Source organism: Vitis vinifera, chromosome 12 (genome assembly GCF_030704535.1).
Source record: "Vitis vinifera cultivar Pinot Noir 40024 chromosome 12, ASM3070453v1".
In the NCBI taxonomy this organism is placed as follows: Eukaryota; Viridiplantae; Streptophyta; class Magnoliopsida; order Vitales; family Vitaceae; genus Vitis; species Vitis vinifera.
Window position 1 is genome coordinate 23557896 of NC_081816.1, and position 57889 is coordinate 23615784.

At 35.6% G+C, this 57889-nt stretch overlaps 5 protein-coding genes and 1 long non-coding RNA gene across 6 annotated transcripts; 3 read left to right on the forward strand and 3 right to left on the reverse strand.

The window, feature by feature from the left end:
* The first annotated feature begins 2476 nt into the window (after window positions 1–2476).
* Window positions 2477–6245, forward strand: LOC104881062 (disease resistance protein At4g27190-like). The gene is made up of 3 exons (XM_010659795.1): window positions 2477–2694; window positions 3159–3189; window positions 3321–6245. Exons 1-3 carry the CDS (start codon window positions 2477–2479, stop codon window positions 6243–6245), a joined length of 3174 nt encoding a protein of 1057 aa, XP_010658097.1.
* Window positions 6246–22890: 16645 nt separating this feature from the next.
* On the forward strand, window positions 22891–23382 carry LOC109123504 (disease resistance protein At4g27190-like). Its single transcript, XM_019223431.1, has one exon. The coding sequence runs from the start codon at window positions 22891–22893 to the stop codon at window positions 23380–23382; it is 492 nt and encodes a 163-aa protein (XP_019078976.1).
* Window positions 23383–23637: 255 nt separating this feature from the next.
* LOC104881061 (disease resistance protein RPS2-like) lies at window positions 23638–24966 on the forward strand. The gene is made up of 2 exons (XM_010659794.1): window positions 23638–24184; window positions 24287–24966. The coding sequence occupies exons 1-2, from the start codon at window positions 23638–23640 to the stop codon at window positions 24964–24966; spliced, it is 1227 nt and encodes a 408-aa protein (XP_010658096.1).
* Window positions 24967–31433: 6467 nt separating this feature from the next.
* On the reverse strand, window positions 31434–32232 carry LOC132254786 (uncharacterized). Its single transcript, XR_009467154.1, has 3 exons — window positions 32013–32232; window positions 31778–31929; window positions 31434–31594 (listed from the first exon to the last, which is right to left on the reverse strand). It is a non-coding gene; the product is annotated as an uncharacterized LOC132254786 (long non-coding RNA).
* A 2903-nt stretch (window positions 32233–35135) lies between these two features.
* LOC132254741 (uncharacterized) lies at window positions 35136–37335 on the reverse strand. Its single transcript, XM_059740955.1, has 4 exons — window positions 37193–37335; window positions 36629–36745; window positions 35444–35600; window positions 35136–35348 (listed from the first exon to the last, which is right to left on the reverse strand). The coding sequence occupies exons 1-4, from the start codon at window positions 37333–37335 to the stop codon at window positions 35136–35138; spliced, it is 630 nt and encodes a 209-aa protein (XP_059596938.1).
* A 7790-nt stretch (window positions 37336–45125) lies between these two features.
* LOC104881060 (uncharacterized) lies at window positions 45126–49533 on the reverse strand. Its single transcript, XM_010659793.3, has 4 exons — window positions 49085–49533; window positions 48737–48814; window positions 48526–48624; window positions 45126–45370 (listed from the first exon to the last, which is right to left on the reverse strand). The coding sequence occupies exons 1-4, from the start codon at window positions 49342–49344 to the stop codon at window positions 45271–45273; spliced, it is 537 nt and encodes a 178-aa protein (XP_010658095.1). The 5' UTR covers window positions 49345–49533; the 3' UTR covers window positions 45126–45270.
* Between the last annotated feature and the right edge of the window lie 8356 nt (window positions 49534–57889).

The window sequence follows — 57889 nt, forward strand, 5'->3', positions numbered from 1 at the left end:
TTAATAGAAACATCTAGATGAAGTTTAAGTTGATAAACCCATATATAACCAATTATCTTAACATTTGGAGGTAAGGAGATCAACATCCATGCATCATTCTTCAAAAGAGCTTGAAACTCACTATTCATAGCCTCTTGCCACTGCGTAGTTTAGGACAAAGGTTCAAATATAATAGAAGAATTAGCCAAAAATACTATTGGTTTAGAGTGACCAATCTTAGAATGTGTAAGCATAGGATGAGTATTGGTTGTGGGAGGTTGTAGTGAAGCTGTAATAGTTGGTACCTTAAGAGATATATTGATAGAAGATGATATTTTTGAAGCGCTTGGAGTATTTTTAGATGAAGATGGCTTAGCAGATACATGACAAGAAGGAAAATTGGATGAAAAGGTTAATGGTAAAGTAGAATATATAAAAGATTGAATTGGATAATGACGAAAATGAGGCAAAAGGACAATTAGATTCATGAAATGTTACATGACGAGAGATATATATTTGACTAGGTTGAAGTTGAGACAAATCAAACCTTTGTGTTTAGGAATTAAGCCAATAAAGACACAATGACTAGAACATATTTATAGTTTATGGGAATTAAAACGTTTGATAAAAGGAAAACATGGGAACCAAAAACATGAATAGTAGAATAATTTGGTAATCTATGATATAGACATTCAAAAGGAGATTTGTGAAACAAAAGAGGTGTAGGTAAGTGATTTATGAGATACATAGAGAATCGGAAGGCATGAGACCAATACTTTAGAGGCATAGAAGCATGAGTAAGGAGGGTAAGACCAACCTCAATTACATGTCTATTTTTATGCTCTGTGATTTTATTAAAGAGTAGAAGGGCAAGAGAGATGATGAAGAATTCCTAATTAAGACAAAAGAGCAAAGATAGGATGGTATTCCCCTCACTAGTTAGATTGGATAGTGAGAATTTTAGTGCTAAATTGAATTTCAACCATTGATTTGAATTGAAGGTATTTGATAGTCTCATCATTGGAATTTAAAAGATACATCCAAGAAAAATGAGTACAATCATCAATGAATAAGAAAAAATATTTAACAACATTCACAGAGATAACAAGGGAAGGTCCCCAAAGATCAAAGTGCACCAATTCAAATGGTTTTGTTGTATGAGTAATGGATTGAACAAAAAGAAGTTGATATTCATACAACGATTTATGGTGAAAATTAAAGAAAACGAAAAGAAAAACATACATATTTAACATGGTTTAGTAGATTGCCTACGTCCACAGGAACAAGGAAGAAGACTTTTACTATATCTAAAATTAGGGTTATATAAAAAGGTATTTATATTAACCCTCAGTACAAAATTCCAAAAATACTCCTGAACAGTATCGGGGGGGGGGGGGAGGGGGCAACCCCCAACCTATCATTCACCCTCAAAAATAAAAATACAAGCTTGAAAAGCAAATGTCATAACTCCCACATTTGCCCTTTTTTCTCCATATGTCTTTCACTCAATATGAACCGTATACTACAACAAAAGTCAGTCTCTTAGTTAATTGACATGAAACACAAAAATTATATGACCAGGGAGAATGTTAGATTCTTACCTAGTTACATGAAAAGTTGTATTTTTGAGATCCAATTCACCATAGTGATCAATTACTAGGGAAAGTCAAATTTAAGAGTTTTTCATTTGTAGTTATTTCATTTGAACTCGTGTTCTTAATTTGATTTTGAAAAAAATTCATGCTTAAAATTTTTCATCAATTGAATTGGTAAATTTCCTTGATTTGATCATCACCGCATCAACTTGTACCATTTTCTTCTTAATCCACCTCAACTTTACCCATCCTTGTGGATGATATTTAGTTTAGTATACTATGGTAGCAATATCATTACCCTTGATCAAGATGAGAGCTACATTTATGTAGTGCGACCTTATTTTTGAAAGAAAAGGCAAGCAAAGAAAATGCCTTTGATCAAGATAATCTTGACCTGAACAAACAATGAAAACAAGTCTTAAGCTAGTATCCTATAGAAATTTGAAATGATACTAGTCATATAATCAAGATATGTCTAAAACACACTCACCTTTTGTGATTAACAAATCTGGAAGTATCAATGACTTCAAAATATATATGTATTTGTATGAAATTTAATAATCTACATGACATGTACTTGTTAATAACACCATGACATATTATTCAATGACACATCAGTCTAATATTTCCTAAGATATTCAAAGCTTATCACCTCAAGAGGCTTTGTTAAAATACCAGCTGCTTATTCAATTGAATAAGCTTCTAGAGTTTCTCTAGGTCTCTCCCTCTTCTATTTTTTCCTATTACTCAAAATAAACTGATGATAAGAATAGAGGAAAAGAACATGAAGAAATCTAAACCCTAGAAAAGAACAAAGAGGCCTCCCAAAGGAGGAGAGAAAATCTCCAACTATAGAATGGGGTGTTTATAACCCTTCCAAGGTTACCTTAGCATGGGGATACATGACGGCATCCTATGGAAACACCAAAGACCCAATTGCTAGGAGGAAAGTGCCAAAAAAAGTGGGCTTGGGCATCTGGCGAAGAGGGCACCACGCTTGGGTGGCATGGGCCATGGGGCCCAACTTGGTGCCCAAAGTTGCAGTAAACAATGGGGAGGCTGCCAGATTGGGCACCATCCTTTTGGGCAAAGTGGGCCATAGGCCAGAGTCAAAACGATAGTGTGCATTCTTCACCTGTTTCATGCACTTGCGCTCCTCTTGCTGTATTCTTGTGCTTTGGTTGCCTCAGGTGGGTCCATTATGTGCACTTATTCACTCAAATAGATGCAAGACATAGAAAACTAGAGGAAAATACAATTGATGTCAATATCACACTAAGAATGCAATTTCTATTCTAATTTCTAACCAATATTTGCATCAATCACCTCTTTTTTTTTCTTTTCTCTTTTTTCTTTTTGTTTTGCTTTGGGCATACTTTGTTCAAATCTTTATTTTGGATACTCATTGGTGTACTTTTAGAAAACAGTAGTGATAATTGGATTTGGTTCCAGACTTCATCAGACCGATATGTTCATGTAACCTGTAAGTGGCCTAATTGAATACATGACCAAATCTTATGTCTTAAGTGCTTTTTTTTCTTTGGTTCCATATCTTGAACATATGAATGTTTATGCTTTAACCAGTGTGATTCAGCTATTTGTTGAGTTCTCCATGGTGTGATTAATTACTACTTCGGCACACCATTCTTGTACTAGTACTGTTAACTTAATCGACAATATTTTGTAACTAATGAATCCTCATTGTTCATCTGAGTTTCTATTTTGAATTTTTGTTGATGTTCTGAGTTGTATACTGCTGATAATACAGGAATGGTTGATCCAGTTATTGGTGGGGCAGGAGGGGAGATATATAAAGATGGGAAACGCGTAGCGACTTTTGCCATTAGCAATATTCTTTATCTGAAGGATCTGAACAGAAACTATAAAAAGTTAATGCAGGAAGCCATGAAGCTCAAGGCAATGAGGATAGACCTAGAAATAAGAAGATTTAAGACAAAGTCATGCATAAGAGATTGGATTGCTAGGGCTTCGATTATTGAAAGACAAGTGGAACACCTAGAAACTAAATACAACAATGAAAAGAAGCATCGATGGAAATTGTTTTCCCTTGCAAATCTTAGCAAAGAGATGGAAGTGAAGTGCCAAGAAGTTTGTAGTCATAGGGAAGAGGGAGACTTTATGAAAGAAACAGCAGTCATGGAATTGCCAGAGCCTGTCCAAAGAATACCTACACTCAAACTGGAAGAAAACTCATCATTGCACAAAGTTTTACAACATGTACTGAGGTTTCTAGAGAATAAAGAAGTAAGAAGAATTGGTATCTGGGGCGAGATGGGAACTGGGAAAACCACAGTATTGAAGAACTTGAATAATCATGAAAAAGTTGCTGAAATGTTTAATATGGTCATCTATGTAACTGTCTCAAAAAAGTGGAGTGAAAAAAGGGTACAAGATGCAATCCTAAGGCGGCTAAAATTGGATGGAGAAGGTAATGCTGATGTTAACGAAGCTGCTTCGATAATATCTGAAGATTTGAAGCAAAAGAAGTGTTTGATTCTTTTGGATGAAGTAACGAACATGATTGATCTAAATAGAATAATGGGAATCGACGAGAACCCAGATAGCAAGGTAGTGTTGGTGAGTAGATATGAAGAGTTTTGTAAATGTGACATGAAGGCTGATGAGCTAGTTAATGTGAAGCGATTGCTACCTACTGAAGCTTGGAACATGTTCCAGAAAATAGTAGGCCCTTCCATTTCTAACCCCTTAATTGAACCACCGGCGAGGCGTGTGGTTGAAGAGTGTTATGGGTTGCCACTGCTGATAGACAGAGTAGCAATAACCTTCAAAAAGAAGGGGGAAAATGAAGTGCTTTGGAGGGATGGATTGGAACGGTTGAAAAGATGGGAAAGTGTCAAACTCGTTGGCATGGATGAAGTGCTGGAACGCTTACAGATTTGTTATGATGATTTGGAAGATGATGAACAGAAGTTTTGCTTTTTGTATGGTGCATTGTATCCCGAAGAAAGTGAGATATATGTAGATTACTTGTTAGAATGTTGGAAAGCTGAAGGTTTTATTAAACGTGCAAATGATTTCAGAACTGCACGCAGCAGAGGGCATTCGGTGCTGAATGAGCTTATCAAGGTATCTTTGCTGGAGAGAAGTGATAAAAGGAAATGTGTTAAGATGAATAAAGTGCTTCGGAAAATGGCGCTTAAGATCTCATCGAAAAGAACAGATTCCAAATTTTTAGTGAAGCCACCTGGGGGGCTAGAAGATTTCTCAAAGAAGGAAGAATGGGAACAAGCCCATCGGATTTCTTTGATGAATAACCAACTACGCACTTTACCAGAAACACTAGATTGTCGGAATCTGTTAACGTTGTTGCTTCAAAGAAATAGGTACTTGACTTCTATTCCTGAGTTGTTCTTCACATCTATGTGTCGTCTGAAAGTTCTAGATCTCCATGGCAGTAAGATTGTAGTACTGCCTTCATCCTTATCCAACTTGATTTACCTCAAAGGGCTCTATTTAAATTCTTGCTCTGAGTTGAAAGAAATCCCATCTAGTGTAGAAGCACTTGAGCATCTTGAGGTGTTGGATATTCGAAAGACCAAACTTAAGTTACTTCGAATTGGAAGTTTAGTATGGTTGAAGTGTTTGCGATTATCATTGTGTAATTTTGATGTGGCAAACTATACTGAAGCACAAGTGTCAAGGTTTGATTTGTTGGAGGAATTGACTATTGATGTTGGTTCATTGGAAGAAGGGTGGGACAAGATTGTAGATCCAGTAATAGAGGAGATAGTTAAGTTGAAAAAATTGACCTCTCTTAGATTTTGTTTCCCTCAGGTAGACTGCCTTGGCTTATTTGTTGAAAAAAGCCCTGTGTGGGAGGAGGATCGCCGCTTGACATTTCATTTTGCTGTTGGTTACCATGACTCCGCCGTTGCTCATGTTCTTGAGTCTATCGATAATCCAAGCTACAACATCTTGAAGTTGGCCAATGGTGATGGTGTAAATCCTATAATCATGAAGGTGCTAACGAAAACCAATGCATTGGGACTAATAGACTACAAAGGAGTTTTGAGTCTATCGGATTTTGGCATCGAGAATATGAATATGATATTTGATTGTTTGATTGAAGGATGCAGTGGAATTAAGACCATCATCTATGGTAATGGAACATCAAAGGCTGTGCTAGAATGTTTGAAAAATTTGCACATAACCAATGTCCCAGAATTGGAAAACATTTGGCAGGGGCCTGTTCATGCTGGAAGTTTGGCTCGATTAACAACTGTGACATTAAGTAATTGCCCCAAGTTGATGAAGATATTCTCTAATGGTATGATTCAACAACTTATTCAACTGATGCACTTGAGAGTTGAAGAATGCCATCGAATTGAAGAGATTATCATGGAATCTGAGAATACACAACTAGAAAACCAAGCACTTCCAAAGTTGGAGACCCTAGAACTCATTCATCTGCAACAACTAACAAGCATTTGGGTTAAAGATTCATTAGAGTGGCCATCTTTACAAGAAGTTAAAATATCTAACTGTTGCATGTTGAAGAGTTTACCTTTCAATGAGGTCAATGCAACCAAATTGAGATCCATTGAAGGGCAACAATCATGGTGGGAAGCACTAGAATGGAAAGGTGATGCCATTAAACAAAGATTACAGCCTCTTTGCATCCTCAACTAGCTCCTTTGATTTCATCTCTTCTGCATTTTATTGTAAAGCTAATCAGGATAGTTGCTGCTGCTGAGACAAAGTAAGTTTGTGTGCAGGATTCAAAAACTCTGGCTTGCACTTGCTTGAGATTTACTATCTTTTTCTTGTATTTGTTTGAGATTTGATACTTTGGGTTGTGTTTGTTTAAGATTTGCTACTTCATATTGTATTTGTGTATGATTGCTTGTTGTTTGGTTGTTATATTTCCATATATCTTACGTAAGGATAATAGATTGAAAATCTTAAGCTCTATTTGGTTCTAGAAAAGTATTAAAGAAAGAGGAAAATAATTTTCTCATGTTTGGTTTTAAATTATTTTCTTTATATAGAGGAGAGAAAAAAAAAAGTAAAATGAGATCAAAATAGCAAATGAAAATAATTTATCGACTTTAAATCTTTTTTTTTTTTTCACTTTTCGTCTCCATTTTCTTTCTCTTCCATCTTTTTTCAAAATTTTCAAGAACCAAATATAACCTTAGTCATGACCGCTAATAATGATTTTTCTTCTCATAAGGTAGGACTGAACAATTGTAGTATCTGATATTTGTGGTGAATTATTCATTTGATACACATTCTTTCTCTTGATATCATATATGGTTTCTGATTTTAGTTGTTATCTTATTTTTTGGTATTTGAATTTGATTTATTCATCTCATTTATTTTTATTTCTTTGGGGAAATGGTTTAGGAATATGAATATGAAGATGTTCAATTGCTTTACGGATTTCTGCTAACTGAGTCATCATGTGGCCTAAGCCCAGCCCTTTTCATGCCCAAGCCTGGCCCAATCATTGAAATTTGGGCTTAGACAGAACTCAGACCCGCAATGATGGGCTTTTAAAATATAAATGTTATGCAACACCTTATCTTTTAATCACCTTTATGTTTTATAAAAATAATTAATTCTAAATTTCAACTCAAAGTTAAGTTGTCCAAAAATCATTAAAAATAGGAAACTTTTTTTTAGACTTGAAAATACGTTTGGTATTTTTTTATTTTTTATTTTATTTTTAGAAAACAGTTCTTTGAAAACTCGTTATGGAAATAAGATATTTTCTGAGAACATATTTTAATTATTTTTAAATATTTTTCCTTATTTTTTGGGATTTATTTTAAAAACTAATTGTACATATATGTAGAATGGTCAGAATAAAATCATTGGAAACAAAAGTTGTTTTGAAGAAATTCAAAAACATAAAAAGTAGTTTGGGAATAGGTGGGAAGAGTGTTAAAAAATAGTTCTAAAAAACAATTTTAAAAAAAAATTGTTTTTATGATATTTTTAAAGTAAGTTTATTTGAGAACCAAAAATGTTGTTTTTAATGTTTTTAAATATGTTTTAAAAATATTTTTTTATATGTAGTACTTTATTTTAATTATTTTTTATATTTATATAATTTTTTTTAAAAATAATCCTTAGAAAATAAGTGAAAACAATTAAAGATGTTCTCTAAAAAACACTGTTTTCTATTTTTAAAAATAAAAAATAAAGTGCTTTCAGAAAATATATTTTAATTGTTTTCACTTGTTTAAAAAATAATTATAAAGAATAATTAAAAATAAAGTGTTATGAATAAAAATTATTTCTAAAATATATTTAAAAACATAGAAAAAAGGTTCAAAGTATTTCAAGTTCCAAACAAATTTTGTTTTGTAAAACATTAGAAAATGGTTTTTAAAAACTATTCTCAAAGCTGCTTTTTAAAACTATTTTTGAGAATACTTCCAAAACAGACCTTATTCTCTCTTCTTTCTTGCCCTAAAACAAGTATAAAAAACTGTTCTTTTAAAGTTGTTTTTGAAAATACTTCCCAAACAGACCTTATCATTCTCTCTTCTTTCTTGCCCAAAAATGAGCGGCAGTTCCATAATAGCTCAAGCTTACCTTCAAGGAGTCACCAGGCTGACCTGGGCCTGGCACTCATGGATAAACAACTAACAAAACAAAAACCAAATATGAGACAACATACTAAGAATGCACTTGTGTTAGAAATTTAGACAAGCATTCATTGAATCTATTTGGCATCGCTGAATCTTTATCAAAAGGGACTTAAAAAGAAATATTCTATCTGACGAGAATGAGATCCACGAATCTAGGAATAGGGACAGAGATTACATTGAAGAGATGCAACTTGGCCTTTATCTTCACCTTGGAACAGGCCCCTGCCAAATGCTTCTCAATTTGGGACGTTGTTGATGTACAGAATTCCCAAGTTCTCTAGCATACTATTTGTCATTCCATCACCACATATAATGCTTCTAGTGTTGAAACACGCTTGTGGTCAATTAATCAGAATGCATATGTCAGCATAAGTACCTCTGCGATTACAGGATGCCTCCCTTCACCATTGACCAATTCAAGCAATTGAAGCTTGGATAATCAGTAGACTCTAGAAAGTAAGAGGTGGTTGGGCAGAAAAATCATTGGGCATATTCAACTGGATTTTCAACATATGTAAGCTTTCTTTGGGACTTCAATATGAACCCTAATCTTGGTTACCTTTCAGGAGAAATTAGATATGCCGAAAAGCCTATCCTAATGACTCAAAAGATATCTAAATGCAACTTATATTAACTCACACCATTCTTGTGAAAGATTGACATAAAGTGAATGTCAAATAGGCCATTGTCTTCATTGTATGAATATGAACTTGATTTTCACCCAAGAGCCTCACTAGCTTCACTAAACTCGATTCCTTTAGCTTGATATCGTTGAGATTAATTGATCTTAGGCACTGAAGATGGTGAAACCTAAGCTAATACCTTATAATTGGAATCATCATTCAATTTCTAACATACAGTCTATAAATTAATGGTCTCTTTTTGGGCATTCCATGACTAAACATTACATCATACAAAATGTAAATCTTTTCATGCATATGCTTGAATTTCCATGTTATTACTCAACAAACACATTAGTTGTTCAAATAATATGTATGGATATACTTTCCCCCCTTTCTAGCTCAACAAAGCATTCTCTCCCCCTTTGTACCATTCTCTTCTTTTATGATAGGAATTGACAAAGAAAGAACCTAATATATCAAATCCCTGACCAAAAGAGGTAAAACACATCAACATTACAATGCTAGGTCATGTCAACAATAATAGGAGATATTTTCAAGATGATACTCATCTTATTGACTAATATGAAACATAGAGATATTGATCTTCCAAAACCAATAATGGATTTTGTCAAAGTCAATCATAAGCTTGATCATGTATGAAAAACATCTCTTTGAACATATAAAGAGAATCAACTCAACAATTTAAGGATTCCTGTTCAATAGAAGTTCTGAACATGTTTATTCAAATGTTAATACAAGACAATCAATGCAAACTAATTGTACTTCCAATACTATATAAAGAATCACTACTGCTTGATACCTTTTTAGACCAACAACTGTAACTCAAGAAGTTCTTATCTTTGACCACAACCTTGATGTCAATTGCACCACTTTTATTTCTTTTTGAGTCACAAGGTAGATTTTTTTTTATTCATTTTTACTCCATGGAGCAAAAATTTCTAATTGACCCAATGAGTTCTTGTTTAATGACGCCAAATTAGTTGAGCTTTGGAAATTAGGTTAGCCCTTTTGAACTTGAACTTGACTAATAAATGCTACAACCTCCGAACCATCACACATGCAAGTCACACCTCCTTCATGATGTGAATCTCAACACTTAGGAGAAGAGATCCAGTTTTTTTTTTCTTTCTTTTTATCAAAACCAAAATATGCATTGATATGAATAAAGAATACATGAGAAGGATGAGGAATCATCCCCAAATTTACAAAAAAAAGAAAAAAAATGATCAAAAAATAGATGATTGAATCTCCTCTAATAAACAAAGGAGACCTATATATCGGAGTAGTACTATATGGGGATACACTATATAAAGCAATAATCATTCCATGACGTTTAACACATCTCCATAAAATAAAAATTAAAAAATTAAATAAAAAAAAACTAAATTGATACTCCTCTCCTTACTATCAAAACCCTTTTTTTTTTCTAGACATTGCATGGTAATTGAGCTGAACAAAACTGAGAGAAGTGCCTTTAAAGGTTATGGAATAAGAGGCGCAAGAAAAGGAATTGAAATGAATTAGATCCATATTTTCTGTGAAGTCCTCCATTTGTCCTAAAAAGTCCTTACATTTATTTTTTACCACACAATATAAAATCACTATGAGACAGACAATTTGCCATAGGACTTTGCCTCTAGTGGTTCTCCCTAAATCCCTTTGAAAAAATGGTTATCATATCACATACTCCTAAAGAAACCCAATATTAGCTTGTTAGTTTAAATAGCCTATGCTATAGCCTAAGAGTCAACAAACACTGTAAAAATAGATGATCAACTAACTCGTTACTCCCTATATAAAAATATACCAATTAGGACTAAAGGCTTTGCAAGGTCTTCCTGAAGAGAGTGTAAAATAATGAGAGCCAAAGTGATTTTGGGCTTCTCTAAGATGTTTGTTGTGGAGAGCCTTTAAAGAGTTCTTCATTTATTTAAGTAATCATACAACAACTTTATTATAATCACATAACTAAACCCTGACATGTTTTTCTACTTGCACAAATTATTATAACAAGATAAAAACAGAATGCTAAGTTATATTCTAACCTTCCTCCATAAGCTAAAGGTCTTGGAAGAACTATGAACTTGGAATGAAGACTTAAAAACCACTGAGTATGAAGAGGCTGAGTCATAGAATTTAGTAATTGGTGATTAGAGGTTATAAATTTGACATCCAACAATTACTAAAGCATCTTATTTTGCACAAAAGTGGAAGTCAATCTTTATATGTTTAATTTATAGAATGCAAAATAAGATTCACTAGCAAGTAGGCTGTATGATTCGTTCCCAATTGGTGTCTCAGCTGATTCATGTCCAGTTGGTGCTCCTTGACTGAGGGAGTGATCAACAAAATTTATAACCTATATCACCATGCATTAGGATAGCTTTAGCTAATATAGCATAGTGGCTCTAGGATCGTTCATTGGGAAGGGTTTTCAACTCTCAACTGATACCAATTCAAAGTTAAATTGGTGCTTTTTCATTTCAAAGTTAGCTTAAGAAATAAAACTCAAACTTTGTTTAAATGAGGTTTTGTTTAAAGCTAACTAAAAAGAAAGTAATGGAAATTACTTATGAAGAAAAACATTCCTTGGAGGTTTAGGTTCACAGGGGAGGTTCCTTATGCAAAAACAGAGCTCTGGTCATTTGGTTCATTTCCTCGCATTAGAGAATTAACATATAGTCAATTCTCTAACCGGTGTTGTACAGATGTAACCTTTAAATGGATTTCAGCTCTAATTCCCTCTCACTGATGCAACTTGCAATGGCTCGTGCCTCTCACCTAGCATTTACCATTCAAGGTGATCTTTAACTTTGGACTTCCCTTCTCAAGCTCGCAAGAGATAACTAATGGATGTCTCCTTGGAGTCCAAAAGCTTACCAAGTGTTGGCAATTCTAGAAAATCCTACCTCCAAGTCACTTCCCAAAAGCTCGCAAGAGATAAACACTTGCATCTCCATGGACGGAGATCATGTGCCTTACCAAGTGTTGGCTCAAGTGACTTGAAGGTGTTTTAAGTTAACTAAAAACATAGAAATCATTAAAGGATCACACTTTCTCTTCATTAATGGCTGAAACCACACAACTACTAATTCTTGCACTTGGAACCCTTCCCGGCAACCTTAATTCCAAGGAACTAAAAGTCTAGCCACTCATTCTCTGAGGAAACTTCCTCAGAGCTTTTTTGGCTAGTAAGAAAACTAACGAGAAAACAATTATATGAAGGAAAAACAGAGCAAGTGCTCTGTGAAATATATTTATTTCTTCCGTCGATTACATAATAGATATCTTTATAAAGAAAATTACAAACTATATATATGAGGTTATTCACCCTTTGTACTTACTTAAAGACTAAGGAATCCTATGATAGGTGGGTTACAAGGAGACTTTGGGGATTTAGACAACAAATATCTAAAGTAAAATATCTCAGGATGTCGGTCGGAAATATCAGGAAGCTTCAGGAGAACACTATGGCACTGTATACTGAGAGAAAAACTCTCCTGGTAAGCGCTATCAAAGGATCCAGATAAGTCTGACCGGAGAAGTTGAAACGTCCTCCTCTCCCATCTGGCTGTGAGATATCCGGATGTAAAATGTCGGCGCACGGAATTCCAGATATGAAATGTTGGCGCACGGAATTCCGGATATGAAATATCAGCGCACTCCCTTATCCGGACTCCCTCAAGGAGAAGCACATGACACTTGTGAACATCATACCCGGACGATAGCATATCCTATCCGGATATGTTGTCCAGATCATTGACTAAAGTGAGCAAACCTTGCTACAGCCCATGTTCCGCCGCCATCCTGTCCAGACATCTTTTACTCCTTGCATTCCGGATTTGCTTATAGCAAAGGACTTCAAAGCTTCTACTCTTCATGTTTCCGAGCTTTCCATTGCTTTGCCATAGATTCCAAAGAACTCTCCTCAATCTCTGATTGCTTTGGTGATCAAAAAGCTATCAAAACACCAAAACTTAACACAATTTGATTAGAATTGATTGCAAGGGTCCTTAATATGTTAATTGGGTTAAAAGGTGATAACTACTACTCAAAAGTGTTTAAAAGAGTTTATTACAAGCTATGAAATAACACTTTTTGAGTAGGAATCACTGTACTTAAATTTTCACACAATAAAGTAGGTCTATGGAATAAAGGAATCTTAAGCTCATGAAACTATAATTGAATCCAAACCAAGTTAGAAGTAGCATTTGCAACAACACGGTATTCAGACTCAATGCTAGACCAAGAGACCACCTTCTGATTAATTGCAAACCAAGAGACTAACTTATTACCAAAGAAGGCAAAATAGCCACTAATACTTTTGTGATTATTAGGCCAATTGGCCGAATCTACATTAGAATAGGCAAAAAGATCTAAAGAGGAGGCTGCATGAAGTGTCAAACTATAAAATAACATTGAAGAAATCTTTTAACTACCTATCAATGAGAGCCAATGAGAGCATGCATGAATTTGGCACAACTTGTTAATGACAAAAGAAATGTTAAGATGTGTAATGGTGTAGTATTGTAAAGCCCTAATGAGACTTCTATATGGAGAAGGATTTGAGAGAGGAGTACCATCTCTAATAGAGAGCAATAGTCCAAAGGCCATAGGTGTGGCACAAGGTTTGTAATTAGTTAGCTAAGCTCTAGTTAGCAAGTTTACAATATACTTATGCTGACAAAGATGAAGTTAAGATCCAAACTTTTTAACTTCAAATCCCAAGAAGTAACTCAAATCACCCAAATCCTTTAAACCAAAGTATGAATCAAGATGGGAAATAAGTTGACGGATTTGAGACGAATTACTGTTAGTAACTTTGATGTCATCTACCTATGCTAAAATAACAGTCATATATCTACCATTGACATATACAAACATAGAAGAATTAGCCTTAGAGGAGTTGAAACCCTAATACAATAAAGCATTACTTAGCTTGTGAAACCACTCATGAGTTGCCTGCTTAAGTCCACAGAAAGCCTTATTGAGCTTGCAAACATGCTTAGGAAATTTATAACTCACAAAACCAGGAGGTTGGGGACATACGCACAACCTCATCAAGTTTTAGAAAGGCATTGCGAACATCTAATTATTTTAAAACTCATCCTCTACTTAGTGCCAATGTTAGAATAATTTGCACAGTGGTAGATTCAACAATAAAGCTAAATGTCTTGAAATAATCAAGACCATAGGTTTGATGAAAGCTCTTTACAACAAGGCAAGCTCTGTACCTATTAATAGAAACATCTAGATGAAGTTTAAGTTGATAAACCCATGTATAGCCAATCATTTTAACAGTTGGAAGTAAGGAGATCAACATCCATGCATCATTCTTCAAAAGAGCTTGAAACTCACTATTCATAGCCTCTTGCCACTGAGTAGTTTTAGCAGCTTATAGGACAAAGGTTCAAATATAATAGAAGAATTAGCCAAAAATACTATTGGTTTAGAGTGGCCAATCTTAGAATGTGTAAGCATAGGATAAGTATTGGTTGTGGGAGGTTGTAGTGAAGCTGTAACAGTTGGTACCTTAAGAGATATATTGATAGAAGATGATATTTTTGAAGCGCTTGGAGTATTTTTAGATGAATATGGCTTAGTAGATACATGACAAGAAGAAAAATTGGATGAAAAGGTTAATGGTAAAGTAGAATATATAAAAGATTGAATTGGATAATGACGAAAATGAGGCAAAAGGACAATTAGATTCATGAAATGTTACATGATGAGAGATATATATTTGACTAGGTTGAAGTTGAGACAAATCAAACCTTTGTTTTTAGGAATCAAGCCAATAAAGACACAATGACTAGAACATATTTGCAGTTTATGGGAATTAAAACATTTGATAAAAGGAAAACATGGGAACCAAAAACATGAATAGTAGAATAATTTGGTAATCTATGATATAGACATTCAAAAGGAGATTTGTGAAACAAAAGAGGTGTAGGTAAGTGATTTATGAGATACATAGAGAATCGGAAGGCATGAGACCAATACTTTAGAGGCATAGAAGCATGAGTAAGGAGGGTAAGACCAACCTCAATTACATGTCTATTTTTACGCTCTGTGATTTTATTAAAGAGTAGAAGGGCAAGAAAGATGATGAAGAATTCCTAATTAAGACAAAAGAGCAAAGATAGGATGGTATTCCCCTCACTAGTTAGATTGGATAGTGAGAATTTTAGTGCTAAATTGAATTTCAACCATTGATTTGAATTGAAGGTATTTGATAGTCTCATCATTGGAATTTAAAAGATACATCCAAGAAAGTTGAGTACAATCATCAATGAATAACAAAAAATATTTAACAACATTCACAAAGTTAACAAGGGAAGGTCCCCAAAGATCAAAGTGCACCAATTCAAATGGTTTTGTTGTATGAGTAATGGATTGAACAAAAAGAAGTTGTTGATATTCATGCAACGATTTATGGTGAAAATTAGAGAAAACGAAAAGAAAAATGCACAGATTTAATGTGGTTTAGTAGATTGCCTACGTCCACGGGAACAGGGAAGAAGACTTTCCCTATATCTAAAATTAGGGTTACATAAAAGGGTATTTATATTAATCCTCAGGTAATGAAATTCCAAAAATACCCTTGAACTGTACCCTCAACAATAAAAATACAAGCTTGAATAGCAAATGTCATCGCTCCCGCATTTGCCCCTTTTTCTCCATATGTCTTTCACTCATATATGAGCTGCATACTACAACAAAAGTCTATGTCTCTTAGTTAATTGACATGAAACACAAAAATTATATGATTAGGGAGAATGTTAGATTCTTACCTAGTTAGATGTAAAGTTGTATTTTTGAGATCTAACTCACCATAGTGATCAATTACTAGGGAAAGTGAAATTTAAGAGTTTTGCAAAAAAATCATTCTTAAAATTTTTCATCAATTGAATTGGAAAATTTCCTTGATTTGATCATCACCGCATCAACTTGTACCATTTTCTCCTTGATCCACCTCAACTTTACCCATCCTTGTGGATGATATTTAGTTTAGTATACTATGGTAGCAATATCATTACCCTTGATCAAGACGAGAGCTACATTTCTATAGTGCGGCCTTATTTTTGAAAGAAAAGGCAAGCAAAGAAAATGCCTTTGATCAAGATAATCTTGACCTGAACAAACAATGAAAACAAGTCTTAAGCTAGTATCCTATAGAAATTTGAAATGATACTAGTCATATAATCAAGATATGTCTAAAACACACTCACCTTTTGTGATTAACAAATCTGGAAGTATCAATAACTTCGAAATATATATGTATTTGTATGAAATTTAATAATCTACATGATATGTACTTGTTAATAACACCATGACATATTATTCAATGACACATCAGTCTAATAGTTCCTAAGATATTCAAAGCTTATCACCTCAAGAGGCTTTGTTAAAATGCCAGCTACTTATTCAATTGAATAAGCTTCTAGAGTTTCTTTAGGTCTCTTCCTCTTCTATTTTTTCCTATTACTCAAAATGAACTGATGATAAGAATAGAGGAAAAGAACATGAAGAAATCTAAACCCTAGAAAAGAACAAAGAGGCCTCCCAAAGGAGAGAAAATCTCCAACTATAGAATGGGGTGTTTATAACCCTTCCAAGGTTACCTTAGCTTGGGGATACATGACGACATCCTATGGAAACACCAAAGATTCAATTGCTAGGAGGAAAGTGCCAAAAAAAGTGGGCTTGGGCATCTGGCGAAGAGGGCACCACGCTTGGGTGGCATGGGCCATGGGGCCCAACTTGGTGCCCAAAGTTGCAGTAAACAATGGGGAGGCTGCCAGATTGGCCACCATCCTTTTGGGCAATGTGGGTCATAGGCCAGAGTCAAAACGATAGTGTGCATTCTTCCCCTGTTTCATGCACTTGCGCTCCTCTTGCTGTATTCTTGTGCTTTGGTTGTCTCAGGAGGCTCCATTATGTGCACTTATTCACTCAAATAGATGCAAGACATAGAAAACTAGAGGAAAACATAGGAAAACCAAGGTTATGCGGGGCAAGGCAAAAATGGGTGATTGGAGAATGCAATTTATGTCAATATCACACTTAGAATGCAATTTCTAGTCTCATTTCTGACCAATATTTGCATCAATCACCTCATTATTATTATTATTATTATTATTATTATTTTTGCTTTAGGTATACTTTGTTCAAATCTTTATTTTGGATACTCATTGGTGTAACTTTAGAAGACAGTAGTGATAATTGGATTTGGTTCCAGACTTCATCAGACTGACACATAAATGTAACCTGTAAGTGGCCTAATTGAATACATGACCAAATCTTATGTCTTAAGTGCTTTTTTTTTTTTTTATTTGGTTCCATATTTTGAGGATATGAATGTTTATGCTTTAACTAGTGTGATTCAGCTATTTGTTGAGTTCTCCATGCTGTGAATAATTACTACTTTGGCAAACCATTCTTGCACTAGTGCTGTTAACTTAATTTACAATATTTGGTAACTAATGAATCCTAATTGTTCATCTGAGTTTCTATTTTGAACTTTTGTTGATGTTCTGAGTTGTATACCGCTGATAACACAGGAATGGCTGATCTAACTACTGGGGTTGCAGGTGAGATATATAAAGATGGGAAATGCGTAGCGACTTTTGCCTTTAGCAATATTCCTTATCTGTGGAATCTGAACAGAAACTATAAAAAGTTAATGCAGGAAGCCACGAATCTCAAGGCAACGAGGAAATACCTAGAAATAAGAAGATTTAAGACAAAGCCATGCATAAGAGATTGGATTGCTAGGGCTTCGATTATTGAAAGGCAAGTGGAACGCCTAGAAACTAAATACAACAATGAAAAGAAGCATCGATGGAAATTGTTTTTCCTTGCAAATCTTAGGCTTAGCAAAGAGATGGAAGTGAAGTGCCAAGAAGTTTGTGTTGGGCTTTGTGGAGCCTAGTTTTGTTTGATCCGGTTTGACGACCCGACCCGAATAATATTGCATGACTTTTTTAATGGAAGATTTATTGAGGCCTGTTGGGCCCGTTTAGCCCATTGTGGAACCACCTTTTGTAATTAGGGTTTTTTAGTATGGTAGGGTTGCCGTGCTATATATATATAGAGAATATTGTAGCCGCCATGCAGTACTCTGTATTCTTCCTTGATAATAGTGATATCCCTGCAACTCCGTGGACGTAGGCAAATTGCCGAACCACGTAAATACTGTCTTGTGCATGTGATTGTTTTTCTTTGGCGTGTGTTTTTTCTCTAATTTTTTGTTTCTCACGGGTGGGGAATTCGGTTTAATTCCCTACAATTGGTATCAGAGCCTAGGGTTAGGTTTGAGTGGGAGCAATGGCAGAGGAAGCAGGAAAGGCGTCTGGAATAGAAAAGTTTGATGGCACAGACTTTGCGTATTGGAGGATGCAGATTGAAGATTATCTCTATGGGAGGAAATTGCATCTACCTCTTTTAGGGACAAAACCTGAGAGTATGAAGGCTGAGGAATAGGCGCTTCTTGACAGACAGGTTCTAGGAGTTATTAGGTTAACTCTGTCTAGGTCTGTTGCACACAATGTTGTAAAGGAGAAGACCACAATAGATCTGATGAAGGCTTTGTCCGGTATGTATGAAAAGCCGTCCGCAAACAATAAGGTGCATCTGATGAAGAAATTGTTCAATTTGAAGATGACAGAGAATGCATCAGTAGCACAGCATCTGAATGAATTTAATACAATCACAAATCAATTGTCGTTTGTAGAAATTGATTTTGATGATGAGATTCGTGCTCTGATCGTCTTGGCTTCTTTGCCAAACAGTTGGGAGGCAATGAGGATGGCAGTAAGCAATTCTACGGGAAAGGAAAAGCTCAAGTACAATGATATACGAGATTTAATTCTGGCTGAGGAGATTCGCTGAAGAGATGCTGGTGAAACCTCAGGATATAGTTCTGCCCTAAACCTGGAGACAAGAGGCAGAGGTAATAACAAAAATTCAAATCAGGGTAGATCAAATTCCAGAAATTCTAATCAGAACAGAAGCAAATCTAGATCAGGCCAACAAGTACAATGCTGGAATTGTGGGAAAACAGGTCACTTTAAAAGGCAATGCAAAAGCCCTAAGAAGAAGAATGAAGATGATTCTGCTAATGCTGTAACAGAAGAAGTACAGGATGCATTACTTCTTGCAGTAGACAGTCCACTTGATGATTGGGTTTTGGATCCAGGAGCTTCGTTTCATACCACTCCACACCGAGAAATCATACAGAATTATGTTGCAGGTGATTTTGGTAAGGTGTATTTGGCTGATGGTTCAGCCTTGGATGTTGTGGGTCTGGGAGATGTCCGGATATCGTTGCCCAATGGGTCTGTTTGGTTACTGGAGAAGGTTCGACATATTCCTGACCTGAGGAGGAATCTGATCTCTGTTGGACAACTTGATGATGAAGGACATGCAATACTATTTGTTGGTGGTACTTGGAAGGTTACAAAGGGAGCTAGGGTATTGGCTCGTGGAAAGAAGACTGGCACTCTGTATATGACCTCATGTCCAAGAGACACAATTGCAGTTGCTGATGCAAGTACTGATACAAGCCTATGGCACTGCAGACTTGGTCACATGAGTGAGAAAGGGATGAAGATGTTGCTGTCAAAAGGAAAACTACCAGAATTGAAGTCCATTGATTTTAACATGTGTGAAAGTTGCATCTTAGGAAAGCAAAAAAAGGTGAGCTTCTTGAAAACTGGCAGGACACCGAAGGCTGAAAAATTGGAACTAGTACACACTGATTTGTGGGGGCCTTCTCCGGTTGCATCCCTAGGAGGTTCAAGGTACTACATCACCTTTATTGATGACTCAAGTAGAAAGGTATGGGTTTATTTTCTGAAAAATAAATCTGATGTATTTGTAACTTTTTAAGAAGTGGAAGGTCATGGTTGAGACAGAAACAGGTTTGAAAGTAAAATGTTTGAGGTCAGATAATGGAGAAGAGTACATAGATGGAGGATTCAGTGAGTATTGTGCTGCACATGGAATTAGGATGGAGAAGACCATTCTTGGGACACCACAGCAGAATGGTGTGGCTGAGCGCATGAACAGAACTCTCAATGAGCATGCTAGAAGTATGAGGTTGCATGTTGGACTACCAAAAACTTTTTGGGCTGATGCTGTTAGCACTGCAGCTTACCTGATTAACCGAGGACCATCAGTTCCCATGGAGTTCAGACTTCCTGAGGAGGTTTGGAGCGGTAAAGAGGTGAATTTTTCACATTTAAAAGTTTTTGGTTGTATTTCTTATGTTCATATTGATTCTGATGCTCGTAGTAAACTTGATGCAAAGTCAAAAATATGTTTTTTCATTGGCTATGGTGATGAGAAATTTGGCTATAGGTTTTGGGATGAACAAAACAGGAAAATCATCAGAAGTAGAAATGTGATATTTAATGAACAGGTTATGTACAAAGACAGGTCATCTGTAGTGTCAGATGTTACAGAGATAGATCAAAAGAAATCTGAGTTTGTCAACTTAGATGAATTGACTGAAAGTACTGTCCAAAAAGGGGGTGAAGAAGATAAGGAGAATGTAAATTCATAGGTAGATCTGAGTACACCTGTAGTTGAAGTTCGCAGATCTTCTAGGAACATTAGACCTCCGCAGCGTTATTCACCTGTTTTAAATTATCTCCTGTTAACTGATGGTGGTGAGCCAGAGTGTTATGATGAAGCCTTGCAAGATGAGAATTCAAGCAAGTGGGAGTTAGCCATGAAGGATGAGATGGATTCCCTATTGGGGAATCAGACATGGGAACTGACTGAATTGCCAGTAGGAAAGAAGGCTTTGCACAACAAGTGGGTATACAGAATAAAGAATGAGCATGATGGTAGCAAACGTTACAAGGCCAGATTAGTTGTTAAAGGGTTCCAGCAGAAGGAGGGCATTGACTACACAGAGATATTTTCTCCAGTTGTGAAGATGTCAACAATTAGACTTGTACTTGGAATGGTGGCTGCAGAAAACTTACATCTTGAGCAGTTAGATGTGAAAACAGCATTCCTTCATGGTGACTTGGAGGAAGACCTTTACATGATTCAGCCAGAAGGGTTCATTGTTCAGGGACAAGAGAATCTAGTCTGCAAACTGAGAAAGAGCTTGTATGGCCTTAAACAAGCTCCTAAACAGTGGTACAAGAAGTTGGACAATTTTATGCATAGAATTGAGTTCAAGAGATATGAAGCTGATCATTGTTGCTATGTTAAGTCCTTTGACAACTCTTACATCATATTACTGTTGTATGTGGATGATATGCTTATTGTAGGGTCTGACATTGAGAAGATTAATAATCTGAAGAAGCAATTGTCCAAACAGTTTGCAATGAAGGATTTGGGAGCTGCAAAGCAAATCCTTGGTATGAGAATCATTAGAGACAAGGCTAATGGTACATTGAAGCTTTCACAGTCAGAGTATGTGAAGAAAATTCTCAGCAGGTTCAACATGAATGAAGCTAAACCAGTGAGCACACCTTTGGGTAGTCATTTCAAACTAAGCAAAGAACAGTCACCAAAGACAGAAGAAGAAAGGGACCATATGAGCAAGGTGCCCTATGCCTCAGCTATTGGCAGCTTGATGTATGCTATGGTGTGTACAAGACCAGACATTGCACATGCAGTGGGAGTTGTGAGCAGATTCATGAGTAGGCCTGGAAAGCAGCATTGGGAGGCAGTCAAGTGGATTTTAAGATATCTGAAGGGTTCATTAGATACATGTCTTTGCTTCACAGGTGCAAGTTTGAAATTGCAGGGTTATGTAGATGCTGATTTTGCTGGTGATATTGATAGTAGAAAGAGTACTACTGGGTTTGTTTTTACTCTAGGTGGTACAACTATATCATGGGCTTCAAATCTACAGAAGATTGTTACTTTGTCTACCACAGAAGCTGAGTATGTTGCAGCAACTGAGTATGTTGCAGCAACTGAAGCTGGAAAGGAGATGATTTGGCTACATGGTTTCTTAGATGAATTGGGTAAGAAGCAGGAGATGGGCATTCTACACAGTGACAGTTAGAGTGCAATTTTTCTTGCCAAAAATTCGGCTTTTCATTCAAAGTCAAAGCATATACAAACAAAATACCACTTTATCCATTATCTTGTTGAAGATAAACTGGTAATACTTGAGAAGATTTGTGGATCTAAGAACCCTGCAGACATGTTGACTAAGGGTGTCACTATTGAGAAGTTGAAGCTGTGCGCAACTTCAATTGGTCTTCTAGCTTGAGGACATGAGGATGAGTTGTAGGGATGAGGGATTGTTTCTTGGAGGATAGCGGTTTGATGTTGGTGATTGGACTAGTCTCCAAGTGGGAGATTTGTTGGGCTTTGTCGAGCCTAGTTTTTTTTTATCCGGTTTGATGACCCGACCCGAATAATATTGCATGGCTTTTTTAATGGGAGATTTATTGAGGCCTGTTGGGCCCGTTTAGCCCATTGTGGAACCACCTTTTGTAATTAGGGTTTTTTAGTATGGTAGGGTTGTCGTGCTATATATATATAGAGAATATTGTAGCCGCCATGCAGTACTCTGTATTCTTCCCTGATAATAGTGATATCCCTGCAACTCCGTGGACGTAGGCAAATTGCCGAACCACGTAAATATTGTCTTGTGCGTGTGATTGTTTTTCTTTGGCGTGTGTTTTTTCTCTAATTTTTTGTTTCTCACGGGCTGGGAAATCGGTTTAATTCCCTACAGTTTGTAGTCATCGGGAAGAGGGAGACTTTATGAAAGAAACAACAGTCATGGAATTGCCTGAGCCTGTCCAAAGAATACCTACACTCAAACTGGAAGAAAACTCATCATTGCATAATGTTGTAAAACATGTAGTGAGGTGTCTAGAGGATAAAGAAGTAAGAAGAATTGGTATCTAGGGCAAGGTGGGAACTGGGAAAACCACAGTATTGAAGAACTTGAATAATCATGAAAAAGTTGTTGAAATGTTTAATATGGTCATCTATGTAACTGTCTCAAAAAAGTGGAGTGAAAAAAGGGTACAAGATGCAATCCTAATGCGGCTAAAATTGGATGTAGAAGGTAATGTCGATGTTAACGAAACTGCATTGATAATATCTGAAGAATTGAGGGGAAAGAAGTGTTTGATTCTTTTGGATGAAGTAACGGACAAGATTGATCTAAATAGAATAATGGGAATCGACGAGAACCCAAATAGCAAGGTAGTGTTGGCGAGTAGATATGATGACTTTTGTAAATGTGTCATGAAGGCTGATGAGCTAGTTAATGTGAAGCCATTGTTACCTACTGAAGCTTGGAATATGTTCCAGAAAATAGTAGGCCCTTCCATTTCTAACCCCTTAATTGAACCACTGGCGAGGGGTGTGGTTAAAGAGTGTTATGGGTTGCCACTGCTGATAGACAGAGTAGCAATAACCTTCAAAATGAAGGGGGAACATGATGTGGGTTGGGATGATGGATTGGAACAGTTGAAAAGATGGGAAAGTGTCAAACTCGTTGGCATGGATGAAGTGCTGGAACGCTTATAGATTTGTTATGATGATTTGGAAGATGATGAACAGAAGGTTTGCTTTTTGTATGGTGCATTATATCCTAAAGAAAGTGAGATATATGTAGATTACTTGTTAGAATGTTGGAAAGCTGAAGGTTTTATTAAACATGCAAATGATTTTAGAAGTGCATGCAACAGAGGGCATACGGTGCTGAATGAGCTTATCAAGGTATCTTTGCTAGAGAGAAGTGATAAAAGGAAATGTGTTAAGATGAATAAAATGCTTCGGAAAATGGCGCTTAAGATCTCATCGAAAAGAACAGATTCCAAATTTTTAGTGAAGTCACATGAGGGGTTAGAAGATTTCTCAAAGAAGGAAGAATGGGAACAAACCCATCGGATTTCTTTGATGAATAACCAACTAAGCACTTTACCAGAAACACTAGATTGTCGCAATCTGTTAACATTGTTGCTTCAAAGAAATAAGTACTTGACTTCTATTCCTGAGTTTTTCTTCAAATCTATGTGTCGTCTTCAAATTCTAGATCTCCATGGCACTAACATTGTAGTACTGCCTTCATCCTTATCCAACTTGATTTACCTCAAAGGGCTCTATTTAAATTCCTGCTCTGAGTTGAAAGAAATCCGATCTAGTGTAGAAGCACTTGAGCATCTTGAGGTGTTGGATATTCGAAAGACCAAACTTAAGTTACTTCAAATTGGAAGTTTAGTATGGTTGAAGTGTTTGCGATTATCATTGTGTAATTTTGATGTGGCAAACTATACTCAAGCACAAGTGTCAAGGTTTGATTTGTTGGAGGAATTGACTATTGATGTTGGTTCATTGGAAGAAGGGTGGGACAAGATTGTGAATCCAGTAACAAAGGCGATAGTTAAGTTGAAAAAATTGACTTCTCTTTGATTTTGTTTCCCTAAAGTAGACTACCTTGGCTTATTTGTTGAAGAAAGCCCTGTGTGGGAGGGTTCCTTGACATTTCATTTTGCTGTTGGTTACCATGACTCCGCCATTGCTCATGTTCTTGAGTCTATCGATAATCCAAGCTACAACATCTTGAAGTTGGCCAATGGTGATGGTGTAAATCCTATAATCATGAAGGTGCTAACGAAAACCAATGCATTGGGACTAATAGGCTACAAAGGAGTTTTGAGTTTATCGGATTTTGGCATCAAGAATATGAATATGATATTTGATTGTTTGATTGAAGGATGCAGTGGAATTAAGACCATCATCTATGGTAATGGAACATCAAAGGCTGTCCTAGAATGGTTGAAAAATTTGCACATAACCAATGTCCCAGAATTGGAAAACATTTGGCAGGGGCCTGTTCATGTTGGAAGTTTGGCTCGATTAACAACTGTGACATTAAGTAATTGCCCCAAGTTGATGAAGATATTCACTAATGCTATGATTCAACAACTTATTCAACTGACGCACTTGAGAGTAGAAGAATGCCATCGAATTGAAGAGATTATCATGGAATCCGAGAATACACAACTAGAAAATCAAGCACTTCCAAAGTTGGAGACCCTAGAACTCATTCATTTGCCACAACTAACAAGCATATGGGCTAAAGATTCATTAGAGTGGCCATCTTTATAAGAAGTTAAAATATCTAACTGTTGCATGTTGAAGAGTTTACCTTTCAACGAGGTCAATGCAACCAAATTGAGATCCATTGAAGGGCAACAATCATGGTGGGAAGCACTAGAATGGAAAGGTGATGCCATTAAACAAAGATTACAGCCTCTTTGCATCCTCAACTAGCTCCTTTGATTTCATCTCTTCTGCGTTTTATTGTAAAGCTAATCAGGATAGTTTCTGCTGCTGAGACAAAGTAAGTTTGTGTGCAAGATTCAAAAACTCTAGCTTGCACTTGCTTGAGATTTACTATCTTTTTCTTGTATTTGTTTGAGATTTGATACTTTGGGTTGTGTTTGTTTAAGATTTGCTACTTCATATTGTATTTGTGTATGATTGCTTGTTGTTTGGTTGTTATATTTCCATATATCTTATGTAAGGATAATAGATTGAAAATCTTAAGCTCTATTTGGTTCTAGAAAAGTATTAAAGAAAGAGGAAAATTATTTTCTTTATATAGAGGAGAGAAAAAAAAAAGTAAAATGAGTTCAAAATAGCAAATGAAAATAATTTATCGACTTTAAATTTTTTTTTTTCACTTTTCGTCTCCATTTTCTTTCTCTTCCATCTTTTTTCAAAATTTTCAAGAACCAAATATAACCTTAGTCATGACCGCTAATAATGATTTTTCTTCTCTTAAGGTAGGACTGAACAATTGTAGTATCTGATATTTGTGGAGAATTATTCATTTGATACACATATTCTTTCTCTTGATATCATATATGGTTTCTGATTTTAGTTGTTATCTTATTTTTTGGTATTTGAATTTGATTTATTCATCTCATTTATTTTTATTTCTTTGGGGAAATGGTTTAGGAATATGAATATGAAGATGTTCAATTGCTTTACGGATTTCTGCTAACTGAGTCATCATGTGGCCTAAGCCCAGCCCTTTTCATGCCCAAGCCTAGCCCAATCATTGAAATTTGGGCTTAGACAGAACTCAGACCCGCAATGATGGGCTTTTAAAATATAAATGTTATGCAACACCTTATCTTTTAATCACCTTTATGTTTTATAAAAATAATTAATTCTAAATTTCAACTCAAAGTTAAGTTGTCCAAAAATCATTAAAAATAGGAAACCTTTTTTTAGACTTGAAAATACGTTTGGCATTTTTTTATTTTTAGAAAACAGTTCTTTGAAAACTCGTTATGGAAATAAGATATTTTCTGAGAACATATTTTAATTATTTTTAAATATCTTTCCTTAATTTTTGGGATTTATTTTAAAAAGTAATTGTACATATATGTAGAATGGTCAGAATAAAATCATTGGAAACAAAAGTTGTTTTGAAGAAATTCAAAAACATAAAAAGTAGTTTGAGAATAGGTGGGAAGTGTGTTAAAAAATAGTTCTAAAAAACAATTGAAAAAAAAATATTGTTTTTATGATATTTTTAAAGTAAGTTTATTTGAGAACCAAAAATGTTGTTTTCTATGTTTTTAAATATGTTTTAAAAGTATTTTTTTTATATGTAGTACTTTATTTTAATTATTTTTTATATTTATATAATTTTTTTAAAAAAAAATCCTTAGAAAATAAGTGAAAACAATTAAAGATATTCTCTAAAAAACACTATTTTCTATTTTTAAAAATAAAAAATAAAGTGCTTTCAGAAAATATATTTTAATTGTCTTCACTTGTTTAAAAAATAATTATAAAGAATAATTAAAAATAAAGTGTTATGAATAAAAATTATTTCTAAAATATATTTATAAACATAGAAAAAAGGTTCAAAGTATTTCAAGTTCCAAACAAATTTTGTTTTGTAAAACATTAGAAAATGGTTTTTAAAAACTATTCTCAAAGCTGCTTTTTAAAACTATTTCTGAGAATACTTCCAAAACAGACCTTATTTTCTCTTCTTTCTTGCCCTAAAACAAGTATAAAAAACTCTTCTTTTAAAGTTGTTTTTGAAAATATTTCCCAAACAGACCTTATCATTCTCTCTTCTTTCTTGCCCAAAAATGAGCTGCAGTTCCATAATAGCTCAAGCTTACCTTCAAGGAGTCATCAGGCTGACCTGGGCCTGGCACTCATGGATGTTTCAACTAACAAATTAAAACAAAAACCAAATATGAGACAACATACTAAGAATGCACTTGTGTTAGAAATTTAGACACAGATGATACAAATGCTGTTGGGAATTGGTTTTTTGGGCTTTGAAAGTAAAATGTTTTAAGGAAAAACCAGCCAAAATGTGCAGCAGGCATGCTGGACCACCCTCTTCATTCTGGGGAATTAATGATTCTGTTCAACCGGTTGTTCTTTCTATTGTGATTATTACGCATGACACTTTCAAACATGTCAAATTCGTTAATTTTTGGATAGCAATAGGTAGATATATATCCATGATTTTGGTCTTGAATTTATGATTTCAGTCCCTTGAAAATCAAATACCTAAAGGTGATGGAGTTCTCCGACTTTGGGTGCCAACCCCATGAACAATTCACAACCTCCTAAAAGGAAATTTGAAGTTGAACCAATAGAAAGAGAGATTGTGGTAAAGATCTTATTCGAGTATGAAACAAGTCTAGGATTTGCATGACAAACATTGTATTGGAAAAATAAGGGAACAATTACTCTTAAATGATGGTTGTCTTGTTAGAATAATACATTGAATTTAGGGTGATTCAGTTTCTTTGGTATTAACAAGATTACACAATAATTTTGAGTTACAAATCTTAAATCTTAGCAATAAAAGGTATTAACTCAATAGTTGTTGTGGGATTGACCAAGTCACTATGCCAATAGTTGCTTGATTTTTTGTCTTTTTAGTTCGGAAAAAACATTAGTTTTCGACCTTGGTTTTTAAAAATCTGGTCTTGAATAGTCATCCAAAGCTAGAGTCAAACAAAATCTTAAAATAATTTGGCTTTAATTCATCTAAAGATTTAGTCAAGAGTTTGCAAATAAATTGAAAATCAATGAATCATCTCACAAGGACAGACAAACATTCATTGAATCTATTTGGCATCGCTGAATCCTTATCAAAAGGGACTTAAAAAGAAATATTCTATCCGACGAGAATGAGATCCACGAATCTAGGAATAGGGACAGAGATTACATTGAAGAGATGCAACTTGGCCTTTATCTTCACCTTGGAACAGGCCCCTGCCAAATGCTTCTAGTTTCATTGCACCCTTCAACTAAACAAACTAACATGTTTGCCACGTTGTGAATGCCAAAATCTGATAGTGTTGAAACACGCTTGTGGTCAATTAATCATAATGCATATGTCACCATAAGTACCTCTGGGATTACAGGATGCCTCCCTTCACCATTGACCAATTCAAGCAATTGAAGCTTGGATAATCAGTAGACTCTAGAAAGTAAGAGGAGGTTGAGTCCTGGTGACCAACAGAAAATTGAAATGAGAAGTGTGAGATCTTCTTCCACGCTGGGCTTCCATGGACAAACAATTCAAGGAAGTCCACCGTAGGGAAGCAAAATTGAAGGGAAGTTAATTTTTGCAAGGTAGCCACCTCCTCCGTAACAATCTTTAAAACTTGACAATATATAGGCTTGGATTAATCTATCAACATTTGTTAAATATTACCTACTTGTTTTCTCATTATTAGATTCATATAATTTGTTACTACTTTTATAATGATGATAATCAAACAAACATATTTTTAGATATATTGTTAATATGATTCCACATCCATTTATGATATATTTGTTGACTATTTTATGTTTACCTATTATTTTAATTTTTTTTTAGATGAAAATGTTGGATTAAAAGACCTCAAGTGGAGAGGTTTTGTGGTCACCTTTAAAGGACAATAAGCATGTCGGTTCAAGGCTGTGGCTAATCAATGTGTCAACTATTGCTAGAACAATTTTTTTTTTCTAGTCCATCTTTTGCTTAGTATTTTCTACTAGTTAGAATTGATATAGTGGCTTCAGTTGTATTTGAGAGTTCTCTTTAGAAAAAAAAGTTATGTTTGATTTTTGGAAAGCATTGAGAAAAGGAAAAGAAATATTGAAAAAAAATTATCCTTTCTATGTCATAAAAAGAGATAAGATTGTAATGTGACCAAATAGCGTGAATTGGTCAGAACAAAAAGTCCATAATGGAATCTGCAAGTTATGTTTGATTTTCATAATGTCTGAGGGGAAGAAAATAGAGAACAAAATATAATGAAAGAGGTAAGGAAAATTTATAATAATATTTTTTTCTCATTTGATTGTTCATGTTAAATTAAAAAAAAAAAAAAATTTGAAGTATCTCATTATCGTTGTAGCTTTGGTTAGATGTAAAATATATCGAATATCAATAAATGAGAACACTTACAAAATGAGGTTCGTCTCCTCGACGGCAACAGGGTCAGGCAGTTGCTTTTCCTTTGAGGCAGTTGTGGCCTTAAATGCAGGGGCCGCCATGAAGTCACCAGAAACCTGTCACTCATAGACAAATAGCCAACAAAACAAACCAAATATTAGACAGTGGATTTGGAAGGGCACATGGAGTTGGAAATTAGTATTCCCCCACCATGTTTTTAAGCATGCAAATGAATAAGAATACCCATCTTAAGTGTTAGAAATTGGAATCTAATGTCCATATGAGAATACCTGATCCAAACCTTAGGGGAGTCGGATAAATGAGTTATACATTCAGTGATATATATAGATACACAAACATCCCAATAGATGGCAGTATATCACCGCTAGTGCAAGTGTGCATATACCTTTTCCAGCAAAAGAGTAAATGCTTTTTTAACGAAAACCAGCAATATGTGCACATGCTTTTTTCGATTCAACCTGAAAATCTGTGTATCCTACTGAATCATTCATGTCAAAGAATAGATCCAAAATGCAATGAATTATGCAATGTACATACCAGTTATAAATAAAATGGAGATCACATCTATCTATGGAAAGGAAAAAAAGACATGAAAAATTACCTAACCTGACTGTTGAGAAGGCTTTCTTTCTTGCCTCTCAGCAAGAAGCTGATTCTCAATTTCTTCTAGCTGAGTCGCCAAATCTGCATCACTTTTAATGGGGACAAATACATTATGCCACTGAACAAGTCCAAAATATGAACTCTTCAATGTACTCCACCAGTCTACCTCTCCTATGATCACCTTTATACTATTACAACAGACTTCCATATCAGACATAGTTTCAAGGCGTGGACAGTTATAGAAGCTCACCCATTCTAATTTTGGTACAATGCGTAAACCACTTGAAATGTTGACCAATTTAGGCATGTAATGAAGTGATATCTTCCTCAAATTAGGAAGATATGTTCTCAAGGGGAATGGTCTATGTTTAGCAGGATCTTCAAGGGTCACTATGCTGTTGATTTCAAGGCACCATTCAGCCACAAGCTCCTCTAAGCTGTTGAGATTTTCAAGCAAACCCAAAGTAAAAATGGTAGTCAACTGTGGGCATTCATGCAATGCCAAGGACTTTAGACTAGATAGACAACCCCTCCAAACTGGTCCCTTCTAGATGCTCACTAAATTCTTCATATAATGAAGCCTTAAGAATTGTAAAGACCCAAGTATATTTTCTCCATAAACATCTCCATCATTTTCTTGTTTGTTTACAATTTTCTGCTTCATCCACAATAGTTTCAATCTTATTACATTCCCCTAATACACAAAATTCTAGCTTCTTCATATTTCCAATCCCAAATTCAGATAGCTTGGTGAGAGTTAAATGGCGATCCAGGAACAAAGCAGTGCAATGCTGGAGTACCTCCTTGATTTGACTTGGAATGCCTTCACCATTCACATACTTCAGGCTCCTTGTGTGAAGTTCAAATTTAATTGCAAGTTCATTGGGTAGTCAAGATATAATCACTACAAGGAAAAAGGTATATTGTGACATTTATAACGAGTCACCATAAACATAGGGTGTCACTACAACATAGCGTCACCTTCTCCACTGACACCATAGAGGGTACCAATTGGTGACGTATTTGGAAGTGACACCAAAGTAGATAAATGGTGACCCATTCGGAAGTGACACCATATATTTCTAGTGATGATAGGGTGTCACATTAAATACATCATCTTTGAGTTATGATGTCACATTAAATGCATCACCTTTAAGTTATGGTATCACATCATTGTAAATTATTGTGGAAGATATGATTGGTTTTAGTTGTTGATTTTTGTAATGCTTATGAATTAATAAGATTAACCTATTTATATTTTGTCCATAAATATAACAATCATATTATATTTAACTCATTTTTCTGTAATGTTTCTGGAATAACTCATAATACATTGATCATCTAATAATATTTGTATATCAAATGTTCACAAAATGATAGTACGTCCAACATATCAAACCCATCAAAACTAAAAAAGAAGAGTGAATACATACCAAAACATGATTTAGAAATGTTAAAGATCCCAAGATTCATGTATACCTCTATTTCCTAAGCATAAAACCGGTTAACCATAAAATGACATAAAAGTCCCATCTAAAAATCTAAATTTCTCAGTTGCAATTAAAGTAACGTTTATGTCCTACAACGTATAACATAAGAGTTGCATTTAAAAACCCAAAATCTTGTTGCCTTCTTCTTTCTTTTTATTCTCCATTTCACCATCCCAAGAGTGTATACCTGCATTTCAAAATTTAATGAGTTTTAGAGATTTTTATTGAAGAAAATAAACATGGATCGATGTTATCATAAATGAACAAATCTAAGAACTATTTTTTTTTTTCAAATAGAAACATTATTCAAAGAATAAGCATTACTATACAATACCTATGGAAAAATTCATGTAGTAGCTAAGGGACTCACCATGCATGGTGATCATGATGCATTAACATGATTCATGATTAGTTGTAGCACAAAAGTAGCCCATTCTCCTCTAATTTCATCGAAGGGCGCTTCTTCTGATGAATAAATGGAAATATAATTCTACTTGAGAATATGTTTTTTTTATCACAAAACTGAAATCAAATAAGAAAATAACATTAAAATGCATAACATTTGGAAGCCTAAAACTATGTACAATTCATTAAATAAGTAATACCTTTGAAGCAATAATTGTAGGATAAAAAATTATCTCTTTAATGAATCTCATAACAAAGTAGCCACATTCGAACCCTCCTTCTTGTCTTGGACACTAATCGATCAATTATAAAATAACATTAGTACTCACATATATAAATGGTGCAAATGCATAAGCTAATGTGTAAAGAAAAATTTTTGGATGTCACTTGCACTAGTTGCTAAGATGACTCCCTCTTAGATGTTTTCTTTGCAAATATTCGAAGAGTCCTATGTAAATAAGTTCAATGGGTACATTTTAAAAATAGGTAAATGTTATATGTTTTAATATATATAAATAATAAAAATATGCGTTTGAGGTGAATGTATTTTTTTATTTAAAAATAATACTATGAAAAATAATAGGAAGAACTTACATGTTTACGATATCCTTTAAGTCCTCACATGGTTTGTGATACATAGGGTCAAGATAGTGGACTGTCATTTTCCGTGGCTCAAGCACTACCTAAATATAAACCCTTTAAGTCCTCATATCTATTTTTATTAACAAAATATAAAAACTTTCCAAAACTCAACTACTTAAATATAAAAACAAAATCAAATAAAATATCTAGCTAATTGGATTTTAGAAACTAAATAAACTATAAATAAATTAAATATAAAAACTAAATAAAATATCTATGCCCATGAATTAATTGAAGGGGATAGAAAGACACAGAGAGAACATGGCTATGGTTATGATTTCCATCTTATCATCTCCCGTCAATACCACACATGCCCATTTTAAGGTTGGACACTACTTTTGTTGATGGACTTGGAAAGGGAACTTCAAAATTGAAAACATAAATAAACCCTTATGTAAAAAAAAAAAAAAATTAAAATATAATTGAGCATTAAAATATTTACTCTCTTTCATCACTTTCATTTGAATATTAATAATCTCTTATTGAGATAGATACTTACAATTTAACAAAATAGAAATTCCTAATAATAAAAAATATAAAAATTTCTATTTCTATTAACAAAATATAAAAACTTTCCAAAACTCAACTACTTAAATATAAAAATAAAATCAAATAAAAAATCTAACTAATTGGATTTTAGAAACTAAATAAACTATAAATAAACTAAATATAAAAACTAAATAAAATATCTATGCCCATGAATTAATTGAAGAGGATAGAAAGACATAGAGAGATCGAACATGGCTATGGTTATGATTTCCATCTTATCATCTCCCGTCAATACCACACATGCCTTCCCGAATTGGTCCTTTTGGGGTTGGATACTCTCAACGAAATTCTATATCTCATTCCCACTTAGATACAAACAGAAAAATCATTTTTTTTCCTCTCTCGTTTTTTAGAAAGGATGAAGATTATGTGATAGTATATCTCAAAAAAAATTTGTACCTGTCATTCTCACACAAATAAATATTAAAAATCATTCATTTTTTTTCCTATTTTTCACTTTTTTTAAGGATTTGATCATGTGTTTGGTTTAGATTAAAAAATCAATTAATCTACAGTTTTTTCTTCTATGCTAGAAGATTAAACCTAAATTTTTCTTCCCTACAACTCAAGAATACACAATTCACAAAAACCATAATACAAAGATGTTGAAACAATTAATATAATGACATTAATAAAAGAAAAAAAAATGATAGATCCAAGAGATTTTGGGTTACCTGGGAGTCCACAAAGTGAAGAATGTCGGTTGTGAGCGTGTTGACTATGGGTGAGAGAAAAGGTTGAAGAAGATCACGATTTTATATATAGGATTTATATATTGAGATTTTTTGGATTGTGGGTGAGATATGGAAACAATGGGAATTTTATATAGTATCCATCATTATTAATTCTAAAAATGGGTTATAATACTTAAAAAAAATTATTTTATATGATGTCACTTCCCAAAAAATGACACTATAAATATAAAATTAATATCATCTAACTACCTCAATTGAAGATTTTTTATATGATGTGTCACCTTTATTAATTATAAATCCTATGGTGTCATTATTTTAAAAGTGACACCGTAAATAGTAACACCATAAACTATTTTTGTAGTAGTGAATGCGGTTGTGATGATTGCCAACAATAAATCTAAAGTGGACTAATGATGTGTATATCGACGAAGTTCCATTCCTCATAAAGTGATCAAGCAGTGCAACTTGTGGCAAATAAATTTTTAAAGCCTCCAACTGTTTTAAGCTGCACACTTCCTTTACAATATCTTCCATGGTTGCATTCCATCATTCATCATCAGGGTTCACATCTATCGTTAACTCTTGCAATTGAAACAATCATTGTATCACATTCCGAGGAATGAGTGTAGAGGTTTGATTTTTTCTGTATCCATGAAATGACACGTTCAAGCATTTCAACTTTGTCAGTCTGTCAACATCTATGGGTAGGTTTATAATTTTAGTGCCTTCAAGATTGAGCACCTCAAGATTCCCAAGTTTTCCAACTTCAGGTGGCAGCTCCATTAAAAGTTCACAGCCTCTTAATAGGAAAATTCGAAGTTTGAATAACTTAAAGAGAGATTGTGGTAAAGATTTGATTCTAGTGTAGGACATGTCTAGAATTTGGAGGACAGGCAAACCTTCAAAGAATATCGGAGGAATAGTTCTCAAATGGTGATTGGACTGCAAAAACAACACTTTGAGTTGTGAGCCATGAGGACTTGTTGGTAGCTCCGAAAGTTTATTATTCATCAAATGCATCTCACTGGCTTTTTCCCATTCCTCATCTTTTGGTGGTTCAGTTAGTCCTCATCTACCTAGCCTACGAAAGGGTGAACATGATTCAAATCTTAAGAAGTTTAATAACTCCTCATGAATTTCCCTTCGCTTTCGCACAAAATAAGAATCTCCATATTGAAAACTCTCTAACAAGAAGGCATTGACAAGATCCCCCACAATCTGTTTACCTTCATCAAATGTTCCTACTAAGCCGCTTGTTCTCCACTCTTCAATCAAATGCACTTCCTCCATCTGTCCCCAATTCTCCATGTCAACAAAGTATTGTACATACTTGTTTGTCGAACCTGAACAACCCCACATGAATGCCAATGCATTAAATAAGACTCTATCTTTTGTCTGAGATCTGTGTTGCAAGCCTAGTGTATAAGATGCATATTCCTATATCAAAACATCATTCATGTCTTTCAAAGCTCTTGCCATTATAACAACAAGAAGTAAATGGCCACAACACTTTTCAACCACATTTATGGCGAGGCGTTGGATCCCTGAAGAATGCACAACTTCCCCAACATTCACACAGAACAATTCCCATGATAACAGATGATTCTCCATCATGATCTCTACACCCACTGCTGTTACATGATCAACATTCTGAGAATTAGTTGGTTAAAAATTTAAACCATAACAAGGATATCTTGAAAGACATTAAAGCATACAATAAAAATTAAGAATTAAGAAAAGCTAACCTTGATTAATCCCATAGAAAGCCATTCCTGTGTTCTTCTGATGTTCAAGGATGCGTTCAATTCGTGGAGAAGAGAAACCCCGGGTTCAATTGGCTCTTCCCTTTCAACACCCAAAACAACTATGTGCTCTGAAGAGTTCGTTCGTGCAGTACGTTCTCTTCTCAGTCCCAAAGAGAAAAACAGAACAGAATGGGATAGTCACCCTGCCTTTTTCCCTTATATATATATATATATATATATAATTCATATATATACACATATCACACATACACAGTTTGGACCACTTGACTTAATGGGCTAGTCAAGTGAATTAGGGTGAGCCCATAGAAATCAATCAATAATGTGTCCAGCCCCATTATGGACCACAATACAAAAATTAAATTAACACTGATTTATGACATTATCAAATTGATTATGTAAGTTCACACATAAAAAATCCAACAATTCTCCCACTTAGACTACATAATCAAACATCACAACATATACATAATCATAAATCAATATCCCATAGAATCTCATCAAAAACAAATAATCAAAAGCAATCATATATGCTTCATTGCTTGATTCACAAGGAAATATACAATAATAGCAATCCTTCCAACAATAGCATAATATTACAATACCAGAAGTGGCTCCCACTAACTTAATACAACCTAGGCTTCCAATAACCCCATTTGAGATACATGTTCTTGAAACACAACTATGGGTAAGCCTTTTTTTAGTGGATCCACCAACATACTTTTTGTGGACATGTGCTTAATATCAATAAGAGACTCTGCCACTTTCTCCTTTACAAAATAGAACTTTACATCAATATGTTTGGAGCGAGAAATACTCCTAGTGTTCTTAGAGAAAGCAACAGCTGCGAAATTATCACAAAATAATTTCAGCGGTCTAGAAATGGAGTCAACAACTCCTAAAGTTGAAATAAAATTCCGCATCCACATAGCATGACAACAAGCCTCATAACATGCCACATACTCGGCCTCCATAGTTGAGGATGTTGTAAGTGTTTGCTTGACACTTTTCCAAGATACAGCTCCTTCTGCCATCATAAAAATATAGCCCGTAGTAGATTTCTTATCATCTATGCAGCCAACAAAATCAACATCATAAAACCTAACTACATCAAGTATGTTGGTGCGCCGATATGTCAACATTAAGTCCTTAGTTCTTTGCAAATACCTAAGGACATTCTTAGCAGCTTTCCAATGTTCAATCCCAGGATTGCTCAAGTACCTTCCCAACATGCCCACAACAAAAGTAATATCAGGGCGTGTACATACTTGAGCATACATAAGGCTGCCAACCAAAGATGAATAAGGAATGGTTCTCATTTCCTCTCTCTCATCATCATCATTTTGAGGACACTGAGCCTTTGAAAATTTATCACCCTTCACAATTGGCGTTTTAGTAGAACTACAGTTGTGCATATTGAACCTCTTCAATATCTTCTCAATATAGGTTCTTTGAGACAATTTAAGGACCCCATTAGTCCTATCATGAAGAATCTTTATGCCTAAAACATAAGATGCCTCACCAAGATCCTTCATGTCAAAATGGGTTGACAACATGTGCTTTGTCTCAATTAACAAGTCAGAATCATTTGATGCGAGTAGTATATCATCAACATATAAAACAAGAAATGTGTAACTACTCCCACTAACCCTCAAATATATGCATCTGTCAACTGTATTATCTTTAAAACCATTTTGGGTGATAATCCTATCAAACTTCAGATACCACTACCTTGAAGCCTGTTTAAGACCATAAATTGACTTATTGAGCTTGCAAACTAAGTGTTCCTTTCCAACTTCTGTAAAACCAGTAGGCTGCTCCATATACACGTCCTCATCCAGATCACCATTCAAGAAAGCTGTCTTGACATCCATCTGATGTAGCTCCAAATCAAAATGAGCTACTATGGACATAATCACTCTAAAAGAGTCCTTGGTCGACACAGGTGAGAAGGTTTCTTTAAAATCAATGCCTTCTCTTTGATTATAACCTTTAACCACAAGTCTAGTTTTATATCTCTCTATTCGCCCACTAGAATCATGTTTGGTCTTAAAGACCCACTTGCACCCAACTGGTTTACAACCATGTGGCAATTCGACCAAATCCCAAACACCATTCATATACATAGAATTTATTTCATCATCCATGGCTTCTTTCCAAAAAGTGAATTGAGGACAATGAATTGCTTCTTGATAAGTGATTGGATTAGAAGCATCATAACCATCATACTCATGTTCCTGCAAATAAATCATGTAGTCATCTAAAATAGTCGGCCTACGAACCCTCTATGATTTTCTCGAAGGAATCCCATCAACAACAGTATCATCAACAACATTATCATCAACAGGAATGCCATGTTCCACTTGATTACCATGCTCTCCTTGATTAGTGGTTGATTGTTGGTCAATAGGAACATCCACATTTGGAACATGAGATGTAGGACAAGGAATCACGACATGCTCTTCTTCAAAAGGTATCTCACGTGGTACAAAATTTGGATCAACATTAACTTCATCATCAAAGTATACAACCCTGTTTGACTCAATGATCCTGGTGGTATGAGATGGGCAATAAAATTTGAAACCCCTTGATCCAATGCAATAACCAACAAAGAAACCATTGATGGTTTTAGGATCAAGTTTCTTTGACTGTGGGTTATATGGCCTAACCTCAGCTTTACATCCCCAAACATGGAAATGATGAAGACTCGGTTTCTTCCCTGACCATAGTTCATAAGGTGTCTTAGGCACAAACTTACTGGGCACTTGATTTAAAATATATGCCACAGTCTTTAAGGCTTCACCCCACAAAAATTCTGGTAAGGAGGAATTAGACAACATGCATCTCACCATATCCAACAATGTGCAATTCCTTTTTTCTGCAACCCCATTCTGTTGGGGAGTACCTGGCATTGTATATCTAGCATCAATGTCGCATTCCAACAAAAACTTAGCGAATGGTCCAGGATTCCGTCTAGTCTCATCATATCTCCCATAATACTCACCACCTCTATCAGACTTCACAACTTTAATGGCCTTTCCCAAATGCAACTCCACCTTAGCCTTAAAGACCTTAAACACATTTAGGGAGTCAGATTTCTCATGGATTAGTTCAGCATAACCATATCTAGAGAAATCATCAATAAAAGTGATGAAATATTCATAACCCCTTAAAGCAGTTGGTGTCAAAGGACCACATATATCTGTGTGGATCAAGTCTAAAGTACTGCCACACCTATCAATCTTCTCATTTCTGGTCTTAGCTGTCATCTTCCCCTTTAAGCAAACAACACAAGTCTTGAAGTCCGAGAAATCAAGATTAGAAAGCACATCATCTCTAACCAATCTCTCTAATCTTTGCCTAGAAATATGAACTAGGTGTTTGTGCCACAACATAGAAGAACCCAAATTCATTCTAGCACGCTTGCAACCAACAACAGAATTAACAGAAGATGAATCACACAAAGGACCATGATGCAGACTGAGACTGTAAAGATTGCCAAACAAAACACCATTGCCAATTAAAACCAAGTTACTAAAAATATCCACTTTTCCACCTCCAAAGTGAAAATAATAACCATGTCTATCCAAAACAGATACAGAAATCAAATTCCTCCTAAGTGAGGGTATGTAAGCAACATCGTGTAACAGTAAAAAGCTTTTGGTGGCCAATCTCAATTTAATCATGCCAAAAAATTCTACTTTCACTTTGCTTCCATTGCCCATGTACACAAATTCTTCATGCTTTGACGACCTCCTTTTCTTTGTCATCTCCTACAAAAAATTAGTAACATGAATAGTAGCACTAGTATCTAACCACCAAGAATTGGCATGAACATCAACAATATTAGTCTCAATCATGTTTGCATTCAAATCAACCATAACCACAATTTTACCTTTCTTCTTCTCTAGCCAATTTTTAAACTTGAAGCAATCAACCCGCTTATGCCCAACCTTATGAAAAAAGTTGCACTTCCACTTGAATTTCTCATTCTTTGTACCATTAGATGAAACAGATCCACTAGGGGCTCCTTGACTCGAATTCTCTCTTCTCTTGAATTGCTTAGAGCCTCTAGAATTCTTGTGTGGAGGTTTTTTCTTCATATTGCTGCCATGGTCAGTAACAAGAGCAATGAGTGAGTCTCATTTTTCTTTAGTGAGACTTCATGTTGCACCACAATGGATATCAACTCCTCCAAAGTCCATTCTTCCTTCAAGGCATTATAGGTCAACTTCACTAGATCAAAAGAAGTAGGAAGAGACTCAAGTATCAGCCATTTCAGGAATTTCTCACTCAACTCCACTTTCATCTCATTTGCCTTGTTGAAATAGTGCTTTAGTTTGATAATGTGATCTCTAACCCCACTTACTCCATCATACACAATGGTTGTGAGAAGCTTCAAGTAAGTTGTCATTTATGCCTTATCAGTCTTGGTATAATTGGCCTTCACATTTTCCAAAAAAACTTTGGCCCTTTCCATCTTTGGCACACATTCTTTAATGGACTTATCCATAGTGTATTTCATCACCATCAAACAACTCCTATTAGAGTGCTCCTATTTCTCATAGAAGGATCTTTCGTCTACAGAGCTCAAATCAGTGGGCTTATGATTCATGCCTAGCTGGTGTATGCCCTGTTGATTGGTGTTCAATCAACTGGTGTGCTTTGATTTCAGTCCTCAAACGGGAGTAATCAACAAAATTTATAAACCTATTTCACCATATACTAGGGTAGCATTAGCTAGCATAGCATAGTGGCTCTAGGATCGTCCATGGAGATGGGTTTTCAAATTACAACTGATATTAGTTCAAAAACTAAATTGGTGCATTTTCTTTTCAAGGTTAGCTTTAAAAGAAAACATAAGTACATGTGAAAATGTTAGTTTTAAGTGAAACCAAAAATAAAGTAACTGAAATTACTTACAAAGAAAAGTGCTTCTTAGAGTTTTAGATCACTAGGCTTAGGTTCCTTATACAAAAAGGGAGATTCCGGTCACTTGGATCTTTTCCTCGCATTGGGGATTTAGCTTATAGTTATTCCCTAAACCGGTGTGGTATAGATGCTTCCCCTTAATGGTTTCAAACACTAAATCCCTGTCATTGAATCATCTTGCAATGGTTCATACCTTTCACCTGGTATTGGCCATTCAAGGTGATCCTTAACCTTGGATTACCCGTCAAAAGCTCGCAAGAGATAACTAATGGATGTCTCTTGGGAGTCCAAAAGCTTACCAAGTGTTGGTTATTCTAGATAATCCTACCTTTAAACCACCTCCCAGAGGCTCGCAAGAGATAAACTAGTGGATCTCAATGGACGGAGTCCACTTGCCTTACCAAGTGTTGGCCCAAGTGATTTTAAGGGATTTTAAGTTAACTAAAAAGATAAAAACCATTGATAAGTCATACTTTCTCTTCATTAAAAACTACAACAACGAAACTTCCACTTTTGTATACGGAACCTTACCTAGCTTCCTTCACTCCAAGAAACAAAAAGCCTAGCCACTCATCCTCTGGGAAAACATCCTCAGAGTTTAATTTGCTAGAAATAAAAATAAAAGAGAAAACAAAATGAAAAGGTAAGGTAGAGCAGAGCTCTGTGTATTACTTTCTGAAAAACTATACAAAAGTTCGTCTCCGAGAAAAACTCCCCAGAGATTTTTTAAAAAAAAAAAGAAAATTACAATATATATTATATAGCGAGAGTATTCACCCTTCCTGCTAACTTCCCAACCAAGAAAACTTGTGATTAGTGGGTTACAAGGAGAAAATAGGGATTTACACACAAATATCTGAAGATAAACATCAAACGAAGTCGGGTGCTCACGAATGCTTAAGAGTGGGAGTTTACTAAAGTGGAATTTCTATGGGAATGACTTTCCAGGCACAAATATCTCAAATTACAAGTGGATTTCGTAAGTTCAAACGCAACTTGAGAAAATTTCGCAAGTTGAAATTGTCCATTTCGCAAGTTGAAATTATGGTTTCGCAAGTTGTGAAATTGTCCTGCAACTAATCAGCTCTTTGTCCTGCAGCGATTCCTTTCCTCTTCTTATTTCGCAAGTTGCGAAAATTTCGCAAGTTGGATTCCACAACTTGAGAAATTGCTGGATGGTTGATTTCTTCTGTGATTTTCTTCCTTGCATCCTCGTTTGGATTTGGTAAAGGGTTATGAAGCTCCAAAGCTTAGTTTCTTCATGAATTTGAGCTTCAACTTGCTTTGCCATGAACTATACAAAGATCTCCCTCATTCTTGGATTGCTTTGGTGATTAAAAAGTTATGAAAAACACCAAAACTTAACACAATTTGATTAGATACGATTGCAAAGGTCCTTAACATGCCAATTGAGTTAAAAGGTAATAACTACTACTCAAAAGTGTTTAAAAGAGTTAATTACAAGCTATAAAATAGCACTTTTTGAGTAGTAATCAGCTTACTTGGCTCATCAACTCTCAAAGCCAAGTCCAGATTGTACAGAGTCATATGCACATTGAAAGACTCAAACCATTCCTCAAAATTATTTCTTGCAAGAGGCTTGATGGCAGACAATTGCATAGTAATACCAGGATTGCTAGTAGTTGGAAAATAGCAAAATCAAACAATATGCATGTTACTACAAAATCATGCTATTTGCTAGTTTCCAAAATTACTTAATTTACCAATAGCTTGGAATTTTGAAAAATCCACAGCGGTAAGGATAACTAATTAAATATCACAACCAAGATGCACTAATTTTATTACCGAAAAGGCAAAGAAAATTAGTACGGTTCATAATATATAATTAATTTCCTTCACCAATCTAAGCATCCTACCAAGTATTATAATCATCGATAGGACAATTACAATACCCGTATAGACCTTAGTAATCACAATAATAAAACAACCAAAATGTGGAAGATTAAATACCTCAACAAAGACAATTTGACACATATAGGATCACGATAGGTAACCACATATATGTTCACTATTATCATGATGAATTCAAAATATCTCAATTTGCACAACTTGACACACTTAGAATTGTGATAGGCAATCACACAAGTGTTTTTCAATGTCATAATAAATTAAGATATTCAACAAAATAGCTTAGGATAACATTATTGGTATAACACAAAAATTATACCCAAAAGAACAATAATAATAAAAATAATTGTCCCAATAAAGCCAAATTTCATACATGCATAATAATTACAACATATGTATTATCATTCCAAGAATGCCAAGACAAGCAAAAAAAAAATGTTTTTTTTAAATATATGATGTCATGATGACGTCATCATCTTCTCTATGGGTTGAACAACCCTGGTTCTGGCTGTACAGATCTAGAAAAGAAAAAAAAAAGTAATTTTTTGGCCAAAAAATTATGTAATTTCTGACGCAAACAACTGATTTTCCATCTTCAAACATTAATCCATCAATCTTGACAAAAATTTGCACAAAAACGCATAACCGAAGAGACATAAGAAACCCTAGTTTTTCGAAATCCCATCAATTGAGTTCCAAAAACAAAAAAAAAAAAAAAAAAATGATGGGTTTTCCTCCAAAAGGTATTTTCTACAAGTCTCCAACATCAATTTTGCTTCAAAATGGAGAATCAACATCAAATGAAAAAAGCCCCAAAAATTGGCTTCGGGAAAACCTTGATTAATCCAAAAAAAAATTGTAGCTTAAATGTCATCCATGGTTGCTCTGATACCAATTGTTGAAAAATTTAAACCATAACCAGGATATCATGAAAGACATTAAAGCATACAATAAAAATTAGGAATTAAGAAAAGCTGACCTTGATTAATCCCATAGAAAGCCATTCTTGTGTTCTTCTGATGTTCAAGGATGCGTTCAATTCGTGGAGGAGAGAAACCCCGGGATCAATTGGCTATTCCCTTTCAACACCCAAAACAACTGTGTGCTCTGAAGAGTTCGTTCGTGCAGTACGTTCTCTTCTCAGTCCCAAAGAGAAAAACAGAACATAATAGAATAGCCACCCTGCCTATTTCTCTGTGATATATATTACATATCACACATACATAGTTTGGACTACTTGACTTAATGGGCCAGTCAAGTGAATTAGGGTGGGCCTATAGAAATCAATCAATAATGTGTCCAGCCCCATTATGGACCACAATACAAAAATTAAATTAACACTGATTTATGACATTATCAAATTGATTATGTAAGTCCACACATAAAAAAATCCAACATTAGTTGTATAAACTATCTTTTGAATTTTCTTTGAGCTCCACCAGTTGGTCCCCATGTCATAAAGATTTACCCTTTCACCAACCTCATGAAGAAGGATGAAGAAGTTTGTGCATTTCAGTGTTTCATCTAATTTCCGTTCTCCTGATGTGGAGGGAAACAACTCCCGTTCAATTGAAAATCTAATCTCTTTAATGGTGGAACATCTTGAGACATCAACATCAATGACATGATCAAATATACAACATTCTTGTAGTTCGTCCCACAATTCTGACATAACTGTTTCTCCATGGCTTCCTAAAATCCTAATCTTTCGAATTTTAGGGCATTCTATATGTTGTAAAATTTCACAAATAGCAAAGTCCACTGCCAAATCATATATTTTTTTTGGCGTAGGCATTATTTGGTCATGTCTTTCTACATCAATCCCGTTAAAGCTCTTCGCAATCACAACTTGGGAAAATAAAAGTTGAATTTCATCCATGTAACGAGTCATCAGTGTACTGATTCGATTCTCTAACTTAAAAACATCGATCTCTTTCTTCTTTGAAGGTGCTTCCATTTTTCTCACCACATCATTGATCTTCAAAATGTCTCAAACCCACTTATACTGATTCTGCTTGTGGCTCTCTCCGTTCAGCAAGCTCATAGGAGAATAAGATATAATAAGGCACACAATATCCTTCGTCCTGTTCAATATGTCAGCACTCTGCTTGATTCTTTTGTGGACACTCCTGTCATCTTCTAACTGTGTGGAAGACCCAGCTATACTGGTTTTGCTTCTACCGAAATGAAGGAGAAAACATTAGAGTGAGTTCAACTAGAAAGCAATTTCAGAGAACTATTTGTAGTTAACCTCTTATGAGTTGTGACAAGTGTGCATAGTAATTACAAATACAAGATTGTTTGAGAAAAATCTTGAGCGGTAAAAGAAATATAGAAGCCATTTGCAGATAAAATGACACCCTTAGGTTATATTTGGTTCCGAAAAGTACTAAGAAAGAAAAAAAAATATAAAGCAAAATGATTTTCTCATATTTGATTAAACTACAAAAATATGAAAAAAAAAATCAAATATAATTAAAAATAATTAAACTCTTATGTATTTTCAAATTATTTAATCTTCATACAAAAAAGTTAAAATAAATTAAATAAATTTAAAGTAATATATAAAAATAATGTATTGGCTTTAAATATATTTTTCATTTGCCTTCACTTTTTGTTTCATTCTCCTTTTCCTCTCTATTTTCTTTCCTTTACATTTTCCCTCAAATTTTACAATAACCACAAATATTTAGTTTGATAGTATTTTTTTTATTTTGTTAAATAACATGAAAGTGATTTTTAGAAGAATTGATAACAAGTAATTGCTAAAGGATAATTTTCTACATTTAAAAAAAAAATTCAACATCCGATTTATGTAAAGAAACACTTCTAGCCCTCTCAAATTTACTCACAAACCATCTTTAAGTGCTACTATAAGATAATTTTAAGTGATTTTTCAATGTAGGAAAGTGATTTACTTTTGATTTTACCACACTTTTAAAAAAATAAAAATAAATAAAAAATGCTTTCAAAAATTGACTTTCCCATACGACTTGGTGAGAAGGACCTCAAATCCTGTTCAATATCTCAACACTCTGCTTGATTCTTTTGTGGACACTCCTGTCATCTTCTAACTGTGTGGAAGGCCCAGCTATATTGGTTTTGCTTCTGCAGAAATGAAGGAAAAAACATTAAAGTGAGTTCAACTAGAAAGCAATTTCAGAAAACTATTTGTAGTTAACCTCTTATGAGTTGTGACAAGTGTGCACAGTAAGTACAAATACAAGATTGTTTGAGAAAAATCTCGAGCAGTAAAAGAGATATAGAAGCCATTTGCAGATAAAATGATACCCTTAGGTTATATTTGGTTCCGAAAAGTACTAAGAAAAGAAAAAAAAATATAAAGCAAAATGATTTTCTCATATTTGATTAAACTACAAAAAATATGAAAAAAAAATCAAATATAATTAAAAATAGTTAAAAACTTATGTATTTTCAAATTATTTAATCTTCACACGAAAAAGTTAAAATAAATTAAAAGTAATATATAAAAATAATGTATTGGCTTTAAATATATTTTTCATTTGCCTTCACTTTTTGTTTCATTCTACTTTTCCTCAAACTAAGTATTTTTGTTATTTTGTTAAATAACATGAAAGTGATTTTTAGAAGAATTGATAACAAGTAATTGCTAAAGGATAATTCTCTACATTTAAAAAAAATAAAATTCAACATCCAATTTATGTAAAGAAACACTTCTAGCCCTCTCAAATTCTCACAAACCATCTTTAAGTGCTACTATAAGATCATTTTAAGTGATTTTTCAATGTATGAAAGTGATTTACTTTTGATTTTACCACACTTTTAAAAAAATAAATAAATAAAAAATGCTTTCAAAAATTGACTTTCTCATACGACTTGGTGAGAAGGACCTCAAATCCTAGAGTATAGTAAAAAGTTGTGGGGCCATGTATTTTTTAACAAAAAATTTCTTTATATTTTTGTTTCCAAAAGCTTGCTTTTGAGAAGAGAAAGTATGGTTTATTTTGAGTGTTATATCATGATAAATATTAGGAAGTGCTAGTTGATTATATTTGTTCTTGAGTTTTGAAAAGGAATTTAGTGTTTAGTCACAGGTTACTAGTTGTTGGGTGGCTCAAAAAATCTATTAAAATTATTGTGTCAATGGAAGCTTTAATGCAAATAAAATTAATTCAAGATTACAAAGATAAAAACAATCAACACAAAAAAATACAAGGTTTTAACGTGATTCGACCAATCATGCTACATCCACGAATAAGAGATAATTATTCTACTATATTATAGAAAATATTTTAGAGGATAGAACCAGATACAAATATTGGATTCCCAAAACTTTTTATGTTTCCTCCTCACTCCACTGGGTGTCATGTATTCTTTCCCCTATCTCTATCCACCTCCTATAATTTTTACAAGCCCATGTCCTTCTCATGATTTTTCAACCTACGATATTTATAGAGATATTCCTAATAACTTTCCTTATTTTATAATAAAATCTAATATTACAATAATATATCAACTTAAAAAATATACTATACAATATTCTTTACGAAAAGGAATATATATTAATTAGGAATTTGGAACACTTTCTTTTGTTTTATTTTTTATAAAAATGTCCACATTTTTTTCTTGTAAAAATAATATTTTCTTTTAAAATTTACATGTAAATAATTAAAATATGCAATAAGATATATGTCAAAAGTGGATTGATTAAGTGGAAGGGGGTTAATATATATAAAGTTATTTGATTAAAAGTTTATGATTTCGAAAATGGAGAATACTTCAAAAAAAAAAACTAAAAAACACGATTGATAACTAAAAAAATAAAAACCAATTTTTTGTTCTTAAGAACAAGAAAAAGTAAAGAATTTTCATACAACATATTTTAGTTGTTTTTAGTTATTTTCATTTGTTTTTTTAGGGTTGTTTTAAAAAATAATTATATAAATATAGATAATAATTAAAAATAAATAACTACACATAAAAATTATTTTTAAAACACATTTAATATATATATATATATTATATTTGTGTGTGTGATGTGTGTGTGGGGAAAAATAGAAAACAATTTTATGTTCTTAAAAACAAGAAAAAAAATTTCATACAACATTTTTTAGTTATTTTCACTTATGTTTTTAGGGTTGTTTTAAAAAATAATTATAAAAATATGGATAATAATTAAAAATAAAAAAACTACATATAAAAATTATTTTTAAAACACATTTAAAAATATAGAAAATATGTTAAAAACATTTCAAATTCCCAAACATACATTTGTTTTATAAAACAACAGGGAATTATATTAAAAAAACTATTTAAAAAAAAATTACCAATGTAACGTTATGTGTGCGTGTGGTGTGTGTAGAAAAATAGAAAATAATTTTCTGCTATTAAAAACAAGAAAAAAGAGAGAATTTTCCTACAATGTCTTTTAATTGTTTTTTTTCACTTATTTTAGGGTTGTTTTAAAAAATAATTATATAAATATCAAGAAAACTCTTCATTTTTTTAATTACCTTTTAATATATATATCTATGTGTGTGTGAAAAAAAAATTATACAACATCTTTAGTTGTTTTTAGTTATTTTCACTTATTTTTTAGAAAACATGTCAAAAATATTTCAAATTCCTAAACATACATTTGTTTTATAAAACATCAAGGAATTGTATTCAAACATATTTGTGCGTGCACACGCATGTTGCACACGCATGTGGGTGGGTGTGCATGTGTGTAGAAAAGTAGAAAACAATTTTCTATTCTTAAAAACAAGAAAAAAAGAGAATTTTCATGTAGAATTTTCATATATATATATTATATTTGTGTGTGTGATGTGTGTGTGTGTTTTAAAATGTATTTAAAAATATATATAATATGTTAAAAATATTTCAAATTCCCAAACATACATTTGTTTTATAAAACATCAAAGAATTGTATTCAAACATATCTGTGTGTGCACACACACATGGACGGGTGTGCATGTGTGCGTTGAAAAATAGAAAACAATTTTTTATTCTTAAAAACAAAAAATATATATATTCTTAAAAAGAAGAAAGAGAGATAATTTCCATACATCTTTTAGTTGTTTTTAATTATTTTCACTTATTTTTTAGGGTTATTTTAAAAAATAATTACATAAATATAAAGAATAATTAAAAAAAAAACTACATATAAAAATTATTTTTAGAACACATTTAAAAATATATATATATATATGGATGGGTGTGTGTTAAAGGTGAATTACTTTTCAATTAAAAACATTAAATGGGTACAGGAGAATTCTTACCGAATCAAATTTTGAGAGTGGGTGCACGATGGTCTCGATGCCACAACCTTCCTATCCAACTGCTTCAACCACTTCATCACCCTGTTCCGATGTTTCATGCTGAGTCACAGATTCCGAATGAATTTCCATGTGAATAAATTTGAAAAGGAAAATTTTAAAGATAAATTAGTTTTCAATTAAAAACATTGGATGAGTACAGAAGAATTCTTACTAAATCAAATTTTGAGAGTGAGCATGTGATTGAGCCTTCTTATCCAACCACTTCATCGCCCTCTTCCGAAGATTCATACTTCACGGTTTCCAAATGAATTTACATGCAAAAAAATTTGAAAAGGAAAATTTTTATGTGTTTGTGTTTTTCTTTTACCTTCGTGATTGGATATTAAAAGTTAAAATATTTTTTTTTTTTTTAGTATTAAAATAATTTATTAACTTTTTTTATTTTTTAATATTTAATAAAAATAAAATATTAAAAAATCAAATATTATTTAGTTTTAAATTTTATTTAAAATTAAATTACAAAAATTTATACCATCCCTCAGAACAAGGCATCACTTACGGATTGGGGTCCCATTTGGAAGACAATGGCCACCACCGTTGCAACCTCTGTGAGTCTTCACCCAGATCATTTCTAAATCTCACAGTATGTGAAGACAACGGCCGCTTCCAAGGCAACTTCAGCCACTTCCAACGCTGATGAAGCTGCTCCCCCGGATCGTTACTAAATCCTAAAGTGTCGGAGTCGAAATCGGAATTCAAATCTGAATTCATATCCCATCCCCAATTCGAATCTGGATCTGGATCTATAACTTTTCCCATTTCACTCGTACCCTCCACTGCCAAGTTTTGGCTGTTGCTCTTCTTCGACTCCACCCCTCAGTCGGTAAGGTAACTATGAATTTCCATCACCAATTTTAGCTGATTTTTCACCTGCATCAACTGAAAGACTGATAAGTCTTTGAAGGCACATTTGGTTCCTTTAGGCTTCCTCCGCTACTACAGAGAGTGTCCAAATTATACAATATAGCTAGGTTTACTCCACGTGCAAGGCACGTGAGAGTTATTTAATAAAGTTAATACTTTTTAAAATTGATTTAATCAAAACTGTATAAAAAATCATTTATAAAAAAGAAAGAAGCTTTTCTTAAAATAAAAAAATATTACAAAAGTATATGGAACAATATAATTTATAATTAGATAGGAAGATTATTAATTTAAAACTATTTTGTAGCTCGGTGTTTTAGCTTTAAAGTAATGTGTGAATTCAAACCAATAAAAAAAATATATTTTATTAAATATTTTACTTCTAATTTTTTTTCTTCAAAATATTACTAATTAAGTTTAGTAAATAATATTAATGAATTACCATAAAAAAAAATGTAATATAAAATAAAAATAGTTTATTTAATTTTTTATTAAAAAAACATTATTAAATAAAAGTATCAAATAATTTTACATCAAATAATAGAATATGTAAATATGGAATAAAAATACTTTTTAAACTAAATTTTTTATTAAATAAACTAATTTTAATTAATCTCACTTATTGTTGGTGACACAGCTAACGAGGAGATGATCCGTTTAGGATCTCAGAAGTGATGAAACAACTATAGTAGACTTCGTCTAAATCTCCCATGATGTGGGTGGATTTGTTTCCTACGCAAAGAGGATATTTGGGCACAACCGTCCGAAACTTAAGTCAAAGAGATAATTTTAGCAAGAAAAGAGCAGTTTGGAAAGTTATAACATACCTTCCTTGAACCCTTAGATGTTATTTTATACTATTTCCTTTGTAACGCTTCTTCTCGTGTCATTAATGTGCCATTGATTACACCTTTCCACCGTTAATGCTCATGATCATTGTCTCATAGCGGTTATTATGTCGTAATAAGCCTTTAATTCAAGTGTTTGATGTCATAACGGTTGCATTAATCAAGGCATTGATTGTCTGTTGCAATTAGTGTTTTTCAAGTGTGTGATGCCCATGACATGGTCCGTCTAGATTGCCTCAATGTCCAACTATGGTCTTTCACCTGTGGGCACGCTAACCATGCTTATGTCGAGCGTCCCTCTGAATGGACTTAAGCCGTTATTGGGCTAATTCGTCCTGAATGAACTTGGTCTCCCACAATGCCCCCTAAGTCTTACAATTATGCTCGGGGAAGAAGTAGATGGCCAGGTGGAAGAATTGAATTTCTTTAAAACCTTGTGCTTTTGGTGCCAAAAGACACACATCCCGCAACCAAGCTTCGTGGAGTCACATCGATTAAGGTGATGTGTCAAGCAACGCACCCTCTACGATCGCCTCGATTCTCGCACTTATAGCTTATATAGGTGTGTCGTTCTCTCTTACAACATTTATAGTCTTATTCTATTTTCATTGTCCCTTGGTGGTATATCCATTATTGGTTACGCATTTGAGTATCATCTATTTTAGCAGTTGTGGTTTTTCTCCGGCGTTTGTCTCAGTCGAGGATTGCACACTCTTTTTCCAAGTGCGCTTGTTTTTCTTTTTCTACATCAAGTTTGAGTTTGGGTTGAAGCTTTGCTTTTCAATTTTCTTGTCTATGTATTGTCGATTTGTATATTTTCTTGCTTGTTGTGGTTTTGCATTCTTCCTTAAACGATTGTTGGTATCATTGAGGTTTCGCCCTTGGGTATGCTTGGGCAGTTGCATAACTTACCCAACAAGCATTTTACATGAGTCTGTCTAGGTATGCTTAGGTATGCTTAAGCAAGGGTCGTATGAACACCTACACGACATAAGCACAAGACAATCAACGTATGGGTTACCTAGATGAAATATCGACTCGACCCAAATCTTAAAAAAGTGACATACCATAAGCATGGGTAGAAGTGGGGTCGCATCCATAAGCAATAGGTCGCAATGCAACAAGTCTAAATCATTCAACTCCAGTCGCTCCAGGATGGACCGCCCAGTTGACAGCTTATCCAAGCAGGAATTCTGTGCTCGCTTTTATATCCCCGACTCAATTTTTATTCAGCTATTAGACAAGGAAGCTTTGCCGACAGTTCCTCACAATATGATTTATTTTACTAAGGAGCAGTTTGCAGCGAGTCTATGTCGACCTATACAATCTCTGCTTAAGTAGTTTCTCCACTTCTCTGAAACCCTGCATGCATTCATTCATTTAAATGTCATCTAGATTTTGATGGGGTGCATGTCTTAGCCGCATTGTACTAGCTAAATCTATCCTTGCTGGATGTCCTATTTGAGTACACCATCAAGATGAGCCTTATAGAATGTTTTAGCTTATCGACTCACATTCCATTGTTTCAATTCGTAACTAGTCTTCCACACTCAAGCAAAAGTTGGGCTAAGGGACATGTTCTGGTGTCCGGCCCTTGGAGGGAATCAACGGAGGGTCCGAACAAGCTCTTTACACCTCAACATTCATTAGAAATCCCAAGTATTTTCTTTATCTAGCTTTCATTACTTCTTTCGTACTTAAACTGGTGGAGCACCATCTAACTTGTACGGTGTTTATGCATGCAAGGACAAATAGGGTCATTTAGTTGAGTGGGTAGAGAAGTCGTATTTTACCTGTCTCAACAAGTTGTTTAAGATTGACCAAGCTGAACGAAGTCACTTTGTTCTTTTGAAGGAGAAAAATATGAAAGTCGTCCTTAAACACCTAAAGCCCTTCGTGATTCCCATCTTTTCGCAGCTTCGTCCTTCAATTCTAGTGCCCGATGAGCACTTCGTTTTGAAAAACTTGTCATTCTAGGAGGTTGCTTAGATTACGGACTCTGAGGCACAACAAGCTCGCCTAGACGCGTGTGAGAAAAAACATCAAGAAGGGACTTTGCGCCAAGCTCCCACATTTTCTTATCTGGCTTTGAATTCTGCTCCCTGGCTAGCTAGACCTCGTCCTAAGATGAAAGAATAGGCGGGAACCTCAACTTCTCCCCCAAAAGTAAGGACTCTATCAAGCGAAGCCAAACAAAGTGAAATTTTGGAGCCTACTATGTCTTCCATAATTTTTTAAGAGGAGGAGAAAGAATATATGGCTACTAATCTAAGAGTCAGGTTTTGTGAGAGATAATAGAAACTAGCAGTCGACCCTTCTTTTGCCAAAAAAGAAAGAACATATTCTGAAAGAGATTCAACTTCCAAATCCGCTCGGACACCAACTGTCAAGCCGCCTAAGATCGAGGATATACCCTTTCATGGGTTTGAGGATTCTTTGATACTTTTTAGTAGAAATTCGTCGTCGAGTGAGTGCACATCCCCGACTGTCGTTCCAATGCCTGTGGATGTTCCTAGCTGGGAAAAAATGGATGAGCTACTACTTTGCTTCCCCACATTGATCAACATGGAGCCTCTCGTACTAAACATGAATGCCCTTTTTTTGGCCCTCAACCGAATTCCAGTGGAAATAGATGGGGACCCTGAGCAAAGTTTCACTACATAGATCCCCTTAAGCACATCAAGTAACGTTGTTTCCTTTATCATGCACATGAGGGAATACACACGATGGAAACCGTGGAAGTGGTAAGTTGATTTTTTTATTTTTTACTATCATCCCCCATTTTCCTTATCATTTGACGTATGAGCTTTTTTTTTTTTAGATAGCAGCCAAGGTGTGAAATTTGATGAACCAGTGGGCCCATTTTTTCCAAAGGCTGGAGGCTGCGAAGAAAATAAGGGCTTATATGGCTCAAAACCTGGAAGGGGAAGATAAATTCCATGCGGAACTAGAGACGGCTAAAGCTCCAGCAATGTTTGTCTGGAAGGCAGTTGAAGAAGAGGTTGAGCTTCTTAAGAGGGCAGAACTGGAGAATGAAGCACTCTAGACGGAAATCCTCCAATTGAAACTAGATAACGCGACTATTAAATCTGCCAAGGCCAAATCAGAGGAAGAAGTTACCTAGATGAAACTTGAGCTCGAACGGGCCTGGGCCAACTTCGTGAAAGAAAAAAATGATCTAGAAACTGTTGATGTCTTGCATCCCAGGGATCCACGTTGCTGCCAAGTGGACGCACGCTTTCAACCAAGATTGAGTTCTGGCTCAGTAGGTCCTACAAAAGATGTCTGGACAGGATGTCCGGACACACCCTTAGATGGTTTTGTTAGCCATGGCTCCAGAGATCAAGCTGTGGCCTTTTTTCAGGGATGGCAAGCTTACCTTCTTCTTTGTGTGAAGGCCCTTTTATATAATGTTATAAGCTCTGCCCCACTCTTTAATGGTGGTGAGACTTTTTGGCTTGTCATGATGTCCTCAAAGTGGTGGCAGGGTCATCATCACCTTGCAGGCGGCTGTCAAAGATCGTGGAGGTGACTTGCCATCGCTCCTGTCCTTTCGCTCTGCAGGCGACGGAACATGGGCTGTGGCAGGCTGTCGGGGATGACTCAGCAAGGCTTGCTCGTTACAGTCAATGATCCGGACAATAGGTCCGGATAGGATAGAGCATTGCCCGGGTATGATATTTGAGAGTGTCGTGTGCCCTCCCTTGGGGACCCGGATAGAGGTGCGCGCCACGTGTCCTCTTTGGGGGTACGGATAGAGTTGATCCGGACAACAGTGCATGCCATGTGTCATCGGGGTACGGATAGAGTTGATCTGGACAGCAGTGCGTGCCACGTGTCATCAGGATGGGGGAGGGTCCTTACAATGCCCCCCTTTTAACTTGGCGATTTTGCCCAGGCAAAATGGATGGGTTAAAAATGATGGTTTTGAAACTTAGGTTACTTTTTTGCGCTTATTGGGCCACGTGGCAGTGCGGAGGTGAAAAGAAAGAAGGGCGTTTATGACGAGCCGCCGTCCTTGGGAATTCCCAGGCAGTGTCTTTTCAATAACGGCACAGCTGGCCGTTTGGAGTACCGAGGGGCTGTCTCTCTTTAAATAGCAAACCAAGCCCCCTACGCCTACATTTCTTCCTTCTGTATTTCTGCTGGTCGTGCTTTCTCTTCGGCTTTCTGTGTATCTTCACCTGTAAGTGAAGTTCTAGGGCTTCTGTTAGCGACATTCGTGTCGTGAGGGTGACTGCATCGCGGGCTTCATCTTCTTTTTGCCAGTTTGTGCTAGGTACGTTCTCTGTTCCTGCCTTCTCCTTGTTGTGTTTGTTTTTTGATTGTTTCTGGCTTGTTGGGTAAGCTACTTGTGATTGGGGGTTGGTACTAGTGCTCAAGGGTTTTTCGGGGGGTTTTGTTTTTGTTTTGAGTGCGTTAGGGTTCCTGTTGCCTTCTTGCACCTTTTGCGGGTGACCGATCCCGCTTTGGGGTAGAGCCAAGGGTTAGGATGGGGATGTTGGGTATTTTAGGTTTTCTAGGCGTTTTTGTTGTTGGGGCTGTGGGGTCGGGTCCTTGTTTTTTACTGTTGGCATCCCGCCATGCAGGTTCCGTTTCAACCCCACGCTTTAAAATGCTTGCAAAAAAGGACGTTGCTTCGTCCAGTGCAGCCGGGCAGAGCGGCAAGGATGCGTCCAGGGTGGTATATGCGGAAAAGTCTGTTGACAAGCTGAACGTGAGGCAGTTCTGTGAACGCTTCTGCATTCCAAATGGCATGTCCATTCAGCTTGTGGACGGAGAGGCCGTATCCACCGAGAAATCCGCGGACAACGCTATCTACTTCACCAAGGAGCAATTCAATGCGGGGCTCCCGTTCCCTCGCCCGTCCTTGTTCAAAGAGTTTCTTCACTTCACCCAGATCCTTCCGGCCTACATCCATCCTAACATAGTCCGGGTGCTGATGGGGTGCAGCATTCTGAGCATGCTGTTTAACTTGGACCTTTCGCTGCTGGATGTCCTTTTCATCTATTCTATCAAGAAGAAGAAAACTGACCTCTTCAGTCTGGCTGCCTATATGTCGTCCCTCCAACTGGTGACTCATCTTCCAGATTCGACGAAGGGGGGATCCAAGGGACATGTATTAGTGAGGGGTGTCTGGGCTAGACTATTGGAGCATCCGGAGAAAGCGTTTTCCCCAAATCGTTCGCTGGTGCTCCCGGGTAGGGCAGCTTGTGGGGTTTGTCCGATGTTTACCTGTTGTTCTCTTACTTTAGTGTTATCAGATGGCTAACATCTTTGGTTGTTTGACAACGTAGGTACGGACATGAGGGGTCGCCTAGTCGAGTGGGTGGAAAAAGCTTCTTTCGACCACTTGAACAAGTTATTCGAGATCACTGCAGTTGAGAGGTATCATCAGACGTTGCTTACTACCCGAAACTTGTTGGCACTTGTCTGGGAGCCTCAGTCGTACGTCACCAACATTTTCCCTAGGCGGTTGCCAAAACGGGTAGTGTCTGGGGAGCATTTTGTATTGAAAGACTTGTCCTCTTACGAGAGGGCTCGTAAGGCTGATGCAAAGGCCCGCCAAGAGCGCCTTGACCAGCGAGAGGAGAAGAGGCAGGAGGGGACGTTAAGGAAAACACCTGGTGAGAAGGGGCGCGACTCTCTTCCAGCGGCTCGTCCCCAGGATACAAAGGAAAAGAAGAAGAGGAAGAAGACGAAGAAGACACTTGCACAAGTGCTTCGGATTGCGGCCCCCACTCTAGAGGCTTCGTCTTCGTCTTGTAGGTCCGGGCCCAGCTGGCCGGACCACACTATTCCAGAGTCTGAGGAGGTTGAGGAACCTGAGGCTACCTCCAGTTACCTTCAGCTTGTAGTCTTCCACCAAGGGCCTAGCTCTCCCCAGCCTGACCCGGAGTTTGTCGGTTTGCAAGTTGCGGACGAGCCAGAGGAGATGAGAAGCACAAGTGACCTTAGGGCGAGGCTTATGCAAAGACATAGCAAACGACTGCATGTCCCCATCGACCTTGGGCCTCCCCCAGCTAAGAAAGTCTGCCCGGATCGGGGTGGGGAGGACCCGGCGCCAGAGGTTCCAGCTCAAGCTGCAACCTATCCGGACGGGGATAGTGCGAGCGCAAGTGTCCTGGCTTCGTCGGATGTCGTAGAGTCTAGCGCGGCAGCTATGGTTCAGGCCAACGCTTCGGGGCGTAGCTCCCCTACTGTGGTGGGGACCCCTATGCCAAAGGGGGTTCCAGAGGCATCGAACGGTGAGGAGGCTCCGGTCGAGAAGAGCAGTTATACTGCAACAATTCCTCCAAGCTGGGAGGAACTTATGGATATGCCAAAGGGGGTTCCAGACGTAGAAACACGACACCCTCTTGGTATTTCTGAGTCCGCTGTGTCCTGCGTTCAGCACCTGCAGGAATGGTCGATGCCAGAGGCTGCAAAAGTGGTAAATACTTCTTTGCTGTTTTTCTCTTGTTTCTTGGCAATTACCACTTTTCCATGTAACTTTGTCTGCTGTTTTGTTGTCGCTTTGCCCAGGTTATATCCGACATTCGCTACATGACGCGCACACGCGAGCAGCTTTTCCAACGGTTGAAGGTGGCAGAGGCCATGCGTGCCTTTATCTCCCAGCATCCGGGTGGCGTCGAGGAGTTGCAAGCGCAGTTGGAGAAGGTTGAAGCCGAGCTGGCTTTTGTGCGGAAAGCGGTGTCGGATGGGGCGGAGCGGTTGTGCCAGGTTGAGGGGGAAAAGGAGGCTATCCGGGCTGAGGCTGATACTTTAAAGAAAGAAAAAGAAGCCTTGGAGGGCCTAGTCAATGAAGCTGGGCAGGAAAAACTCCAATTGAAAAGAGAGACGGAGGAACTCCGGGCTAGCCTAGCTGCCCAGAAGAAGGAGTCAAAAGATTTGCGGGTGGGTATGGTGGCTCAAAAAGAGGAGATGGAGGCTAGATTCGCCGCACAAAAGAATGAGATGGAGGAGGAATATCAGCAGCAGGCGGACGAGATGTATTTCTTTGGCTACCGCTGCTGTATGAAGAAGCACGAAATTATGCATGATATTCCTTCTTTCCCTTCTGATGAGGAGGATGAGGCGCCAAGGGGTCCGTCCAGCTGAGACTTCCTTTTGTGTAGGCTTTATAACTTTTCTTTTTGTTTTGCTACGTACGGGGCAGCTATTTTTTGTAAAGACACTTTGTTCCTTATCTTATAAATACATTACATTTATTCTGTCTTTTTTGCTTACTCTTCATCTCCTTTCATTGATAATATTGCTTAAGATTGGATACATTCCATGGACGGAGCAGCGAGGTTCCGTCTAACTTCTGTAGATGATAAGCTCCGCTTTCACTTATCTTGGATACTATGTAAGGGTCTTCCCAATTGGCTTGGAATTTTCCTGCTCCTGTTTCAACAGTGTTTTCGAAAACCTTCCTAAGGACCAGCGTTCCACTTTTGAAGCTCCTAGGTCTTGCCTTGCGGTTATAGTGAGCGGCTGCTCATTGCTAATAGTCGGCCATTCGGATGGATGCGCTCTTTCTTACCTCGTCCGCCCAGTCCAAATTTTTTCCTAGTTCCGCATTTGCATCACCCTGCCGTTCTGCCTTG

Excerpts from the sequence above, each read along its gene's own strand:
- LOC104881060 (XM_010659793.3), bottom strand. The coding sequence starts at position 49,344 with ATGGGAAAAGTTATAGATCCAGATCCAGATTCGAATTGGGGATGGGAT. Across the intron at positions 48,815-49,084 it reads TCCAAATGGGACCCCAATCC|TATGAATCTTCGGAAGAGGG; the intron begins GTAAGTGATGCC and ends GAAACCGTGAAG. Across the intron at positions 48,625-48,736 it reads CACTCTCAAAATTTGATTTA|CATGAAACATCGGAACAGGG; the intron begins GTAAGAATTCTT and ends TCTGTGACTCAG.
- LOC104881061 (XM_010659794.1), top strand. The coding sequence starts at position 23,638 with ATGGCGCTTAAGATCTCATCGAAAAGAACAGATTCCAAATTTTTAGTG. Across the intron at positions 24,185-24,286 it reads GGAATTGACTATTGATGTTG|ACTACCTTGGCTTATTTGTT; the intron begins GTTCATTGGAAG and ends TCCCTAAAGTAG.
- LOC132254741 (XM_059740955.1), bottom strand. The coding sequence starts at position 37,335 with ATGGATGTCAAGACAGCTTTCTTGAATGGTGATCTGGATGAGGACGTG. Across the intron at positions 36,746-37,192 it reads GGTCTTAAACAGGCTTCAAG|CCTTATGTATGCTCAAGTAT; the intron begins GTAGTGGTATCT and ends TTTGGTTGGCAG. Across the intron at positions 35,349-35,443 it reads TTTCTATGGGATTAATCAAG|AATGTTGATCATGTAACAGC; the intron begins GTTAGCTTTTCT and ends ACTAATTCTCAG.
- LOC109123504 (XM_019223431.1), top strand. The coding sequence starts at position 22,891 with ATGCGGCTAAAATTGGATGTAGAAGGTAATGTCGATGTTAACGAAACT.
- LOC104881062 (XM_010659795.1), top strand. The coding sequence starts at position 2,477 with ATGACGGCATCCTATGGAAACACCAAAGACCCAATTGCTAGGAGGAAA. Across the intron at positions 2,695-3,158 it reads AGGCCAGAGTCAAAACGATA|TGTGATTCAGCTATTTGTTG; the intron begins GTGTGCATTCTT and ends TGCTTTAACCAG. Across the intron at positions 3,190-3,320 it reads TATTTGTTGAGTTCTCCATG|TTGTATACTGCTGATAATAC; the intron begins GTGTGATTAATT and ends TGATGTTCTGAG.